The sequence below is a fragment of the Cajanus cajan genome, chromosome 3 (genome assembly GCF_000230855.2).
Source record: "Cajanus cajan strain Asha chromosome 3, NIPB_CcT2T_4, whole genome shotgun sequence".
Lineage (NCBI taxonomy): Eukaryota > Viridiplantae > Streptophyta > Magnoliopsida > Fabales > Fabaceae > Cajanus > Cajanus cajan.
Window position 1 is genome coordinate 24778005 of NC_138519.1, and position 72089 is coordinate 24850093.

Consider the following 72089-nt stretch of genomic DNA (forward strand, 5'->3'; position numbering starts at 1 on the left):
TATTTTTCATATTACTATCTTTTTTATATACTATTGAATTAATGAATGAAGAGTAGAGAGTCTCACACTTAGTCATTGTCAAAGTTAATTTTCATATGATCATTTATGTTTTATGGTGGAAGTTGTGTAAACAGGTGATTTCCTTATTTTGAATTAATGAAATTCTTTGACTTCTTTTTTATTTAAAGAGTTTTATTTCACGAATTGTGAACCTTTTTACTATAAATGACAATGATTAAACAAAATATATATATATATATATATATATATATATATATATATATATATATATATATATATATACCTTTTATTGCATTTTTCTTTAATTAAATTCAAGGTAAAAGAGTGTCACAAAAGACACTTTGTACTTTTGTGTATTTTTTTTTTTTTGAAAAATGAAAGTAAAATATATAATAAATGTAATTGAAGTTAAATATACATGAATAGTTTTGAGTAGCTTATTTACGAGATAAAGAAGATTGTTCTCACTCTATATATACTAGTATAAAAAAGGGCACTTTGTGCCCATGTGTATTTAATTTTTTAAAAAAATGATAAAAATACTTAAAGTTAAATATGCATGAGTGATTTTGAATAATTATTTACATGTGTTTATAAATTTTATAGAGAAGTAGATATAAAGATAATAAAAATTAAATAAAAAAATATGAGGGCTAAAATGTTTTGGTCATTTGGAAGTTAAAAGGCAAAACGGCAAAAGAATGTATACAATAAAAAGGTATATCACCATAATTAAGACTAGTGGGATCTACACACTTAGTTTTTCTATGTATTTTATTTAAAAATAATATATATATATATATATATATATATATAATATAAAAATAGATAAAAGGAATACATGGATTTGGTTTCTACTTTTATTCAGTCCTTTTTATCCTTTAATTGTTGACATAATCACTTAAAAATTAGGACAAAATTGTAAATCTGTTATTTCATTCAAAAATTAGAAACCGAGAAACCGCTACTTCTTCTTATAATAATTTCTACTTTTTTTTACTCAAATTTTGAGAGAAAATGGTCACCAAACATTGGGAAGCGAAGGGTACTCTCTGATTAAGGATTTAAGGTAGTGTTTGTTTCCGCTGATTTACTGTTCACGACGAATGAAAGGCGAGGAAATTGCACATTTGTTTCTACTGATTTATGAGGAAAGAAAGGTGAAGAAAAGTGGGAGAAGGGACGTTGGCGTCTTCGCATTTTTGCAAAGAAAAGAGATGAAAGCCACGTAAGATTTGAGAAAACTCGATAATACCCCTACTCCATGCATGCAGAGACTATGCCATTGTAAATAAACTTCAATTTTCTTTATACATGAAAGGGAGGGAGGGTAGGAATGAAACATAATCGATTATGGGGCATACCATAATCGATTATGGTGGCTTTGCGTGTAGCCTCTCAAACCGATGATCAATTCTTACTGAATGGTGCATTAATGTCTTTGGCAATTTTCATTTTTTGTTGAGATGAACACGATTTCCTTCACAATTAACATTCAACTCAAAGCTTTGGTTTCTATGCTTTTGCGTTCGACGTGAAAAGATGCATTAATAGTAAATTCTCTCAATCAAAATATACTTTTAAGTATTAGTACACCCAGGTAGAATATGAAAGACCGATACAATCTTCAAAAATGCATTGAATTAGAAATTCCAATCGCAGGTTTTTTAAAATAATATCAGAAGCAAACCATCATTGGTTATTTATATTGTGTTTGTTTAATTAAAATCATATTTTCATTATTATAAATATTATTATTATTATCATTATTATTAATATTATTATTATTTATTATAATTAGTATCATTATTACTTATTATGATTCTTATTATTTTTCTAATATTTATTATTGCTATTATCATTATTTATTATTTTTTTAATAAATTATACCTATTAATATAATTTTATTGTAGTTATTATTATTTACAATAAATAATATTATACTCATTTTTAATCCAAGGATAAAAGTGTAAATTACATATTCATCTGTTAAATTTTTAATTTTTATCTATCATTAAATTTAAAGCAAATATTTAAATTGAATTACTTTTAAATTAAGATTTTATATTTATTTTTTTAGGTAAAATTTTTATATTTTCTTTTAATTATAATAATTATAAACTTTTTTTAACCTAAGGGCAAAATAGTAATCTTACAAAATCATCAATTAAAAATTTATTTTTATTTATTACATCAATCAATTCACTCACAAACTTTCACAAACTTTCTCTATATTTTCCACTCACTTTCCCTTAATCCAAACAACCTCACTTTCCCTTCAAATCCCTCCTTTTTCACTCCCCATTTTCCATCTTCAAATCCAAACAAAGCCTAAGATTGGACATTGAAGTAAACGACAGAACTTTTTCACTCTGCTTTTAGCTTTATTTGACCAATTCCAATACATTCCCTGTTACCATCATTCAACAGGTCAAATATATATTCTCTTTTTTGTTCTTTTACAATCATGGTTTCCCTTTATTATTATGGGTTTGAAATGCTGGAATTGCATGAGCTGTATATTCGTTTGTTTCTTTCCGTTAGTGATAATAATTAATTGGTACGGTTATCTGCGCATAGCAAGAAGGTACACAAATACCATTTTTTTACGCATAGTGTCATCAGTTCCTGGGCCAAATTGTAACCATTTTAATTTTTCATTACATTGCAACACCTTTTATCTTTTTTTATAACCATTTTAATTTTTCATTCACATTTATGTTTGTTTGGTTTATTGGGTCAATTTCATTGTATGCTTTCATTTTCAATTTCATCTTTTTACATCATCGAATTCATTTTTCGTGTTTCATACTATTAATAGTCTTTTTATTTTCGTGTTTTCCTTTCTGTGTTGATGGTTTTTATAAAGATAAAGAGGTTCTTTTTTGTTTTTTTTCTCTCTCTCTTTTGGTACGGCGTGGTTGTGTCCATTGTTGGTTTCTGTTTCCTTTCACAAAGAATAAAATCAATTCTTCACCTCCGTTTATTCATTCACACTCGACAATATCTTCATGTTTTATGTTAAATTTCAAAAATTTAATTTTAATTAATTAAATTTAAGGGAATACATGGGTTTGGTTTAAATAAGTAAATAAATTATATTTAAAACATATAAATATTTTATATTCTATCTATAATCTATAATCTATAATCTATAATCTATAATCTATAACATCTATAACAATAAATAAAGGGAATACATGGGTTTGGTTTTCACTTTTTTTAAGACATTTATATCCTTTAATTGTTAAATTACCAATTAAGTACATATAAACAGTTAAGCAACACGTAATAACTGAAAAAAAACTGTCACAACCCATAAAAACTGCCAAGGAGTCTGTTTACCAATTTATGTTTACCAATTTTGAATGTTACGTCACTTTCTTTCTTTTCTCCACATTCACTTTCATGTCATCAAGAAAACCATCCATACGTGTTGTTCTATATGTATATAATTTCAAAGGTGAAAATTGATTTTGGATGTATTTGAATAATTTATTACTGTCATTGAATACTGTTTTATTTATTTATTATTCATTATTCATGCTTTAATTTGAATACTCATTAATTTATTTAACATCATGCTGGCTTTCTTTAAACCCTTTCTTTTCCCTAATGTACATACAGTGAAGAATATCTGATTCTGAACATTTCTGAACCTCTGAACAATATCTGATTTTGTGGGAAAAGCTTCTCAGTCTTTCAAGGAGATAAACAACAACGGTGAGAATTTTTTTTTAATTTTTTTTTCACGTTTGATGATTGCGCCTTCACGATTATGATTTTTTCAATTCCATGCTTCTTAAATTTCGGATTCAATTCTGTCTTTTCTGTTTTGATTAGGGCTATTTCATTTTCATTATTGTAGTTTTGAGATCTTTTAGTAGCAGTGAATTCAAACCCTATATTGAAAAATCTTCGTTTTCATGGTGACATTTTTATAAATTTGAAAAATAATAGGTATATTCATTGTGATAAGCTATGTACGAAGTTTTGGTAGGCCATGTTTGTGAATCTTATGTAAAATTTAAAATTTAAAATTTAAAATTCAAAATTTAATTTAAAATTCAAAATTCAAACTTTAAACTTCAAAATTTAAAATTTTAAATCTAAAATTTAAAATTTAAAAATTAAACTTTAAAATTTAAAATTTAAAATTTAAAATTTCATATTTCAAATTTAGTAATTAAAAAATTAAATTTAAATTTTAAAATATAAAGCTTAAAATCTAAAATCTTAAATCGAAAATCGAAAATCTAAAATCTACAATCTAAAATCTAAAATCTAAAATATAAAATTTCAAACTTCAGATTTAAAATTAAAAATTAAAAATTAAAAATTTTAAATTTTAAATTCAAAATTTAAACTTCAAACTTTAAAATTTTAAATTTTATATCTAAAATTTAAAACTTAAAAATTAAATTTTAAAATTTAAAATTTAAAATTTAAAATTTAAAATTTAAAATTTAAAATTTAAAATTTAAAATTTAAAATTTAAATTTAAAATTTAAAATTTTAAATTTTAAATTTAGTAATTAAAAAATTAAATTTAAATTTTAAAATCTAAAGCTTAAAATCTAAAATCTAAAATCGAAAATCTAAAATCTACAATCTAAAATCTAAAATTTAAAATCTAAAATTTCAAACTTTAGATTTAAAATTTAAAATTTAAAATCTAAAATTTAGAATTTAAAATTTAAAATTGAAAATTTAAAATTTAAAATTTAAAATTTAAAATTTAAAATTTAAAATTTAAAATTTAAAATTTAAAATTTAAAATTTAAAATTTAAAATTTAAAATTTAAAATTTAAAATTTAAAATTTAAAATTTAAAATTTAAAATTTAAAATTTAAAATTTAAAATTTAAAATTTAAAATTTAAAATTTAAAATTTAAAATTTAAAATTTAAAATTTAAAATTTAAAATTTAAAATTTAAAATTTAAAATTTAAAATTTAAAATTTAAAATTTAAAATTTCAAATTTCAAATTTAAAATTTCAAATATAAAATCTAAAATCTAAAGTCTAAAGTCTAAAATTTAAAAATTAAAATCTAAAATTTAAATTTTAAAAGTTAAAATTTAAAATTTGTAATTTAGAATATAAAATTTAAATTTTAAAATTAAAAATTAAAAATTAAAAATTAGGCGTATATTAAATTTGAATTCTTAATAAAGTATAGTTATTTTATACATATTTTGAACTAAATATGTAAGTTTAGTATCAAATAAATTTAGTCAAAAATTTAAAATAATAAATTAAAGTTGTTATTTAAATTTTAAAATTTAAAATTTAAATTCTAAAATTTAAAATTTATAATTTAAAATTTAAAATTTAAAATTTAAAATTTAAAATTTAAAATTTAAAATTTAAATTTAAATTTTAAAAATTTAAAATTTATAATTTATAATTTAAAATTTATAACTTAAAATTTAAAATTTAAAATTTAAAATTTAAAATTTAAAATTTAAAATTGAAAAATTACAATAAAATTTAAAACTTAAAATTAATCTAAAGTTTAAAATTTTAAATTATAAATTTAAAGTTGAAAGTTTAAAATTTAAATTTAAAATTATAAATTTAGAGTTTAAAGTTTAAAATTTAAAATATAAAATCTAAAATCTAAAGTCTAAAATTTAAAATTTAAAATCTAAAATTTAATATTTAAAATTTAAATTTTAAAAGTTAAAATTTAAAATTTGTAATTTAGAATATAAAATTTAAATTTTAAAATTAAAAATTAAAAATTAAAAATTAGGCGTATATTAAATTTGAATTCTTAATAAAATACAGTTATTTTATACATATTTTTAACTAAATATGTAAGTTTAGTATCAAATAAATTTAGTCAAAAATTTAAATTAATAAATTAAAGTTGTTATTTAAAATTTAAAATTTAAAATTTAAAATTTAAAATTTAAAATTTAAAATTTAAAATTTAAAATTTAAAATTTAAAATTTAAAATTTAAATTTAAAATTTATAGTTAAAAATTTAAAATTTACAATTTACAATTTAAATTTTAAATTTTAAAATTTAAAATTTATAATTTAAAATTTATAATTTAAAATTTACAATTTAAAATTTATAATTTATAATTTAAAATTTAAAATAAAATTTAAAAATTAAAATTGTAAAATCTAAAGTTTAAAATTTTAGATTATAATTTTAAAGTTTAAAGTTTAAAATTAAAATTTTAAATTATAAATTTAAAGTTTAAAGTTTAAAATTTAAAATATAAAATCTAAAATCTAAAGTTTAAAATTTAAAATTTAAACTGTAAAATTTATTATTTAAATTTTAAATTTTAAAAGTTAAAATTTAAAATTTAAAATTTAAAATTAAAAATTAAAAATTAGACGTATATTAAATTTGAATTCTTAATAAAATATAGTTATTTTATACATATTTTTAACTAAATATGTAAGTTTAGTATCAAATAAATTTAGTCAAAAATTTAAAATAATAAATTAAGTTTTATTAACTATAAAATTTGCTTTAATAAAAAAATTTCAAAATTAAGGTTCAAAATATTTCTACAATAAATTATTAAGTTTACCATGGAAACTATGTTAATTTCTCAACTTATGTTTTTAATATCATAACAACCGTTGCTTAAATTTTAAAATTTAAATTTTAGAATTGAAAATTTAAAATTTAAAATTTAAAATTTAAAATTTACAATTTAAAATTTACAATTTACAATTTAAATTTAAAATTTAAAGTTTTAAAATTCAAAATGCAAAATTCAAAAATTTAAAATTTAAAAATTAAAATTTAAAATTTAAAAATTAAAATTTAAAATTTAGAATTTAAAATTCAAAATTTAAAATTTAAAATTTAAAATTTAAAATTAAAAAAAATATTCAATTATAACTAACTCTTATCTGTATTTAATTTTTAATAGTGTAAAAATTTCAAATATTCATTTTAAAACATATAATCAAATAAATTTTGTGAGACCCCTTTTTTTATTTCCTTCTCCCCCGAGGCCCATTCTCATTTTCCTTCTTCCTTATTGTTAACCCTCTCCTCTCGCTCACTTCTCGCTGTACTTCTCTGAGGCTGACTTTGTGCTCTCTTGCTGGTGCTCCTTTCAAATTCAAGGTACCGACTAAGTGATTCTCTTCTGGATCCGGACCGTGCGGAGCTTCTCATTTTTCTTCTTCTTCTTCGTCTTCCTTCTCGAAGCTCGAATCTTCAAGCTAATGTAAGGGAAGCTAGTATTTTTGTTTCTTTTTCATTGTGTTTGGCTGTGAACGAGTTCTAGAAACTCGTTTGATGCTTGTTGATGGGTGATTCTTGACTGGATTGAAAGGGAACTTGTTTCTTTGGGGGTTTCGGGGTTGTTGAGAAATGTTGGGGAAAATCCTTGATCTGTTGTTGCATGTCGAAAAAGGTGGTATTTTTGGACTCTTAGATGATAATGTAGTAATTTGGACCGATTGCATGTGCTTAAGAAGTTGATTTTGCAGGTTTTGGATGAAATTTTAGAATATGGGGGCAGTTGCAGTTTGAATTTGCGCCGGGCGCAGTTCTTCGCGCCGGGCGCAATTCAAAGCAGCGTCTCTGGTGAGTTTTTGCGCCTGGCGCAAGTTTATTCGCGCCGGGCGCAATTTAAAGAGTTTTGCGCCGGGCGTGATATTAGAGCGCCAGGCGTGAGTATTTGGATTTTGAATTTGGTCATTTTATAAAATAAATTCTGTTCAATCATTATTTTTAAATATATATATATATATATATATATATATATATATATATACTTAAAGTTAAAAATAATAAACTAAATATTTTTCTCCAATTTATTCTGTTTTTACCATGAAACTATGTTACTTTCTCAACTTATGTTTTTAATATCATAACAACCGTTCCTTAAATTTTAAAATTTAAATTTGACAATTTAAAAATTAAAATTTAAAATTTAAAATTTAAAATTCAGAATTTAAAATTTAAAATTTAAAATTCAAAACTGAAAATTGAAAATTGAAAATTCAAAATTTAAAATTTAAAATTTAAAATTAAGCATATATTAAATCTGGATTCTTAATAAAATATAGTTATATATTTAAATTTATAAATCTATTAAGATAGTAAATTTAAATGTGAATTTTTTATAATTTCAAAGGGAAAAAATGAATTCAGAAAATAGTGATTCTTTAAATATAAATTCTAAAATTTACAATTTAAAATGTAAAGTTTAAAATTTTACATTTCAAATTTAAAGTTTAAATTTTTAATTTCAAATTTAAAGTTTAAATTTTAAAATTTAAAATTTAAAATCTACAATCTAAAATTTAAAATGTAAAATTTAAAATTTATTATCTAAAATTTAAAATCTAAAATTTAAAATTTAAAATTTAAAATTTAAAATTTAAAATTTAAAATTTAAAATTTAAAATTTAAAATTTAAAATTTAAAATTTAAAATTTAAAATTTAAAATTTAAAATTTGAAATTTAAAATTTAAAATTTGAAATTTAAAATTTAAAATTTAAAATTTAAAATTTAAAATTTAAAATTTAAAATTTAAAATTTAAAATTTAAAATTTAAAATTTAAAATTTAAAATTTAAAATTTAAAATTTAAAATTTAAAATTTAAAATTTAAAATGTATAATTCATAATTTAAAATTTAAATTTAAATTTTTAATTTTTAAAAGATAAAATTTAAAATCCGTAATTTAGTATTTAAAATTAAAGTTTAAGATTTAAACTTTAAACTTAGACATATATTACATTTGAATTTGTATTGAAATATAGTTATATATTTAAATTTTTAAATGTATTAAGATAGTAAGTTTAAATACTATTTTCTTATAATTTTAAAGGGAAAAAATAAATTTAGAAAATAGATATATTTAAAATTTACATTTTTAATAACTTGAGTAAAATTAAATTCTTTTGTAAAAATAATACATAAAAAAAAAAGAATTGTAAAAAAAAACTAAACTTGAGAAATACATTCAGTTTATTAATTAAATAAACTTATGTAATTAATTTCATTATAAAAAATTTATTGTTATTATTTAATGGTGCATATTATGGTTGTTAAATCAAATTAAAGAAAAGTTTTGAAATTTAACGTGAATCATGAAGATATTCTCAATGATAACTTTTATTTAGAATCCTTCTTTTAAAGTGCATGTAAATTTGTGGTTCACACGTGCATTCATACACATGACAGAGAAAGTCACATTTAGTCTTTGGTTTTGTTTCATTTGTGTGTAAATTCACTCATTCATTTACTTCAATTTTCGCTACCTAAATTTAAATTTGCTAAATCACTTTATTGTATTATGAAAAAAAAACTTTTTGCCTATTTATTTTTTGGTCCTATATTTTCGTAGTGCATGATACGATCCCTTTCATGATGTGAAGTTGTAAAAAAATATTTAATGGATTATATGATTTTCATAACTATTATATATTCGCATGTTATGATTTTATTTTTACTTTTTTTAAGTACAAAATCATCGCATGTACGGACTCAAAATGATATTTTGTTAGTTTTGCAATTTTTTTCCAGGTTATTGTTTGTATGATTTGTTTGTGATTTTACGTGAAAATCTGTGAATTATAGAGTGTTAGTGTAGATTAGGGATTGTTAACATACTGTGTAAACATTTTGAGATTTGTTGGGATTATGCAGTTTCATCATCTACCCGTTCATTTTCATTTTTATTGAAAAATTAATTTTTCAGTAATTATAGCTCCTAAAGAGTTACTCTGGTGCATTCTTTCAATCTCATCTTCATTGTTTTTCTACTACATTCTTTTTGTGTTTTGTTGCCTTCTTTAGTGCATGCAAAAGTGTCTCCAAACCATCAATTGGAAAAAGACAAAGTTATTTATTGAAAAATTGTACATTTATTTTTATTAATGATATAATGTCATATTTTAAAAATAATTAAACAAATAACATAGGTTTCAGTAATGTGTGACTTAATTAATATACTATTTTTTAAACAATTCAACAAAGTATATATACAATTTCCTAAAACTTTAATGGATATAAATGTAATTTACACTAAACTTAAAAGCCTAATTTTTATTTGTGTCTTGAACCGTATTCAGAGTCCATATCCGATTTGTTGAAGGCAAACGAAATTAGGCTTTATCAACTCTGGATCCACGGCCGTAAGGTTTGTATTATTCCTCTCTTCTGAATCTTCAATTATATATTAAACGAAATTCATGACCCTAAATGAAGTTTATCTTCAAATTCAAAATTAATATTGTACTTATTTTGTACTATATATATGGGAACCCATACTTTGTCTATTTCACAAATTAATAGTTTCACCATTTAATTAAAATTTAATAATAGTGATTATTACATTTATTTATATATTTCTTAATAACAATTCAATATATAATTGTCCACAAATGCTATTTGACAGATAGCTATATAACAATATGCCAAATTCAAATGGTCAACAACAAGAACAACAACGAGAAAGATGGAGACAAAACTATAGAAATAGAAGAAATCGAATGAACATGGATCAAAGACAACAACAATTGTCTAGGCGACGTATAAATTACCAACAAAGGAGACAACAACAAAATGAAGTACACACATCATCTTCAACAACTCATCCAACTAATTCACATATCTGTACAACCACAGACATGTTAAATAATTTGCCAAACATAACCTTTCAACATTCCACAATTGCAAATTCACACAGCATAAGAAGACTGACATATGTACTACAATTAGCTCGGTCTACTACGTTTCAAAGAATAGGTAACATCCAAACAAATGCAATTTTTTTAAATATTGGTCACGTTGGTCATGGTTTGTTGTGTATAGTCTTTTTAATATATTTTTTCAAAAATATTTTTTCTTTTTGGTTTAGTTATTATTATTTTTACTAAACATTTACAATTTAAATTTTCTTAAACAGGGTTTCAAGGAACAAATGACAATGAAGCAGGACCGAGTATCAGGAATATTGATCACATAATTCATGGTTAGTCATCATGAATTTCAAATATATTCATAATTGTTTATTTCTTTTATTTGACATAAAATTAGGATAAATTATCTATTTAAATTTTATATTTATATAATTATTTTAATAAATTCATTAAAATTTTTGTATTGACACATTTACTTTTTTTTCCTATTTTATAATCATGCAGATCATCCAACAAGGTTTCAAGGAACAAATGACAATGAAGCAGGGCCGAGTAATATACATATTAATAACAATGTTAATGGTTAGTGAGAATGAAATACAATTATGACAAACTATCATATACATTCAAACATTTTATTCACTTAACATATCATAAACATAAATTTACAATTTATGAATGTTATTTTTTGGTTTTACAATAATAAAGATTTCATGGAAGTGGAAATGCAAAATGGAAATACTATAGAACTACCTATTCAAGGTACACACAATTTCTTTATGACCCGTATTGTTTTTTATTGTTTTTATTTATTAATTAACATATATTATCCATGCGCCCCCACGAGCGCGCACACACACAAGTATATATATATTTTTAATTTTATTAAAATCCATTATCACTTTCTTAAATAAAGTAGAATTGCCAACTCAATTCTCACGAGCACATAATAGTGCTCGAAATTTCCAAAATACCATGAGAATGACTAATCCTCAATTACCAAGTCCAACTACATGTAGACGATGTCAAGCACAACTATTTTATCATGAATCAAAAGATATGTGCTGCTCTGGTGGAAAAGTTAATTTTACACTAATTAATGCTCCTCAAGAGTTGCTTGATGTTTTTCTGGACTCTACATCTGAAGGGAAACATTTTAGAAAACATATTCGAAGTTACAATCATGTACTTTCATTCACTTCACTTGGTGTTCATCTTGATAAAAATGTTGGACCAAATGGATGTGGTATATATAGTTTTCGTGCTCAAGGTTCAATATATCACAACATTGGAGGATTCTATCCAAATGAGGGTTGTAGGCCACGATTCTTGCAATTGTACATCTATGACACAGGTCATGAATTACAAAATAGGATGCTTGAAAACCCTCAACTACATCAATCCATAGTTTCTAAGTTGCAACAAATACTACATCAGTTCAATCCTTTTGTGCATGTATTTAAACAACTTGCACTACGATCAAATGTTCAAGAATGCAGTCTACTTATTAAAGAACGTCCTGATAATCAACCACAATATCATCTTCCAACCACTTCACAAGTTGCCGCAATCATTGTTGGTAGAGATACAGAATCAATGTCACGTGGACGAGATATCAAATTGCGCAGTCATGATGGTAATTTGGTGAACATTCAAGAAACAATAGGCTATTATGATCCACTGCAATATCCTTTGCTATTACCTTTTGGGACATATGGTTGGGATTTCAACACCAAAAATGATAATGGACAAAATATCTCATGTCGAGAATATTATAGTTACATCCTTCAGGTATTTTTCATATATACTATAAAAATATATGTAAAATTAAATTATGAAGTGTTAACGAATACCTGTGTTGTAGATTCGTCCAGAGGATCAATCTACATTGTTAAAGTCTGGTAGACTTTTACAACAATATGTTGTAGACAACTATGTGAAAATTGAATCAGGGAGGTTAAGGTGGATTCGAAACAATCAAAATAATATTCGTGCTGAAGTATACCAAGGTTTGCAAGATGCTTTACATGAAGGAGAAACTATTGGAGGTAATCCACACAATATTTATGAATGTCATATTTATTTCAATAACTTTCATTCTGAGTTACCAAAAATAAAAAATTAAAATTATTATTGTAGAAAATATCGGTCAACGAACAATATTACCATCATCATTTATTGGTAGTCGTCGTGACTTGACACAACGTTATGAAGATGGAATGGCTATTGTGCTTAATGATGGTAAACCAGACATTTTTCTCACAATGACATGTAATCCTTCTTGGAGCGAAATATCATCTCAACTAGGCCCTCACAAAACACCACAAGATCGTCCAGACTTGGTGACAAGAATATTTCGATCAAAATTTGAGCAATTGAAGGAGGATGTGATTAATAAAGGGGTCCTTGGAAAGGTAAAAAGTTACATGTATGTGACAGAATTTTAAAAGCGTGGACTGCCACATGTACATATGTTGCTGATCTTAGAAAGTAATGACAAATTACGTGACCCTAAAGATTATGATAGTGTTGTGAGGGCAGAAATACCTAAATTTGAAGATGAACCACAATTGCATGAGGTTGTACTAAAGCACATGATTCATGGGCCTTGCGGAACTTTGAATCCCAATTCTCCATGTATGAAGAATGGTCAGTGCAAAAAAATGTATCCAAAACAATTTTACCAAGAGACACGCCAAGGTCATGATTCATACCCACAATATAGAAGACGATTTAACCACCCAGTATCTGTTAATAGAAATGTCACTATTGATAACAGATGGGTGGTTCCTTATAACCCTTAGTTACTCTTAAAGTACAATTGTCATATAAATGTGGAAGTATGCAGTAGCATCAAAAGTATTAAGTATTTATATAAATATGTCTACAAAGGTCCAGATCGAATATCAATGGAGGTTTGTAGAGGATCAAATTTAGATGAGGTTCAACAATATATTGATGCAAGATGGATTTGTGCTCTAGAAGCTTTGTGGAAGATATTTAGATTTACTATTTATCGAATATATCCATCTGTTGAAAGACTACAAATTCACTTACCAAATCGCCAGCAAGTGCGATTTTATAATCATCAAAGAATCACTGATGTTCTAAACAATGAACATAACTCCAAAACAATGTTGACACAGTTCTTTGCCCTAAATCGCAGAGATCCAAATTCAAGGGGTTATTTGTACATAGAGATTCCAGAACATTATTGTTGGCATAGGGGGGATAAGGAATGGTATCGAAGAAGGTCACCAAAGAAAGTCATTGGTAGGATTTATACAGTATCTCCTTCAGAAGGTGAAAAATTCTACCTACGCATTCTATTATCTCATTTAAAAGGTCCAATGAGTTGGGAAGATATGCTTTCAACAAATGGAACATGTTTTACCACATTCAAGAAAGCGGCTGAGCATCGGGGCTTCTTAGAAAGTGATAATAGTATTCACGAATGCTTAGTTGAAGCATCAAGTCTACAAATGCCTTATGCTTTAAGGAGTTTGTTTGTAACTATATTAATCTTTTGTGAACCAACCAATGTTAGACAACTTTGGGATGCTTTTTACACCTACATGATGGAAGACTATACTTCAACAAGCGTTACTGTGACAACAAATCTCATTAACATGTTATTAAAGGATTTGAATGAACTTTTGATTCAACATGGAAAACAAATCACAGATTATGATTTGCCAACAATAACAATGGAGACTTCTCATAGTTCTTTGATGCCAAGGGTTATACAAGAGGAGTTATCCATCCAGGTAGATAATGAAGATTTAGAATCTGTGATTAAATTAAATAATGATCAATTAATTGCATTCAATGCCATTATGGATGTTATCAACAATAAACAAAGTCAAGTTTTCTTTGTGGATGGACCAGGAGGAACAGATAAAACATTCCTTTATCGCACTTTAATTGCAAATGTGAGAAGCAAGGGACAAATTGTTTTAGCAACTGCCTCTTCTAGTATAGCTGCCACATTATTACCTGGTGGTCGAACTGCACATTCTAGATTTAAGATACCAATCAATGTAGAGGCAGATTCATTTTGTTCTATAAGTAAACAATCTGATCTTGCAAAACTGATTAGAGAAACCACAACAATCATTTGGGATGAAGCACCCATGATAAATAGATATGCTTTGGAAGCATTAGACAGATCATTAAAGGATATTTTAGATTGTAATGCTCCATTTGGTGGTAAAATTATGATATTGGGAGGGGATTTTCGTCAAGTGCTTCCTGTTGTTCCAAAGGGTACTAAGGCACAAATGATAAATGCATGTATTGTTAAGTCTCATTTATGGCCTATCACAAAGGTTTTACATTTGAGACAAAACATGCGATCATTACAAGATCCTAATTTTTCAGAATATCTAATGCGCATTGGAGATGGTAATGAACCTACCAAATTGGATGATATGGTCAAAGTTCCCCATCAAATTGAAATAACATGGGAAGGGGAAAATTCAATACAAAAACTTATTCGTGACACATTTCCACATTTAGAATCTCATACATGGGATGCTTCTTATATGGTACAAAGAGCCATACTAACACCAAAAAATGAGGATGTTCAAAAGCTAAATGACATTATCATCAACCATTTCCTAGGAGAAGAACGACATTTGTTATCATTTGATGTGGTTGAAGGGGACACACACAACTTATATCAACAAGAATACTTGCACTCTATTTACTCCAGGTGGTTTTCCACCATATAATCTGAAGGTTAAAAAAGGTGCACCGTTGATGTTGTTGCGAAACATAGATCCTAAAGCTGGCTTATGAAATGGAACAAGGTTATTATGCCGCGAATTCTTTATGAATATGTTGGATGTTGAAATCCTAACAGGTCATAATGCTGGAAAGAGATATTTTTTGCCCCGGATTAAACATAAGACAACAGAAAGTGCAAGACTTCCCTTTGTACTTATTAGGAAGCAATTTCCTATAAAACTAAGTTTTGCAATTACCATAAATAAGTCACAGGGACAAACAATACCCAATGTGGGAATTTATCTTCCGCGACATGTTTTTGGTCATGGTCAATTATATGTTGCTTTGTCAAGAGGTGTTTCTCAAGCTTCAACGAAAATTCTTATTAAAGAAGGAAAACTTGAAGGGGAAGATGGAAACTTTACGAAAAATATTGTTTTTCAAGAAATTTTGTTATCTCAAAATCAGGTGTTGCCCCTTTTAATTTATAACTATGATTGATTTAGATTAATACTTGATACTGATATACAAAAGCTAAAATTTGTTTCTTTTATTTTTTTATCTATAGTCAAATTAAGATGCAAGGAGATCCTCCAGTTATATGAAGAGATCAATAAAAAGAATTTGAATATATATTTTGACAAACAGGTAAGTGATAACATATTTATTCACTTTTTTTTATGAAACTTCATTATCATCTATTTTTCATTATATTACTTATATTTACTAGGAGGATGACTTTCAAAAATTATGGAATATTTGGAAGGACAATGATTCACTCTCAACAATTCTCTCATTGACAACAAGGTTCAATTTAATTCATGCTTAGACTTCATATTTTGTTATTGCTTATCTATTTAAATTGTATTTTCTTTGTGACAGGTTCATCGTTTAAAAGTATATTCTATTGGGTGGAGTTCTACTGTAATAGTAGATAAAACACAACTTTGGAAAATGGTGAAAAAAGAATTGTTGTCTCAAAAATTAGAAAGGTAATATAATAATATGGTTCTAAAAATAGTTTATATGTGATAATTTCATATATATAAAAATATAGTTGTATTATTACCTAATTTAAATAAATTCTAACTCATATTTTTTTACAATAATAGGACACTTGAAAATGCAAGATCGAGTAATATCTGTCATATTAACAACTTTCATGCAAAACAAGATATCTCCATTTTTGAGGTTGTGGTAATTTTTTTCATAACACATAAAAATTTACATCAAATATTAAATCTGTCATATTGATACTTGACACTCTATTATTTGTTTATGCAGTTTTTTAAAGTTAAAGAAATTATGGACGATGTATTTTATAAAGAATTAAAATTTATTCTCGAAAGGTATGACATTATGCACTTTATTTAATTATTAATTATTTAAAATGATATTTATTATTTATTGACATTTAATTTCGTTAATTTCTTTCATAATTTGCAGGGAAGCTATAAATCGTCCTGAAGCGAATTCATTATTTGATCTTCCTATTAAAAAAATATATCATGGAAAAATTGCATTTGATTATTATATATATTATTTTATTCCATCATTGCAAACATAATTATGTAGAACATAAATTTTTATTTTATATGAACTGGCATTCTATTATGTCTTGATTATGATGCACTTCATCAATGAACAATGATTAAATTAATCATAATATATTGTGTAAAATTATTTATACAATTATATGTCAAGAATGAATTCATTCAATCGATGCGTTATTTTAAAGTTAGCGATAAAATTCATATAGAGGCACGAAGTGCCTCGGCCCCGCTAGTATATATGATGAGGATTTGTTTACTACAAGAGTAAGTCTATCAAGACTTGCACTATTTCATAATACTCGTGCTCTACATCAAATTTCAACAATCCAATCATTGAATTTGAAGTTCTTAATACACAGATCAAATCTACAAATTTTTAAAAAAATTAAAAATCATTTGATACTTCGTTTCATTAATTCAAATCAATGTGTAAAATGATTTTATAATTATCCGTCAATTTGAATTAATGAAATGAACTATCAAATGATTTTTAGGTTCTTTTAAAAATTTGCAGATTTGGTCTATGTATTAAGAACTTTAAACTCAACAATTGAATCGTTAAAATTTAATGTAGAACATAAGTTATTCAACAGAATAAGTTTATGTAGACTTACTCCTAAAGTAAACGTATCCCTTATATATATATATATATATATATATTTATATATATATAGAGAGAGAGGTTACACAATGTAAATCAAGTGAGATAATATAAACCTAGTATTTTAGTGTGTGCAATGGACAAGTAAAAAATTATTGTATATAACTAATATTTATAATAAATTATATATACAAATAAATATTATGTTTGCAAATAGATATTTTTAAGCATATAAATTGTATTTTGAATTTTATGTAGATTTGACAAAAATATTGAAAAACATACAATTTCTTATTTTATTAAAATATATTTTTAAAGAAAATTCAAATAAATGGATACCTAATAAACAACTAATTAACATGTACATTAAATACTAGTTTCATTTAAAATAATATTAAAATTTAAATTAAAAATTTGAAAATCACACACACACACACACACACACACACACACACATATATATATATATAGAGTGATGGAAGAGCATGGGCTAAAGGCCCAACCACTTGAGCCATCGCCAGGAGATTACTTGAAGACTTGTCAGCTTCAAAGCTTAGTGGGCCCAATGGGCTTGGTGGGCCTAGGATGCTTCTTACTTGGACTACACTTGATTGAACACCATGTTTTATAACACATTCTTAGAATAGGAAGTTACTTTGATTTTGGTCTTGTATTTTGACCATAGATTAGGGTTTGTGTATTTTGAGCTTGTAATTGGGCTTCATGGGCTTTGGGCTTTTGATACCCAATATCGGGCTCATTCTTCTTCTTGTAATTTTTCCTATTCACTGTATTTTCTTGACCATTGTATTTAGGTCATTAGATTAGGGTTTAAGGAGGATTTGTAGTTTAATTGGATTAGGTTAAACTAGGTTTAATTTAGGATGCATTTAAGTTACATTTTGAGTCACATGTTTGATGCCACCTTGGCTGAACATGTGTGACTCAAAATTAACCCTAAATGCATACTAAATCAAAGCCAAATGCACCTAGCTCTAAGTGTGACCGGTCACCACATGTGAGATAAGTTTTGAATTCAAATTTTTGAAATCTGAATTCAAAACTTGGCGCCACATGTGAGGCTTTTACATTGGCGCCAAGTGCCTTGTTCCGGATCCTTTAAATGCCTCCTTCACACATTGTAAACTTTACTTTGAGCTTAATGAAATTTGAGAGCAAATACTTGCCGAGTTTCTCTTCAAAGTCACCGTGAGTGTTCACCTCAAAATCCCTAGGAAGTTCATCTCCTTCCTTCTCTTTGAAGTGAGCAATCCATTACTCCTTGAGCTTGGATACTTCCATCCAAGGCTTAGGCCTCCATTCATCCAAGAACTTCATCCATTCCAAGTGTTCTTGATTCGGTTTCCATCTCCTTTGAAGAATATCCGAGCTAAGGTGAAGCTAAGGAGAAGCACTACTTCCACTTCTCCTACCTTCTCCATCAATTTTGGTATCAAGCGCAAGGTCTTCAAGGAGATAAGTGTTCTTCATCTTTTTGTGTCCGTGTGTCTTATGTTCTTTGTGTTTTAATTGTCTTGTTTGAGTCTCTTTCCGGATCTATTTGTTTTGAAGAAAATTTTGTTCCATAGATCCATTGCTTGGTTGTAATTGAATTCTTCCACAATCAACATGTTTTAGGACCTATTTGCTTGTGCTTATTTTTTGATTTTATTTGAGTCTCTCCATTCCTTGCATGTGTCCGTGATTGGACCTCATTCATTGCATTAGAATTTTTGTTTTAAATCTGTTTTGTCTTAGAAGTTTGTGTTTAGTCATTATATGTTGCAAATTCCTTGAATAACATGTTTAACCTAGTTTTCTTTTGAGTTGTAGTTCATATTTTGGTCTCGGTTTGCTTTCTCTTTTGCCTACCTATATGTCCTTTTTATTTTACCTTATTGAGTTCATAATTTGCTATTAGTTCTAGCAAATTTCTTTAGAGTTAGGTTTCCATTGTGTACTTAAGTTTTCAAATCACTTTCTATTGAAAATTCTTGAAAAAAAAATTGTGTTGCTTAAAATTTCAAGTGTTTAATCCTACTTCTAGTGCACTATCTCTTTTGGATTCAAATTTTAAAAATATAGTTGCTGAAAAACAGAGAAAATACAGAGCATATTGTATCAAAATAGTTAAAATAAAAGTGAACAAAGGAATCCAATACAAAGCCTAAAAATTAGTGCACTAGTTTCACCAATTTTTCACTTGAATTTTGATCAACTTATAGTCTCGGTTTCTATAGCATGGAATTTTGAAAAATTTGAAAACAAAAGGCAAATACCTTTTTTGGAATCTTAACTTGAATTCAGAAAAAGAAAGAATAATATATATATATATATATATATATATATATATATATATATAAAGCATTTTAAAACGAAAAAGCCGAGAAGAGTACAAACTAGAAAATTCACTTGATTCCTCAAACTTGTTTGGACTAATATTTGGTTTGTTCTTATCCAATTGCTTTCAAAAAAATTTTATGTTGTCAATCTACTCTAGTACCTATCTAGGAACATTCCTAACTGAGTACTAGCCTACTTTGGAGTCTTATTTTCAACTTTCTTTGTTGAACATCTTTGAGTCTTGTCAAAAACACCTTAATCTACAAATTTTGGTATAAGCTTCTTAAATTGTGCTTTTGTTGCTTGTCTTGTTTTCTTTCATTAATCATTCTGTGCTGGAAGTGGCCTCAAATCCTTGCTTAAGGATCAAGAACTGACTCAACAAAGAGAAGGGAAAGATTTGGACATTAAGACTACAAAATTTGACCTAATTTAGTGACCAAACTTTTCCTAAACTACCTTCACAAGAGTGATCATTCCTTTCATCTTGTGAGCAGCCTTCATTAACCAATTTGTTGTGTTCATTGTGCAGGGTCCAGGAACAGCTTAAGCCAAGGGTTGGTGGTAGATTAGAACACTTAAACAAGTGTTAGAAAATTGGACAACAAAATCCGTCACTAACTTGGTCACTAAAGTCGTCATTTATTGCTTTCTAGGCTAGTTTAAATTTTTGCAATCTCTTGTATTTTAAACCAATTTGTAAAGCTTGGAGGGAGTATTAAGAAGCTGGTCAGGTATATCTAATCCCTTAGTAGCCTACTCACGTGTAGTACTAGTGGAAGTGGCTTGGAAATTTCATATGTTTCAAGCTTCCACTTAGGGCAAACCGACTAGTTGCTTATCCTTGCTTCCTTTAAGTGTTTGTCTTTAATTTGTGTTTAATTTGCTGCCTTGTTTCATCTAGACTTGTGTAGATTTAATTGTTCACGTCTAGATAGCTTTTAAAACAAATTGTGAAAAGCATACTCATAAAAAATTTTGTGAAAATCTTTGTGGAATTGAAAATACCACAAGGGAGATTAGTGATTTCCACTTGAAAAGGATTGGTTATTAAGTGGCTCTTAGTAGCTCACCTCCCTTGATAGTGTAACTTGTACACTTAGACTACCAAGTGCTATTTTTGTTCCTAGAAAATACCAAAAACATTTTATCTTTTGCATAGCATTAAAAATTCTTATTGCTTAATCATGAGTCATATTTCTCAAAGTAGTAGTGACTTTGAAACTCCTAAAAGTTTTAAAAGAATTGTCAAGGAAGTTGAAGCACTAAAACTTTGGAAGCAACAAGAGGTACTTCAAAAAGAAAAAGAAAAGATTGAAAGAGAAGTACAACTTATTGCTCTTGAAGAAGAGATAAATAAAATTAACCAACAAGAAGAGAAAATTTTAAAAAAAATCAATAAAAGAAAAAGTCAAAAAAGTTCTACAAAAGGTTCCAATGCCTCTACAAGCCAAGAGGATGAAGGTAGTTTGAATGTTGATGCTTATTACCAACCTATATCTAGAAAAGTCATTAAGGAGCCTAAAGTGAGGGAATCAAGGGTTGATCTCCCTTACTTTCATGGGAAATAGGATGTGGATGCCTACTTAGATTGAGAGATGAAAGTGGATCAAGTCTTCACTTTTCATCAAGTAGGTGAGGAAAGGAAAGTTCCCTTTGCCACCTTAGCTTTCCAAGGACAAGCTATGTATTGGTGGACATCCTTGGAGAGAGAGAGAAGACTTCACAATGGCCCTCTTATTACTTATTGGAATGAATTGAGGAGTGCTATGAGAAGAAGGCACATACCTTCTTATTATAGTAGGGAGCTTATGGATAAGCTCCAAAGACTCCAACAAAAGAACATGAGTGTGGACGATTATAGACAGAAAATGGAGTTATATCTCATGAGGGCTGGGATAAGGGAAGAAGAAAGATTGACCATTGCTAGATTTCTAAGTGATCTTAATTTTGGTATAAGAGATAGGGTTGAGTTACTCCCTTATAGGGACCTTGATGATTTGGTCCAACTTTGTATAAGGGTGGAACAACAAAATTTAAGAAAAAGTTCTTTCAAAGGAAAAACTCAATCTAGCTCATATATCAAGAAGGACTACAAGAGGGAGGGTCAATATGATTCCTCTAAGAAATTTAGCAAGGGTCTAGAAAAAGAAAAAGAAAATGAAAAAGATAAAAATAAAAATGTTGTCACTTCTAGTAGTAAGACTAGTGACATCAAATGCTTTAAATGTCTTGGGAGAGGCCACATAGCTTCTCAATGCCCAACTAAAAAGGTGATGATTTTGAGAGGGCAAGACATTTATAGTAGTGTTGATGAATCTAGTTCTACCACTTCAAGTGATAGTGAAACAAGTGAGGAAGACCATCCAATTGAAATAGCATATCCTTATGATGGTCAACTTCTAATGATTAGAAGGCTTCTAGGAAGCCAACCTCATGAGTCTCACCTTTCACAAAGAGAGAATATTTTTCACACAAGGTGTAAAATTCTTGATAAAGCTTGTTCTCTCATTGTGGATAGTGGGTCTTGTTGTAATTGTTGTAGCACAAGGTTGGTGGAGAAGCTTGATCTTACTCCAATTCCCCATCCAAAACCATATCAACTTCATTGGCTTAATGAAGATGGGGATATCATTGTGGATAAACAAGTGAAAGTCAAGTTTTCTATTGGAAACTATGAAGATCATGTGGTATGTGACATAGTTCCAATGGAAGCTTGCCATATTTTGTTGGGAAGGCCATGGTAATTTGACAAGAAAACCATGCATAATGGCCTTACCAATGAAATTACTTTCACCCATAAAGAAAAGAAGTTTGTACTTCATCCTTTGTCTCCTTCACAAGTGATAGAGGATCAAGTACAAATGAAAATGAAAAGAGAAGAAGAAAAAAAAACTTGATAAAAAAAAAGAAGAAAAAAAGCATAAATATTCAAAGAAGAAGAAGGAAGAGAAACCTCTTCCAATAGAAGGAATTCAACAAGAAACTTTAAAACAAACTCTATTTGTTGAAAAGCCTTCTTACATTCTTCTTTGTAGAGGTATGCTTAATTGTAATTTAAGTATTGAACCTAGTTCTTTACCTCTTGAAGTTTCCCAATTGTTAAAAGAATTTGATGATATATTCCCTAGTGATGGTCCAAAGGGCCTTCCTCCTTTTAGGGGTATAGAACATCAAATTGATTTTGTGCCTGGGGCTAGTCTACCCAATAGACCAGCCTATAGGACAAATCCCCAAGAAACTAAGGAGATAGAGAACCAAGTTCAAGAATTATTGAATAAGTGGTGGGTGCAAAAGAGTTTGAGTCCCTGTGTTGTGCCTGTATTGTTAGTGCCCAAGAAAGATGGAAAATGGAGAATGTGAAGTGATTGTAGGGCTATTAACAATATCACAATCAAGTACAGGCACCCAATCCCTAGACTTGATGATATGCTTGATGAATTACATGGTGCTACTATATTTTCTAAAATTGATCTTAAAAGTGGTTATCACCAAATAAGAATCAAAGAGGGTGATGAGTGGAAGATTGCTTTTAAGACAAAATTTGGATTGTATAAGTGGCTAGTTATGCCTTTTGGTTTAACTAATGCACCAAGTACATTCATGAGGCTTATGAATCATGTCTTGAGACAATGTATAGGAATTGTTGTTGTTTATTTTGATGATATTTTAATCTATAGTAGGTCTCAAGATGATCACATAGGACATCTTAGAGAAGTTTTGATGATCCTTAAGCAAAACCACTTGTTTGCAAATATTGAAAAATGTACTTTTTGTGTGGACCATGTGATTTTCCTAGGGTTCATTGTGAGCAAAAAAGGGGTTCGTGTGGACCCCGAGAAAATCAAATCCATTCAAGAGTGGCCCAAACCTAAAAATGTTAGTGAAGTTAGGAGTTTTCATGGACTTGCAAGTTTTTATAGAAGATTTGTTCCTAACTTCTCTAGCATTGCTTCACCCTTGAATGAGCTTGTTAAAAAAGATATTTTATTTGAATGGACTTCAAAGCATGACCAAGCATTTCAACTTCTTAAGGATCAACTTACAAATGCACCCATACTAGCTTTGCCAAATTTTGAAAAAACTTTTGAGCTAGAATGTGATGCATCTGGAGTTGGCATAGGAGCTGTGTTATTGCAAGGAGGACACCCTATTGCCTATTTTGGTGAAAAACTAAAAGGTGCCTCCCTCAATTACCCTACCTATGACAAGGAGTTGTATGCATTGGTTAGAGCCTTACAAACTTGGGAACACTACCTTGTGTCCAAAGAGTTTGTCATCCATAGTGACCATGAGTCACTTAAATATTTAAGAGGTCAAGGTAAGTTAAATAAGAGGCATGCCAAATGGCTAGAATTCCTTGAACAATTTCCATATATTATTAAATTCAAGAAAGGAAAATCAAATATTGTAGCTGATGCATTATCTAGAAGGCATACTTTGCTTATGTCTCTAGGTACTCAAATTCTTGGATTTGATAATATTAGGGAATTGTATGAGGAAGATCTTGATTTTGGTGATAATTATAAAAAATGCCAACAAAAAGCTTTTGATGGTTTCTATATGGCTGAGGGGTATTTGTACAAAGAAGGAAGGTTATGTATACCCCAAGGATGGATTAGGAAACTATTAATTAAAGAAAGTCATGAAGGTGGACTTATGGGGCACTTTGGTGTTGATAAAACCCTTAGTTTGTTAAAAGAAAAATTTTATTGGCCCCATATGCAAAAGGATGTCCAAAGGCATTGTTTTAGATGTTTGGCTTGTTTACAAGCCAAGTCTAAAGTGATGCCTCGTGGTACATACACACCTTTGCCTGTTGCTTCTTCCCCTTGGGTAGATATTAGCATGGACTTTGTGTTAGGTTTACCTAGAACCCAAAGGGGAATGGATTCTATCTTTGTAGTTGTGGACCGTTTCAGTAAAATGGCTCATTTCATTCCATGCCACAAAGTAGATGATGCAAGCAAAATTGCAAAACTCTTCTTTAGAGATGTGGTTAAACTCCATGGACTTCCTAGGACAATAGTTTCAGATAGAGATACTAAGTTCCTAAGCCATTTCTGGCGTGTCTTATGGTCAAGACTAGGAACTAAACTCCTCTTTTCAACTACTTGTCATCCTCAAACAGATGGCCAAACTGAGGTAGTGAATAGGTCTCTGTCTACTATGCTTAGGGCAGTCCTAAAGGGAAATCACAAATCTTGGGATGAGTATTTGCCTCATGTTGAATTTGCCTATAATAGGGTAGTCCACAAAACTACCAATATTTCTCCTTTTGAAGCTGTGTATGGGTTTAATCATTTAACTCATTTATACTTGATTCCTATTCCTAATGTTGAACATTTCATTCATAAGGAAGGAGCTTCAAGAGCTGATTTTGTTAAGAAAATTCATGAAAGGATTAAAACTCATATTCAACTCCAAAATGAGAAATATGCTCAGCAAGGAAATAAAGGCAAAAGACCTATGATCTTCGAGGAAGGTGATTGGGTTTGGCTTCATCTAAGAAAAGAACGTTTTCCAAAACAAAGGAAGTCCAAACTCAGTCCTAGAAGAGATGGTCCCTTTCAAGTCTTACAACGTATCAATGATAACGCTTATAGACTTGATTTACCCTTTGATTATGGAGTAAGCCCTACTTTTAATGTTAGTGATTTAAAACCTTTTGTAGGTGCTAGTGATGATGAGGAAGAGTCTTCAGATTCGAGGACGAATCCTTTTCAAGAGGGAGGGAATTATGGAAGAGCATGGGCTAAAGGCCCAACCACTAAAGCCATGGCCAGGAGATTACTTGAAGACTTGTCAGCTTCAGAGCTTAGTGGGCCCAATGGACTTGGTGGGCCTAGGGTGCTTCTTACTTGGACTACACTTGATTGAACACCATGTTTTATAACACATTCTTAGAATAGGAAGTTACTTTGATTTTGGTCTTGTATTTTGACCATAGATTAGGGTTTGTGTATTTTGGGCTTGTAATTGGGCTTCATGGGCTTTGGGCTTTTGATACCTAATATTGGGCTCATTCTTCTTCTTGTAATTTTTCCTATTCACTGTATTTTCTTGACCATTGTATTTTGGTCATTAGATTAGGGTTTAAGGAGGATTTGTAGTTTAATTGGATTAGGTTAAACTAGGTTTAATTTAGGATGCATTTAAGTTACATTTTGAGTCACATGTTTGACGCCACCTTGGCTGAACATGTGTGACTCAAAATTAACCCTAAATGCATACTAAATCAAAGCCAAATGCACCTAGCTCTAAGTGTGACCGGTCACCACATGTGAGATAAGTTTTGAATTCAAATTTTTGAAATTTGAATTCAAAACTTGGCACCACATGTGAGGCTTTCACATTGGCGCCAAGTGCCTTGTTCCAGATCCTTTAAATGCCTCATTCACACATTGTAAACTTTACTTTGAGCTTAATGAAATTTGAGAGCAAATACTTGTCGAGTTTCTCTTCAAAGTCACTGCGAGTGTTTATCACCTCAAAATCCCTAGGAAGTTCATCTCCTTCCTTCTCTTTGAAGTGAGCAATCCATTGCTCCTTGAGCTTGGATACTTCCATCCAAGGCTTAGGCCTCCATTCATCCAAGAACTTCATCCATTCCAAGTGTTCTTGATTCGGTTTCCATCTCCTTTGAAGAAGATCCGAGCTAAGGTGAAGCTAATTGGAGAAGCACTACTTCCACTTCTCCTAACTTCTCCATTATATAGAGAGAGAGAGAGAATGTTTAAATGATACCGATGCAACTTTTATTAACTAAATATTATCTTATTCAAATTTTTAAATTAAATGTGAATTTTATCTTTCTAATCGTTGAATTATAACTTTTACCACCTTGTCTATTTATATCAAATTTTTTAAAATTGAACAATAATTTAAAGGTAATAAAAAAATATTGATATTTTAGTATATTTTAAAATGTATAAATCATATTTAAAATTTGTATAAAAGATACTTTTAAACATATAAACTATATTTTAAATTTATTATAAATAATATATATTATAGCACAAAATTATTTTTATTTATTAATTTATTTTAAAATATTAAATTTAATTTATAAATAATTATGATAAATAAAAATTAAATTAAATAAGAAGTTAAAAAATTCTCATAGATTCTAAAAATTATTATTCAAAAAAATATTCACATTTAATATGTAATTGTTAATTTCACACAAGATAGGAGTTTGTGTTTAATATACGAACTGATTATTTGAATATGTAGTTATATTTAAAATTGTATAAATAAATACTTTTAAACATATAAATTATAGTTTATATTTATGATAAATAATATATATTGTGATATAAAATTATTTTAATTAATAAAAATAAATTTTAAAATATTAAAATTTGATTTATAAATAAATATAATAAATTAAAAATTAAATTAATTTTTTTATAACAATCTTTAAAATCATTATCATGAAAAATTAACTCCTAGAAAATTTTGATAAAATAAACAATCATTCATGTGTAACATACAATATAAATTCTGATTTCATCAATATTTCAAAAGTTTGCCACTCAAACTTCCCACTAAAAAAATCCACACCCATATCCCTTTTTCCGAATGGAACATAATTTTTTATCTATTATCATCCATCATCACACACTTTATTGATTTCACATAAATCAGCAGGTTAAGGGTCAGAGACAGTGATGACTGAATAACAGTCAAAAATTTGTTGACAGTAAATTCTCAAATCTCAATGGCCTCGCTGTGTGGTAACTTTCAAACACCTTGATCGATTTTATTTTAAGAAAACTCAAATTAAATACATTTAAATTTATACAAAATAAAAAGCAGTAAAGTCAACATCATAAAAATAAGATAAAAATAAAATACTTTGTCGTATTACTTAAATCAAGATCTTGATTAAAAAAAAACTAACTACTTAATTTTTATGCGCTTAAATTTCTCTCTATAATATCATCGCTACATCTAACCCTAATTTAAACACAATCTTGATCATTTTCAATCTTAAATTTTTTTTTTAAAAATACTCAAATACCCACCCTCTTGTACTTATTTTGACACAATCTTAATCAATTATTTCCTTCTTTTTTTAGTGATCTTGATCATACATTCTAAAAAGGAAATTACTATATGATAAGATCGTGATATATCTTGTTTTCAAAAATAAAACCTGAAAACATATAATAAAGCTTCGGTTACCAAAATCTTTAAAGCATGATGAAGAAGAAGTTTGTGACGGTCACGACCAGAAGAAAAGTTGTTCAAAGGTTTATAGCATTGCATATCCTTCAAGAATCATGTCCAAAGAATGCAAACCGAAGGAGAATGTGTGTAAGAATAACAAGAGTCATACAGTAATGATGGATCGTTGCAAAAAGTTGGAGTGTTGGGTAATATTAAAGCGTTTGATGGTGGGAAGAGATGGATGGGCTTTGAAACAACCTCTTGTTGATGATAAGTCGAGATCAAGTAATAAAGAAAAAATAAGTTTGGAAAATATTGAGTCCAACTTGAAGAAACTCAAGTACTCAAAAGTTGATGAATTTGCTAATGATATGAGGCTTGTGTTCTCTTATGCATTGCAATACCCTTCATGGAGTGAAGTTCACAAAACTGCGAGAAGAATCAAAGACACTTTTGAGCTCTCATGAAAAACTTACAATCACAAGTGGATGAGGGAAAGTATGTCCAAATAAATGACTAATCATGATTTATGAATAAACATTTGAGGAGTGTTATCGACATACTCTCTAACACATTCACCTCAATATGAAATTGTTCTTACATAGATTTTTACATGAGATTCATATATTTTTTTTTACTTAAATGTATTTGGAGTTTAGGGTTTAATTTACGCTCTTATTTGATATTTTCAATTTTGTTCTAATATTTTGATACTGTTCTGCTGAAGAGCGGAGCTACGTATAGTTTGAGTCGGGATGATAATACGTCGGTTAAGTCTGATTTTGTCTTTTTAAATGTTTGGTCTCATTTATTAATTTATTTAAAATTTTATTTTATACTAATAAATTAGTAAATATAATTTTAAAAGTAAAAAATTATATTGTTAAATATGAGGGCAAGTCATTTTTTAATTTACAAGATAAAAAAAATAGTTTATTTCATTATTATTAAAATTTATATTTTAAAAGAAAAATAAAAATACTAATATGTAAGAGAGATAATTGGTATACACTTATGTACACTAATTACACTCATCACAGGTTGTAATAAAAGATTAATCTTATCAAACTTTCTAAATATTCTCCATATCCTATTTAAAATTTTTTAAACAACTAACTATAAAAATAAAAGAAAAAAACATACAAAGATATTGTTTTAATTTCTAAATTTTATTTCTTGATTTCATATGAACTAACATTTAAGAATAGGAAATATCATAAATATAGATAATTTAATTTTTTTTATATATTTATTTAATTATATTATGAATAATGTAATATATAAATTAATTTTTATTATAGTACATAATTAAATAGCCTGATTTATTAGGCTTAACAATTTTTTTTTATAAATTTAAATCTGACATTTTTAAATAAATATTTTTTTTAAGATTAAATTTGACATTTTTAGTAACTAAAATTTGTAAGAAATCATATATTTATTTATATATAATTTCGTTATATTTTATTTATAAAATAAATATTTGACAATACTAGTATTATTAAAATAAAAAATTGAAAAAAGAAAAATTCACAAACGCTCTCCTAACACGTTAAAAAATGATGCTAAATAGTTTAATTCGAAACAATTATTCTGATTTAATATATAAGATAAATTATATACAGGGATTTCCCATTCAATGGTCTTTGCACAGAAAAAAAATCCACACTCAAATTGAAATTAATATTTATACAAAATAAGAAGTATTAAAGTAATGTTTATAATATATAACTACTTGATTTTGTGTTCGAAAAGAAAAAAACTACTTGATCAAACACTAAAAAAAATTATGGATTATCGACCGAATGTTATTGGTCGTAATTAGCAACTGATTTAACAATTGATTACCTTATGTCAGAAAATAAAATAAATAAAGTTTTAACGACAAATTTAGCAACCGATATATTAATCACAAAAAAAAGTAAAACTTATCTGTGGCTAAATCAGCAACAATTGTTATTATATATATATATATATATATATATATATATATAATTTACTGTAAAATATTTAGTAACCAGTTTATTGATTGCTAAATAAATATTATATTGGCGACCAAAAAAATTAGTTGCTAAATAAAATAAAAAAAAAAATAATATTTTGTGATTGAATATTGCTAAATAAATTATAAAAAAAAATTAAAATTAAACTTTTTTAATACATAATATAAATATTTCATATATAATTCAAAATAATATAAGAAATATATTTCATTTTAGTATATAAATTTTATGTTGCAATTTTTGACGTTTTCATTTTAAAAAACTAACAAAAAGGTGAGTTGTATTATAATATAGATATTTATAAAAAAATATTATAATATAAATTATTTTAAATAAATAAAGATGTTTAAATTTTAAGTATCTTATATTAGTGAGAAAGAGATTTGATGCACTATTATATGTTTATTTAGAAAATAAAAAAATAAAAAGTATATAATTAAAAATAAGAACAAAAAAAGTTTATAGAGATGCATATAAAAATAATAAAAATTAAATGATAATATGTGATTTGTGATTAGAGATTTAATAGTTTGAAGTAGTTATAAGTGTAAAATGGTCTAAAAAATAGACACCAAAAACATAACTTCATATCCCATCAAGAATATATATGTATAAATATAATGTTATAATAGTATTTTTAATATGTAGTTAAAAACTTCAAGAGTAACAATAATAAGTAGTAGTAGTGAAAAGATACTATTTATCTCCAAGGAAAAAATGGGTATGTGAAAAAATAGTTAATTTTAATAAAGATTGTAGTTATTCTTTTTTAGAGATTTTTTTTTAATATAAATTAGGAATATAAGTGTCTTTGAAAAAGTGGACACCAAATAAGCATATCCCCTTTATATATTGTTATAAATAATAATAATAATAATAATAATAATAATAATAATAATAATAATAATAATAATAATAATAATAATAATAATAATAATGTATATATAACAATATATAAAGAGAATATATCATTTTAATTAGTGTCCACTTTTAAAGATAATTATACTCTTATATTGTATTTTAATTTTTTTTCACGAAAATATATTTAATGATAAAATAATAAAAAATTACATATAAAAAAAATTAATAAGTATCCTCTTTAAAACTAATAACTACCCAATTGTGTTTTTTTTTATTGAGAAAACATTGACTAGCAAAATTAAGATAGGTTATTGGCCTATACTCTTTTAGATCAAACTTTTTAAGAAACGAGAAATCAAAGCCTAAATAACGATGAAATGTTTTACTAAATGAATTAAGACTCAATGGGGTCAACTGTAACATTGGTGATCGATTCATACTCTATTAGATTAAAGTTTAACACCAATGCAAATAGTAATTAATTTACTCAATTTCTGATTTTTTAAATTTATGCTTTTCCTTTTCTTTCAATAATTAAATATTCTCATATTAACTATATAAATATTTAAATTTAAATAAAAGTTCCTTATATATATCCTTTCTTTTTTTTTTTTCTTGTAATTAATTATAATGATGTGCTTCCACTTGGAATGCACATGGATGCTACAAGCTTTCATGGACAATCCTTGGAGAAGCTTCAAGGATGGAGGTTCCACAAAAGCTCAAGGTGACCTAAGCTTGCTTACAAGCTAAGTCCAAAGAAGAATTAAGGTCCTAGCTCTACAAAGAGAAACACTCCAGGAGGGTAGAGTTAGGAATCAATGGTGACTTCGGAAGGATGAATTTCAAGAGAAGAAAAACTCATCAATATATCCAAAGTAGCTACAAGTCTCGGCCATATAGAATATATAGGGAAAATTAGGTTAAAGTGATCCATGGGTTAGCCTAAGGTTAAGTGAAACCATGGTATGGTTACTTAACCTTAGGCGCCCAAAATTTGAATTCAAAATTCAAATTTTGGGAGCCAAACCCGGAACCTCCCATGTGCACCTCATTTGGAATGTGATTTGCCTTTCATTTGAGTTGCATTTTGGTCACACCATGTGCATGTGTGCATATGGCCGAAATGCATATCAAATGCAAGGCTAATTACATTCTAATGACAATGCACATGCAACCTTAATTAACCCTAAATTCAAATGACCTTCAAATGAAATTCCTAATCTAAGTGGCCGAAAATACAAGGCCCAAAAAGAAATACAAGGCACCAAGGCCCAATCCTACACTAACCCTAATCTAAGGGGGGCTTGAGACAAAGCCCAACAAAATAAAGTGATGGGCTTCCCTTGGGCTTGGGCCCATTCTTCATGCATCCTTCTTGCCATAGCCCTAGTAGTTGGGCCCTTGGCCCATGGGCCTCCTCCATCATCCCCTCCCTCTTGAAGAGGATTTGTCCTCAAATCCAAAGCATCCTCCTCTTGGGTAGCTAGTCCTGTAAAAAGAGATAGATCAGATACATTGAAACTAGAACTAACACCATACTTAGAAGGGAGATCTAGGACATAGGCATTATTATTGATTTTCCTAAGGATTTGAAAGGGGCCATCTCCTCTAGGACTAAGTTTTGACTTTATTTTGGAAGGAAACCTATCCTTCCTAAGGTGTAGCCAAACCCAGTCACCTTCCTTGAAGATAACTTCCTTTCTACTCTTATTATTATATTTTTGGTATTTTTCTGTTTGGGATTGAATATGATCTCTAACCCTCTCATGTAATTTCTTGACAAACTCAACCCTAGATGTGCCTTCTTTATGAATAAAGGAAGCAACACCTGGTAGGGGTAATAAATCCAATGGAGTAAGAGGGTTAAACCCATAAACAATCTAAAAAGGAGACATGTTAGTGGTCTTGTGAACCACCCTATTATAGGCAAACTCCACATGAGGGAGATAGTCATCCCATGACTTCTTATTGCCCTTGAGGATTGCCCTCAACATAGTCCCTAAAGACCTATTCACTACCTCAGTTTGCCCATCAGTTTGGGGATGACATGTGGTAGAGAATAGAAGTTGAGTTCCTAGCCTTGCCCAAAGAGTTTTCCAAAAGTGGCTTAGGAACTTAACATCTCTATCCGAGACTATAGTTTTAGGTAACCCATGTAATCTCACAATTTCTTGAAAGAATAATTTAGCAATGTGACTTGCATCATCCACCTTGTGGCATGGAATAAAGTGTGCCATTTTGCTAAAACGGTCCACAACCACAAAGATGGAATCCTTTCCTCTTTGGGTTCTAGGAAATCCAAGGATAAAATCCATGGAAATGTCTACCCAAGGAGAAGAGGATATGGGCAAGGGGGTGTATAGCCCATGAGGTTTGGTGGTAGACTTTGCTTGTAAACAAGCAATGCAACTACTACAAAACCTTTGGACATCTCTTTTCATATGAGGCCAAAATAATTTCTCTCTCAAATCAACCACGCTTGGAACGGCCCATTCCAGTCTAGGATTTACAGGCTAATATAGTTGTTTGGAACGACCCATTCCCAAGGTATTTGTTTTTCTCTTAAGAGTTTTATTAGGATACTGTAATGACCCGCCAGGTCTCACACTATCTATAGTGTTCAGATACAAGTAGAAAATAAAATCTCACTACTAAACAATTATATATATAACGAGAATACACAACTAAAAAGTCCCATAATATATATAACTAAAAGTAGGAAAATAATACCCTATACAACAACTAGGTAGGGGTGTTCAAATTGCTAAAATAAACTAAACTAGAAGAAAACTGAACTAAACTATGATAAATAGTTCACCAAACTAAATTGAACTAAAATAAATATTGACTAAACTAAACTAAACTATTATCTAGATTAGTGCACTATAGTTCTAGGAGTTTGAACTAAACTATAATATCAATTAAATTAAACTATTATTAATTATAAACTAAATTGAACTACAATAAAAAAATAAATTTAAAATCAACATTTTTAAATTGAGCTACCAAATCATTAATATTAATTATAAATTAAATTTAAAATAATTTGAAATGCAAAACAAGTATTACATTGATAAAAGTCCACATGATAGATCTTTCATTCATATTTTTTGAAAATCAATCAAATCTTAGTCGTTCAAATTTCCTCTAGAGAATTTCCTTTGATCATGTTGGTTACAATCTTGCATGTACAGTCCAAGGCTTCTTGATATTGAAATAGTTTGTAACCTAAAAAAAATAATCACATTAATATGCAATATAGATTTAACTTGCTAAATAAATAAAGCACTATGAAATTTTCATTATATAGATATAGATATTAAATATTTGTGCAATGAAATCATTCACCTAATGTTAATCATCAAGATTAATAGCGGTCAATGAAGTCCCTTCTTGTGGAGACAATATCTCTGCAAAAATAAAAAATAAAAAAATAAACATATTTCATAATTTTGAAAAGTTATTGTAAAAAGATAATAAAAATATGTAAAACATTCATATTAACTTACCATGCTCTAATTTCTCAAGCTCTTCAAAGTCCTCATTAGTAAATACAAAAAAAGATGATCCTTTCAACCAATCTTGCGTGCAAACTAGTGCTTCCACCATTCTAGGAGTAAGAGAACTTCGATAAGGATCTAGAACCGTTCCTCCAGTACTAAATGAAGATTTTGATGCTACTGTAGAAACAGGAATGGCTAACACTTCTCGAGCTATACTTCCAAGGATTGGAAATCTAGTTGAGTTTACTTTCCACCAATTTAAAATATCAAATTCAACTAACTTGATGAAAGGCTCACAATCTTCTTTTAGATACTTGTCCAACTCAGATTTTGCATCAAATCTACGCCCAGTTGTTTGTAAATAAAAACTCATACCATGGATATCATCATCATCATCATCATCCAATTGTACTACTTAGTGATTACTTTGAGAACCCTCCTCAATACCTTGGTATTGCTCATAAAGTGATCTTAAACTAGAAGACAACTATAACTTTAATTCATTTGCCTGATCATCATCAAATAAATAGTTAATGAAATGGTTAACATATTCCAATTTACACCTAGGATCAAGGACAACAGCAATAAGTAACAAAATGTTAATTCCATCAGGTCTTCCCCAATATTTGTCATATTTAATTCTCATTCGAGTAGCCATTGACCTTATGAAAATATCATTATTCTCTTGATACTTGCGAATCTTCCTTCCAATTGCAAATACTTCTTTCATATATATATTACTAGTAACATGATAAGAACCAGAAATACGTATCGTTGCATCATAAAACATCTTCAAGAAAGGTAAGAGCAAACGAGCATCATTCCAATCAGATTCTAATGGTACACCTTTTCCTTTATGGAGATCCTCAACATATTTATTATCTTGCATTTCAAGTAAGTCAAATGCTTTTTTATACTTGAGAGCTGCCTCCAACATTAAGTAAGTTGAATTCCACCTAGTTTCAACATCTAGACAAACAAGGCCTTTATAGGTAATTTTCTCTTGTTTAGCACAAGCCTTGAATCTAGCCAATCTAGATGGTGAGGATCTAATGTACTTCACTGCACCACGAATTCTTAAAATGGAGTCATCTACCTCTTTAAGGCCATCCTTCACAATTAAACACAAAATATGCGCACAACAACGCATATGAATATACTCCCCCTTCAAAAGTACACTATGCCAAGACATCAACCTCTTTTTCAGGTATTGAATCCCAAGGTCATCAGATGAAGCATTGTCCACAGTTAAACTAAAAACCCGATTCAAATCCCATTCATTCAAGCATATCTCAACATTTTTTGCCATAATCTCTCTTGAATGTCCCATGATTTGACGAAAGTTCAAAATTTTCTTTTGCAACTTCCAATTATTATCAACAAAGTGTGCAGTCAAACTCATATAAGTCAAGTTCTGGATTGATGTCCATGTGTCTGTTGTAAGACAAACTCTCCCACAATGCATAGAAAGAAATTTCTTCAAATTTTCTCTTTCCTCATTAAAGAGTATAAAAATATTTTAATGTAGAGCGTGATGGGACACTAAATCGTGGTTGCAACACACTTAAAAACTTGATAAATGATTCATTCTCCACATATCGGAATGGCAACTCAGCAACCACAAACATCTTCACAAGCTCCTTTTGGCATATTTCTTGGTCAAATTTAAAATAACTTGGCGAAGAGCGAACACCACCACTCACTTGCCCTTCTACAGTTTGTGATGAAGAAGAATTTGATCTTTGCCTTTTAATTCTTTTATTTGGACCTTCATCACATCTCATTAAATGTGTCTTCATAGCACTAGTTCCAGTCAAGTACTTAATTAGGATACCACAATAATTGCAATTTTTCTTATGGTCTTCATCATAATTTTTAGTGAAATGCTCCCATATCAATGATCGAGTAAGCCTTAATGATGTGCTTGAATGAGGTGGTAATGTAGTATTAGTGGTAGAGGCATCTGGTTCCATCTCTGGCAAAGAAGGTTCCATTTAATTTTTTTCTCCCTTACAACTATCAAACCAATAAATAAATAAATAAGAACTTTCAATTTTTATAATAAAATCAAATATAATTGCTGCTTTTATAGATGTCCAGTAAAACATGGTAGTGTGGAACTCAGTTTCTGTGTACTATACTGTAGGGAAAGAATAACTACAGAATTAAAATAAGAAAAATGAAAAATAAATATAAAAAACTATTAAAAATATGTAAACTGAAGATAAAATGGTAGTGTGGAACTCAGTTTTTGTGTACTAGCAGAAATGTGAGCATTCCTAGATAATAAATAATTGATGCTAATAAGGAAGAAATAATGGAAAATACAAATTTATAACAAAAATAGTTCTCTCTGTAAATTTTGTTTTATATTTTTTAAAGTATATAAATACATTTTTATATTTTTATTTAACATTTTCTGGTGTATCTATATCTTATATTTTTATGTTATTTGATTATCTGCATATTTTTTCATTTATGTCAAGTGTTTTAGTGAAAAAAAATATAGCTTTTTTATTATATTATTGAAAGATTTGTGTGAATGAACCTACATACTCTGCAACTCAAGGAATTAGTGTTTGATTCTCAATCAAAGGATACCCTGACAACAACAATAAAAGTTAATCTTAAATTAAAAAAAAATTAATCTCACTAATATTATTTTCAGCTAAAACACATCTTTGTGTGAATATGATAAATAGTTTTAAACAGTTGGAAAACTTGGAAAAGTCTTTGTTGTTTGATATCATTAATAGCTTCTTTATCAACAACTTGATTGCTCATTCATGCAAACTTTCCGGACAGCATTAACCGTAACATGATGTATGAACCTCAACTCTGCATGAATCCGCCATAACTCAAGCAAAATATATACAGAAAAGTAATTTAGATCGTCTTTAGCCGTTGTATCTTCCATGTTGTACTATTTACTAGATAATAATTGCTTTTACTAGTTAACTATTTACACAAAAAATGCAGTAAAAATACAAGAAATATAAATTTATGGCTCTTAAAGAATGAGGTAAAGAGGAAGGCCTTTTGATCTTTTAGATATGTTTTTTTTTTGTTGTGGTTTTTGCTTGTTTGAATAAAGTTACAGATCAAAATCGAACAAAAGTGCTACTTGCTTTCAACAGAAGATATATTTCTATCTTATTCATTCATCTTTTTGTTTTTTAGCTCTCTGATCATCCTGAATGACTAGCATCTAATAATCACATTACATCACCAACATTAATATGAGTGTAAAAATACAACTGCTAAAGGTGACTTAAGCCATTCACTTCTGCAAACTAAATAACCTCCCATTTGCATTAAGAATAAGCTTTTCAATGATGACTCTAAAACCCTTGGGATAGTCACTCAATCATCTATATATTCTACCAGAATTCTTTTACTTTAATGTGTTTGCATTCTCTATTTATGTCCAAATATTTCTTTCAGTATTGCTGTGAGCAACATGCAAATCATTTGTATAATAAATCATTCCTTATCTTTAATTTGTATAATAAAATTGCCGTTAGTTAATATGTCAGACAGGTTGAGTAAGATCATTGGATCACTCATAATGCAGGGAATTGAAGTCTAGCAAATTGCCTACAAATTATCAAACACATGGAGTGCAAGCAACTAAAATATTTTCTTTACTTATGCAGAGCAAAGCCAAATTGAACAGAAACACCCAATAGTTCAGTCAAAATCAAATAACTCAGTAAAAGTGAAAAGTGAAGAGGAATCGAAGGACCCACCTGTGAGTTTGCCACACAATCAAGGATGAAGAATGAAGAAGAATCGAAAGAAGTGAAGAAGAATAAAAAAAAGTGAAGAACCATCATTGAAAAGTGAAAATTGAAGCAAAATTGGAAGATCCACCCTACGCGAGTCCGAACTGGTAGTCTGGTACTGTAGTCTCCGCTGCTTCAGGTCTCCACGAGTCCGAACTAGTAGTCTGGTACTGTAGTGTCCGCTGCTTCAGTGCTTTTATTTGCTTTTAGTGAATTGAACTATTAATTTTAATAGTTTAGTTTTATAAACTATACTAAAATTAATAGTTTGGTTTAAACTATTAAAAATATTTAGTTTATTTTAGTTTAGTTTAGTTTAGTTATTTAAAAAGTTTAGTTTTAAATAGTTTTGTGAACACCCCTACAACTAGGTAGTCAAAAGCTACCAATCAACTAACTACAACGTCAACCCTCCTCTTGAGTCCTGAAGCTCACCCAGTCCAACAGAGCACCAATCCTGATCTACTCGCATACTAAGGCATGGACATCGTAGTCCCAACCACATAGAAAAACATGCTAGGGTAAGCTCACAACAATAATCATAAAAAATAGCATCAACATATAATAAAAAGCAATAGAATTCTACTTTCAACTTGCAACTTAAAACAACACAACATCTACAACAATAAATATACAATATCATCTACTAGCAACAACATTTTCAACACATCGCATTTTATTCAAATTGGCCGCTTGTAATCGGTATAGCTCGGCTTGACCCCTATACCATGCTCGCTTTATACACGTGTGCCTCCACCTTGCCCACACACGGGACCAACCAAGTCCTAGAGGAGAACAACACATCATCCACTCCAAGGGACAACTTTCCAAGGAGGGATTTTAAACAAATTGGGCTCTTAGAGCACCATAACTATCTCAATCCGCACAATGGGATGAGCAACTTTGAAAAATTCTCCTCTAGTCCTAGTGATCAACAACTCATCACAACACAATCACATAGTATTTATCACAATAGCTCAACTATTAACTCATTCATACAACATTATATACAACTTGAATACAACAATACCCATGCAACATCAACTAATGTGTCGTCACACATATACAACTAGGAGATCTCCAACAACTGAGGTTGAGCAGTCTAGGTGACATAAACTCTACCGAATCCAGCGTTTGACCTATCTCAACTAGATTAGGTATAAGACATCGTTAGGAACTCCGAAGAGAACTAGGTATAGACAATAATAGGCGATTGCTCAGGTGTGCCACTTAGAGTCGGAAGTCCAGTACTACTGTCAGGATAGAAGGGTTTGGGTGTGGGCCTACCACGACCTTCGCTAGCATCACCAATCCACATATGGAGTTAGCCCACCCATTATCCTCCAAGTACCACGCACCCTCTAGTACCTAGTCAACGACTACATCTCTAACTAGATACCTGTCGCAACCTGAAAATTTTCGATCTCGCGGCATATGGTTCAGACATCCTTTTAAAAGTCTCATCAATTAAGGAATACCCGGACACCAAACTAAACCTTAATTAATGGTTTTGAAAATAAGTTCATGGAGTCGCCACCAATATTTTACTCAAAACATTGGAAAAAGAAAAGGTTTTCAAAGATCCAACTATGGCCATGATAACCAGAATTGAGTTCGGGGGACGGTTACGTGTAGGGAAGGTATTAAGCACCCCTACAACGCCCTCAATTGGTACCCTATGATGAAGTTAACGAGATAGGAATTAATAAATTAAATATTGAATCCCCTTTATTAATATTCATTTACATGCTTAAAATATAAATTAAGCGATTAAACCTAAAATATCTACATTATGACGTTTATTATAACAAAAAAGAGATAAAGATGAGATATAAAAGAAAGAGAAGAAGATTGACTGAAATACCTCTTGAACGAGCTTTATTGAATCTTCAAATATGGAGAAGGTGCTTTGTGGGAACCTTTCTCACTACAGTATGCCTCACAGATCTCAAGAAATACAATAGGAGGGAGAGAGAATATAGAGATGCGACACAAATCTCAAGAAATATAATAGAAGGGAGAGAGATAGAGAATTTTCATGCTTAAAGGAGTCTTATTCAAAATTTCTCTGGTCGCCCGGAGAACTGTGCCCGAGTCTTCTATTTATAGGCATCAGAAGGGGTCTAGAACGACTCGTTCTGGTTTCGAAACGACCCGTTCTGGGCTAGTCCGTTGTGGGTAAAATAAGAAACTGGAATGGCCCGTTTTGGGTTTGAACTTTACTTACACAAAGCTGTTCTAGAATGGCCCGTTCCAAACTAGGGGAACGACCCGTTCCAATTTTAGAACGGCTCGTTTTGGGCAAGTTTGTTATAGGTAAAATAAGAATCTGGAGCGGTCCATTCCTAAAGTGGAACGGCCCGTTCTGGGTTCAAATCTTGCTCACAATAACCTGTTTTGGAACGGCCCGTTCCATTTTGGGAACAGCCCGTTCTGGTCTTGGAACAGCTTGTTTTGGGCTATCAGAAACAATTGATTTTGGACCCTCTAATGTCCTATCTTGTTGTTTGTATGCCCCCAGACGAAATTGGGTGTCTACAGCTGCCCCTCTTTACTTGTCCTTTGGAATAGTTGTGTTGCTTGTCAAAAGGCAAGTAAAGACATAGACATTTTGTCTGGGTCTTCTTCTCGTCTCTGTGTTGATGCTTCTACGTTGCTTCCCTTGGATAGGTGTATTTGCTCGTATCATTACCCTTTAGAGCAGTTGAGTTTAGGGGGCATACTCTATGGGGTAACACGGGTGACAAACTATACACCATATCTTCAGTCTTCGGGTAGATGCTCCATTATTTTTCTTGTGATAGTGTGTCCCTTTATTTATAGCTTGTTTAAGAGGGAGTATTTTTGTAGCCTCTCCAGGCTGGACTGATATTTTAAGGCTTCAGTCGACCTCTTCTAAAGGTAGGTAATCCTCTTTGTTGTTGTAGTATTTTTATAGCCTCTCCAGGCCGTAGTATTTTCATAGCCTCTCCAGGCCGTAGTATTTTTGTAGCCTCTTCAGGCCGTAGTATTTTCGTAGCCTCTCGAGGCTGTAGTATTTTCGTAGCCTCTCTAGGCCGTAGTATTTTCGTAGCCTCTCCATGCCGTATTATTTTCGTAGCCTCTCTAGATCGTAGTATTTTCATAGCCTCTCCAGGCCGTAGTATTTTCATAGCCTCTCCAGGCCGTAGTATTTTCATAGCCTCTCCAGGCCGTTTGTTGGTACTGATGATGTCATTTCCCCTTGATGAGGATTTTTGGTAAGTGGTGCCCTTGTGTTGGTGGGCAAAGGAGTAGATGGTTGACAGAGATTTTGGTGCTACCCTTGCCATGTGAGTATTGTGATGCCTCTCCAGGCACCTTCATATGGGATGTTTGGTAAGAGTTTGGTGTTGTTCTTGTCAAGGTGAGTATTGTAATGCCGTTCCAAGCGTTTTTTGTGGTAGGTTTTTTCTTAATTTCATTTTTATTTAGCTTTGGTTCTTTCATCTTTGAAGCTTGCCTTTTTTTGCTATCATTTTTTTAATGCTTTAGTTTTTTTTTTGACATTTTCGAAGCTTGCCTTTTTCTCATGTTGCTTTTGTTTTTTTATTGTCATCATTGGTGGAAGAATCTATTCCCATGATGTTATTTGCTGAATCTTTATTGGTGAGTATTATTTTGGAAGCCACTCCTGGCTTTGGTTAGGGAGCCATTTCTGGTCTTGGCATTCTCTTAGATCATCCTTCATTCAATTGAGGAGTAGGACGTGATGGCCTCTTCATGCTTATGGGCTTGCTTATCCCGTCTTACTGTTGATGTGTCTTTTTTCTTGGTGGTTATATGAAACCACTTGTATGGAATGCCCTTGTTGGGGCTATGCTTTTTGACATGATATCGAATTTTAAAGGCATTGTATAGTTGTTGATCTTTTTTACGAGTGCTTCAGCCTCATGATTGCTCCAGCAAGTGATGGGTAGACACACACAAAGAATGCAAGAATGCAAAAGAAAATGCAAAGCAAAAATGGATTGGATTTTTTTTTTAATTTTTTTGTGAACTTATACCCTTTTGTGCACACTTGAGCCATATGCATGTTATGCAATGATGCTTCTATGCTAATGCTTATAATGCAAATTTATTTTTACTTTCAAAAATTAATCTATGCGCATTGATCAATGACATGGATTGTTAGCCTTTAGCCTGGTCGAATTCAGTGTTGCTTCTTGAACCTAAGGTTTTTGTAGTTCAACCCTCTCGCTTGTACTGGATATGATATGTTAGCCCTTAGATTAGGTGTACCTAGACTCTGTTCTAGGACACCTCCATCTTCTACTTGTGAGTGTTCACTGTGCATACTCCGTGTATCTCTCAAATTTATCTTAATGCCATATATATAGGTCAAGAGGAAAGAGAGGAAGAGGATATATATATATATTTTTTTGTAAAAGTTTTGGTAGAAAGGATTTTTTTCAAAAATGGTTCATAGAAGAATGGCTGGTCGAGGTAGGCTAGTGGTTTAGGCTGATGAAAAAGCACATTCAAAGTGAGGAAATCATTTTCCGCGTTAGCTTATTATTTCCTTCAAAGTTAAGTCATGACTTGGGATTGTATATTGATTAAATGATCCTCTCGAGCCGCCTTTCAATTTTCAGCTCGGGATGTTGCTTTCTCCTAACTTTTGCCTAGGTTACTTGAGATGTGTTCCCTAGCGGACATTTTCTTTTGATCCTTACTTTTGCCTAGGTTACCCTTTTTAATTGTGGGTTGCCTAGCAGATCTTGCCCTAACTTTTGCACAGCCCCCTTAGTGGGTTTCCTGCCGGGCCTTTGTCTTTGCAGCATTTGTGATCATTTTTCACTCCTTCATTAAAGGGGGACACCCCTTGGACTGATTTCGTTTGGGCTTTTATCCATAAGTCATGCCAAACTTTATTGATTTTTATGTGTTTTTTTTATGGTGTATAAAACCATTTTTTCTAATAACGTCTTTATTTCAAATGTACTTGTTCATTTAGGTTTTGTTGACGAGGCTTAAAGTAGATAAAAGGGAGAAGAGAAATGAAGTAGAAAAATGTATGGCATTAAAATGGAATTTTCAATTTACACTTGCCCATTTAATGTAGCTCGAGGGCCCGGGCATGCCCCAAGTTCGTGATTCATACACAGAGAAGTAGAGGGAGGTTGCCCCTTAGAGAGGCCTAGGTTGTCAGACTATAGGGCTAGTCCCACACTTGCTTGGATGTGGCACTTCAGAAGATCTCGTGTAGAGGGAGGTCCTTTGGCTTCTTCTCTCATGAAGGTGTTGCCAATTCGTATCCTGAGTCTTTCCTAAGAGGTAGGAATGGGTAGAAGCAATAATAGAGCTTTCCATGGAGTCTTATTTTTCAAAAGGAACATTCAAGCTGTCTCTCGATTTTCAGCTCGAACAAACATTACATTTTTTTTTGCCTAGTATGCCCTTTGCGAGTTTTCATTCTAGCAACTTCTTAACAAGCAATGCTTCTATCTTGTTGAAATCATCTTTCAAGAAAGCCCTATTCACTTTGCCTTTTGAGGGATTCGTCCTCCTTAGGTTCTCTTTCTTAGCTTGCAACTCGTTAGGAGTGTGGATTCGTCTATTCCTATTCCGCTTGGATTTCACAGTTACACGACACGACTTTATTTTCTTTGGGGCAAGAGTTGGCGTCTTAATGATTGTGGAGTTCTTTACCTTAAACTCTTTATTCATGGTTTATTTTCCATTATTTTCGACTAATGCACATAGGTCAATTTCCTTTTTTATTCTCATTTATTCTTTTACAAGGAGGGATATGTTCTAAATGAATGTAATGCAAACATGTAGAGAAAGTTAAGAAAAATAAATATCAGTCTCATTGATTTGTTTATTTGTGAATGCTTAAATAGATTTTGACAATATTAACTTACTTTAACAAACATATCAAAGCAAGGGCCTAATCATAGTATTTTTTTTAAGATTGATTTAGGCTTTTCTTTAAAGCGCAGGTACTGTCGTATATTAGAGCATTCACTTTTTCTTAACTTTCTATACGTACTGCAGCCTAATCCTCCTTAGCTAATAAAATAAAATGAATGAAATTAATGAGCTAATCTAGAATGCATGTCATCTTTTTTTGCCTAATCTTTATCATGTTTCTATTATCTAAAACGGAATGATGCATGGTAAAGAAGAGATTTCTTTTATTGATTTTTTTTTACAAAAAGGAAACTACCTATATGATGTTAATGGAATGCTGACCTAAGAATGTATAAAGGGGTATAAAATTTTTATTTTTATTATTTTTATTTTTTATTATCTTTATTGTTTGCTTATTATAAAATTCCAATCCATCTTATTAGAACAAAATAATACAAACAAATGCACACACATATGCTCAATCAACGTACACCCACGAACGATCATGATCAAATTCTTGGTCTGTAGTCCCTGTCAAGAAAAGTGCACTGCATAGGACAGCTCAAATCTCACTGGTCTTTAAGGCCCCCAAGGTCCCCCCATTATAGGGACCCAATATCTCTATCGTCGTCACCTGGCAAACTCTAAGGTTTGTAGCAGTATTTCAGGCTAGAGTAACCGGTTATCACCTTGAGTGTGATTTCTGACAAGGCTCGCAGGCTCCAAGGCCAAACTTGGGCCGGTCGTACGTCAACGACTCCCTATGTTTAATACCCTTATGCCCTCGAGTGTAGGGGGAACAGTTATGTGCAAAGGTTTGGTAACAGATTGGGGAACTTCACTACCCTTAGTTCCGGAGGTTGAAGCCTTACTAACAAGGTTTTCTCCTAAAACTTGGAGGTACTTGTTGGTGTAATTGTTTTGTTCCATAAGGGCCTTAATATCTTGGGCTCCTATGGTCTCAACAGATTTATACTTAAAGGGCGAAGCCATATACTTATCATCTAAGTTTGGGATGAAATAACTACTGTTTGGGGGAAGGTCAGACTTAACTAATCTACCGTCCTTACGGTGCCAAACAGTAAGGATATTAACAGAAAGGTCTTCTGTGATAGTGGTAATCCAAGGTGGACTAATCTTGTTCCTAAAAAGGTAAACGTTAAACCAGTCGAAGAAACAAACACGGGTTTGGACATTTTCAAGAAAAGTATAGAACGAGTCTATGATCTTTGATCTTTGGTCACTCTTAAAATTCGTAAGGAACCACTGTCTCTGGGATGTCCAATCCACAGAGTAGAATTCCTTATGAAGGGTAGGTTTGTCTATGGTGTACCTAATCATGGTTGACCATACTGCATTTCAGATTAGGTAGGAGAATGAATCTCAGTTGAAGCTTCATCCTCATTCCTGCTGTAAATTATTCTAGGGATAGAGGATGAGTTGTCTAAACCTTGGAGGTTAAATGTTGATTGGGCTGCAGCGAAGGATCTTCTAGAAGACCTAAAATTATCAGATCTAACAGAATTGGATCCAAAAAACCTACATGAACTAAAAGAATTGCATCTGTTGAAGGTGATAGTAACTTCACCGGCGGGGTGTTGGTTGATTTCCTGAATCTCAGGGGTTGGTCTTGGTGCAAGAGTAACTGCCTTGGTTACGGTCTAGCTATCAGGGAGAGTAACATCCTCCCATTTGATAGAAACAGGGACAACTACGTTGGCCTTACTAAAGTCTGTAAGGAAAAGGGTGGTTGTTCCTACCTCTAGGGGTTTGTAAACCTTTGATCTAATAGAATTCATAACCTTGTACTGAATCCTATAGATGAGTGTCAAACGGATAGATCCAGGCTTCATGTGGAGATCTTTGGTTTGGATTTGAAGATAAAGAGCATCAAGGATATTGCGATCTTTGAGGCTGATGGTACGATTGGGAAAACAATTGAAAAAGATAGGACCCTTAGCTAAAGAAGTCTCAACAGTTCCTATCAAAGATTGGTTAAACCTAAGGTGTCTAAGATCACGAAGACAACAAAGAATAGAGTTGTCTAGACCTTTGATACCTAAGGGTTTGATGGCTACCTGAATACAACCGATATGAAGGTAGTTGTATTTTTTGGCTTCTTCTTTAAGAGATTGTTCATCAAGGAGATGGAATTCTTCTTCCTCATTAGAGAGGGGGATTTGACTTTCTGCGGTTTTGACGATATAATCAGTTTGCTTAAACCATCTACCGTCAAGTTTGTAAATCTCATTAGCAGAGACTTTAGGGAGTTGCCAATCGTCAAGCTCCTGATTGTGGTCTTCAAAACAAAATTCTTCGTTGAAGACATTTGATGATTGAGGTTTGAATTGTTTCTCAGAGAGCGATGAAGATCCAGGATTGGAAGATTTGCAGGAAAACATAGAGACAAGGGAATTAAACATGACTAGGAGAAAAGAAGGGAGAGAAAGGAAAAGAAGGAGAGGGGGAGCAAAAAGACTAATAGAGTTGTGAGAGAGAAAGATGAGGAGAGTTAGATAGAGAGAAAGCAGCGAGAGAGAGGAGAGAATTTTTGATAGTAATTGTAATTTCATTAGCTGACAAAAAATAGGTACAATATTGGTATATATAGAGCCAATGATATATTGGTCTATATTAACAGAAAATTGATATAAAAGATATATAAAGATATACTTATAAAAAGATATATAAAGATATACTTAGGAGTAAAACTATACTCCAATACCCCCCGGCAAGCTCAAGTAGGATGAGGTGACCCAACTACTTGAAGCTTGGACCTAAGTTCACAGAACCGAGAAGGAGAGAGAGCTTTGGTCAGGACATCAGCACACTGATCAATGGCAGGAACATGAACAACCTGAAGACGCTTGGCAGCAACTTTCTCTCGAACAAAGAAGAGATCCAATTCCATGTGTTTAGTGCGAGCATGAAGAACAGGGTTGTGAGCAAGGGCCACAGTGCTCATATTATCACAGAAGATTACCGAGGTTGAATGATGGACCTTAAGTTCAGAAAGTAACGTCTGTATCCACATAACTTCAGTAGCAGCAAGGGCAAGACTTCGATACTCTGCTTCTGTACTGGAACGAGCAACAACAGTTTGCTTTTTGGACCACCAAGACACAAGATTTGGTCCAAGGAAAATGGATGCACCTGAGGTGGAGCGCCTGTCATCTGGATCAGAAGCCCAGTCGGCATCACAATAAGCGTGGATGGAGAAGGAGGAAGTAGTAGTAGCAGGTTGCAGATGGAGACCCCAAGATATAGTGCCTTTGAGATAGCGCAAAATTTGTTTGACAGCAATCCAATGCTGTTCAAGAGGCTGAGACATAAACTGACATACTTTGTTGACAGAGAAACTGATTTCAAGTCTAGTTATTGTGGCATATTGTAACGCCCCAACAACTGATCTGCAGAGGGACGGATCAGAAACTTTTTCTTAACCAAGTTTGGATAATTTGCAGCCACTAACCATTGGAGAAGAGATGGGCTTAGCTGCTTCCATGTCAGTGCGATTTAAGAGATCACGTATGTACTTACTTTGAGTGAGGGTGATAGAACCATCTGACTGGTTTTTAACTTCAATGCGAAGAAATTAATCAAGATCACCCAGATCTTTGAGGGAGAATGCAGAGTGAAGACGAGATACAAGGGTCTGGAGGGTGGTGGAGTTGTTGCCAGTGATAATAATGTCATCTACATACACCAGAACATAGATGATATTATTGTCAACTGAGTAAACGAATAAGGATGGGTCACATTTGCTGGCTTGAAAGTGAAACTGGAGCAGAGTGGATTTTAACTTCTCAAACCAAGCACGAGGTGCTTGTTTGAGGCCATAAATGGCTTTGTGAAGTTTGCAAACTAGAGTCTTATCAGAAGATTCAAAACCCGTAGGTTGTGTCATATACACCTCTTCGGTAAGAGTACCATTTAAAAATGCGTTGTTGACATCTAGTTGTTTAAGAGGCCATTGATGAGTCAACGCAAGATACAGGTTTGATGACAGGGGAGAAGGTTTCGTTGTAGTCATAGCCAAATTGTTGATGAAAGCCTTTGGCTACCAAGCGAGCTTTATACTTGTGGATGGTGCCATCAGGGTTTTCTTTGACGCGAAAGACCCATTTGCAGCCTATGGGAGTCCTGTTTGGTGGAAAAGGAACGAGGGACCAGGTGCCATTGTGAAGGAGAGCATTGTGTTCTGCTTGCATGGCAGCAAACCAGGTGGAGTTGGACAACGCTTGGCGAGTGGTTTTGGGTTCAGTATGGGTGAGGAGAAGCGTAGGTTGAAGGCGTGGTTTAACAATACCGTCTTTGGCTCTTGTGACCATAGGATGAGTATTGTGAGGATGAATGATAGCATGAGAGGCAGACGCAGGAGGCGTCCGATTAGAAGCGGTCAAGGTGTTGGGGGACAAATTGGAAGTAATGTTTGGAAGGTTAGATTGGGTTGCAGGTGTGAGAGATTCAGAAACTATGTTGGGCGAAGATGCAGAAGAAGAAATTGGGTGTGATTCATGGGTGTGAGAGGATGAAGCAGGTAGTGAAGTTATAGGAGGTGAATTGGTGACAGTAAGGGGAATCTCAATGGTGTTTGGAGAGGAATGGGTTGGAGACGAAGTAAATAGGGTCTTGTAGGGAAATTTAGCTTCATTGAAGATGACATCTTTGGAGATGTAAAGGCGCCCATCAGCAGCAAGACACTTGTAACCTTTGTGAGAGGTGGAATATCCCAGGAAGAGACATTCTTGTGACCGGAGTTGGAGTTTGGTTCGGTTGTAAGGTCGAAGGTGTGGGAAGCAAGAGCATCCAAACACTTTAAGAAAGTGATAGTAAGGGGCTTTGTTGAAAAGTTTTTGATAAGGGACCGCGTTTTGAATGGAGGAGGATGGGAGTAGGGGTGTTCACAAAACTATTTAAAACTAAACTTTTTAAATAACTAAACTAAAATAAACTAAATTATTATTTAATAGTTTAAACCAAACTATTAGTTTTAGTGTAGTTTATAAAACTAAACTATTAAAATTAATAGTTCAGTTCACTAAAATCAAATACAAATACTGTAGCTGTGAAACACATTCGTGCGGAGACTTCGTACCAGACTATTCGGACTCGCGAAGACGTAGGGCACTGAACGCTGAAGCTGTGAAGCACATTCGCGGAGATTTCATACCAGACTATCATTAGTTTTGTTTTGATTTTGTTTTTTTTCATAAAAAATCCTCACTTGCTCATTGTTTTTGGCTTGTGCAATGGCTTTGGAGAAGACTCTTTTTTAAGTTTTCTTGTAATACTTGTTTTGCATTTTAAATTATTTTAAATTTAATTTATAATTAATATCAATGATTTGGTAGCTTAATTTAAAATTGATTTAAAATTTATTTTTTTAATGTAGTTCAATTTATTTTATAATTAATAATAGTTTAATTTATAATTAATAATAGTTTAATTTAATTAATATTATAGTTTAGTTCAAACTCCTAGAACTATAGTGCACTAATCTAGATAATAGTTTAGTTTAGTTTAGTCAATATTTATTTTAGTTCAATTTAGTTTAGTGAACTATTTATTATAGTTTAGTTTAGTTTTCTTCTAGTTTAGTTTAGTTTAGCAATTTGAACACCCCTAGATGGGAGTCGGTTGATGAGATAAACGCTGGTAAGGAAGGCATAATCCCAGAATTGCATGGGTAAATTTGCTTCAGCAAGCAAGGTGAGCCCGAGTTCAACTATGTGGAGATGTTTACGTTCAACCACACCATTTTGATGGTGTGTGTGGGGACATATGAGACGATGTTGAATCCCAAAATCATTGAGGTATGTGGTAAAGGGGCGAAACTCTCCTCCCCAGTCTGTTTGCAGTGCTTTGATGGGAAGCTGAAATTGATTGGTAACCATGTTATGAAACTGTTTGAAAACACCAAGGGTTTGTGCCTTGTTTTTGATGAGATAAATCCATGTAAAACGCGTAAATGAATCAACAAAGGTAATATAGTACTGAAAACCACACGCAAAAGTAGCAGAGGCAAGGCCCCACAGATCGCTGAAAACTAGTTCGAAGGGAGCAGTATAAACAGATGAGGAAGGGGCAGAGGTAGTCTATGAGATTTACCCAGACAGCATGAATCACAAAACAGTGTTGTAGTATTATTAACAAGTTTAATGTTGCAGTTACAAAAAACAAGTTTAATTACATCAGAATTAGGATGTCCTAATCTTGAGTGCCAAGTGGCAAATGTAACAGAGCCCCTGGTAGTGGAATGAGCAGAACACTGCTGGGCAGTGGCCAGAGACGAGGCAGGTTGCTATTTGATGTTGGAGAGCAGTGCCGGGAACTGATATAAACCGTCAGGGCCAACTGTTCCATGAAGTAGGACCTCCTTAGTAGCCTGTGATTTTACCAAGCAAAAGGAAGGATGAAATTCAAAGAAAACAGAGTTATCTTTGGAGAACTGACTGACACTAATCAGATTTTTTGTAATGGAGGGAACAAAGAGAAGATCGTTGAGAGCAAAATGAAACTGAGAATTAATTGGAGAGGGAAACATGGTGACACCTACAGAGTTTATGTGAAGTTCTTGGCCATTCCCAACATGAATTTGATCCGGGCCTTCGAAGGGAGTGAACTGTTGAATATTTTGAGAAACATTGGTGACATGATTTGATGCACCAGAATCCGGATACCAAGTGGTGTTGTTCGAAGAGGAGGATGAGGCAACCATGGCCTGAGGTTGCGTCGGGGTAGGGGTAAAATGAACTTGAGGGGTGGGATGAGGTCGAGGCCCAAGAATTCCATTTTGATTGAGTGAAGGAGGAGTAGGTTGATTACTGTACCAAGAACCTGTATAGGTATTTTGGTTGGGAGATTGCTGCGTGGGTACTTCAAGAGAAGAGGATGGGACGTAGGTTGCATCAAACCTATAATAGCATGAGGAAGCAATATGGCCATACCGATGACAGACTTGACATTGGAATCGAGCAAATCTTCCTCTGCCTCGAGCTGGACGGTTGGAAAAACGGCCACCACAAAAGTTAGAGCGACCGCCACGACGCTGAGAAAAGGAAGTCTGAGTTTCTTGATGTGCAAGATTGGCTTGTTGATGCATGAGGGGTTGATTAGGGTCAGGGGATGTTGTGGCGACATTGATGGAGGCAGCAACTTTCTTCTTGAACTTTTCAAGATGAGATTCATGGCCAAGAAGTAGGGTTTCAACTTCCTCGATGGACAGAAGATCAAAACGGCTACTGATGAGAGAGACGGTGGATTCATATTCTTCGGGCAATCCTTCAAGAATGATATCTATAAGAGAAACTAAATTTGAGAAGTGAATATTATTGAAAAGGTAAAACTACACAATGTGCGGTATGGTTACATATATAAAGAATTACAACAAGAGAATAACAAAGTCTAAAACAGAAAAATTAACTCAATACAACTAATAAAAGTATTTATTATTTATTCTCTAATACACCCCCCACAAGCTCAAGGAGGATGAAACACAACAGACGGGTTGACCACATTGAGCTTGGAACGGAGAAACAAAAATCTTCTTGGTGATAGAGCCTTTGTCAGAACATCTGCATATTGATGTTGAGCAGGTATATGTGAAACAACCAGAGTTTTACTGAGCACCTTCTCTCGAAAAAAAAAGATGTCTAGTTCCATATGTTTGGATCTTGAGTGCAAGACATGATTGTGAGATAAAGCAACTGTACTCTGATTGTCACAGAGCACTGTAGGAGTATTTATTTTGACTTTTAATTCCTTTAGGAGAGACTGAATCCACAAAACCTCTGTGACAGCTTGAGCTAAAGCTCTGTATTCTGCTTCAGTACTTGACCTGGCAGCAAGCAGCTGCTTCTTGGACCACCAAGATACTAAATTTGGACCAAGATAGATGCAGGCTGCTGAAGTAGATCGTCAGTCATTAGGATCAGACGCCCAATCAGCATCAGTAAAGGCAGTAAGATTAAAAGAGGTAGTAGAAATGGCAGGGGTGAAAAGTATCCCATGTCCAATAGTGCCTTTAAGATACCTAATTATTCTTTTAACAGCTTTCCAATGTTCCTCCATTGGAGCACACATAAACTGACTCACTTTATTGACACTAAAAGCAATCTCTGGCCGAGTGATTGTAGCATATTGCAAGGCACCAACAACGGATCTGTATAAGGTTGGATCATCAAACAATGTACCCTCCTTGGCAAGTTGTTGACCTCCAACCATAGGAGTAGATATCCCTCTAGAGTCATCCATTTTAATTCTTGTAAGCATATCAGTTATGTATTTGTCTTGAGATAAAAATAGCCTTCCTTGAGAAAGAAATTTAACCTCAATACCCAAGAAATAATCCAGGGTACCAAGATCTTTAAGAGAAAAATGCTTATAGAGCTGATCAATTATTTTTTGCAATAAGGAAGGAGAATTGCCAGTAAGAATAATATCATCCACATAAACAAGCATGTAAACAGTGATGGTTGAATCAGATAAGATGAACAGACTAGGATCACATTTGCTTTTACTGAACCCAAGCATGAGTAGGACAGAGGTCAATCTTTCAAACCAAACACGAGGGGCCTGTTTCAGACCATAAAGAGCTTTTTGCAATTTGCAAACCAGATGCTTAGTCCCAGGTTTAACAAAACCAGGAGGTTGAGACATATAAATGTCTTCCTCAAGCATTCCATTAAGAAATGCATTATTAATATCCAGCTGACGAATAGACCAGTTATAAGAAACTGCAAGAGAAAGAACAACCCGAATGGTGACAGGTTTAACTACAGGAGAAAAAGTTTCAGAGAAATCAAGACCAGGTTGTTGATGAAACCCCTTAGCAACAAGTCTGGCCTTGTATTTATTGATTGAGCCATCAGGATTTTCTTTGACTCGAAAAACCCACCTACATCCAATGGGTTTTCTGCCCGAGGGTAAGTCAACCAGCTGCCATGTATTATTTGCATGTAAAGCTTGAATCTCAGCTTGCATAGCAGCAAGCCAGTTAGGATCAGTGAGAGCTATTTTCACTGATTTTGGTTCAGCACTAGAAAGTAGGAGAGTGGGATTTATTCTAGATTTGACAATTCCATTTTTGGATCGAGTAGTCATGGGATGAACATTGAGCGTTGTAACAGGAGAATGATGTTGAGAGACAGAAGGTGAAGACGAAAGGGAGTGATCAGTAAGAGAACTAGCAGGTGTAGCAGCAGATTCAGAATTGAGGGGGCTAAGTTCTAATGATTAAGAACTGGACAAGCTGGAAGGCTGAACTGGTGCAGAAGATGAGGAACAGTGGGATTTAACCAGAGAGGGAATCACAGATACCGAAGATGCAGAGGTAGAAGAATCAGATTTTGAAACAAATAGATCATTGTAGGGAAATTTGTTTTCATTGAAAACAACATCCTTGCTCACATAAATCCTTCCAGCTTTACTTAAGCACTTATAGCCTTTATGACTAGGAGAGTATCCCAAAAATATACACTCCTCTGATCTTGGCTGAATTTTATGTTGATTATAAGGCCTAAGTAAAGGAAAACAGGAACAGCCAAAAACTTTCAGAAATTTATAATCAGGATCCTTATGATGAAGTAGCTGATAGGGTGATTGATGGGCAATTGATGAGGATGGTAACCTATTGATAAGATAGGTATGAAGGCATGATCCCAGAACTTTAATGGCAATGAAGCATGATGTAGCATGGCTAAACCAAGCTCAACAACATGTCTGTGTCTCCTCTCAACTATGCCATTTTGATGATGCGTATGTGGACAAGTAAGTCTGTGAATAATCCCATGTTGTTGTAGAAAAGAAGTTAGAGGACGAAATTCACCACCACCATCAGTTTGAACAGACTTTAAGGGAGTCTGAAACTGTTTTTCCACTAGCGTCTTAAAGTTCAGGAAATGAGAAAAAACATCAGATTTCCTGTGAAGAAGATAAATCCACATATATCGAGTGCACGCATCAACACACGTTAAGAAGTACATATAACCACAACTAGATTCTAATGATGCTGGTCCCCATACATCTAGAAAGACAAGTTCAAGTGGTTTAGAGTAAACATAAAAAGAAGGTTGAGAAGGAAGTCTATGAGATTTTGCAATACAACAAGAGTCACAAAAATCTGAAATTTTATTAACAGTAGGAATGTGAATGTTACAAATTTTTAAGGCCTTAGTTAGAGCATCATGATGCGGATGCCCTAACCGCAAGTGCCACTGTCTATATGCACTAGGAACAGTGTTTGTACAAGTTGTAGAAAGAAAAGTACAAGGTTCAGACAAAACAGAAATTGAATTCTTCTTGTGAGCAGCTTTGATTATTTCATTCTTCATCAAGGATGGATGAAAACGGTAGAGACCATCTTCTCCAAGTTTGCCTTCAAGAAGTGTTTCGTTCAAATCCTGTGATTTGACAAAACAGGAATGAGGAGTGAAAACAAAATAGACATAATTGTCTTTAGCAAACTTGGAGACACTCATTAAATTTTTGGTTAAATTGGGAACAAGCAAAAGGTCTTTTAGTGACAGACAGGTGGAAGGACAACACATGGGACCTAAACATATTAGAACCAATTGAGGTTATGGATGTACCTTGGCCATTGGCCATGACAATATGCTCTGCCCCAGTAAACTGAGCACTTTGTAGAAGATTCTGTGGATCAGCAGTGGCATGATGAGACGCTCCTGAGTCAGGAATCCAAGCTGTTGCAGTATTTAGAGTGGGAGCAGGACGTGGAGTAGAAGAGGCAGTACTCTGATGTGCTGACTGGTTGGAATAGGGTGCAGGAAAGATGAAGCCAGGTGGAGAAAAACCAAGCCCAGATAAAGTGGACCCAAAAGGACCACTCATCATAGGGGTAGGCCACTGTGCCAAACCTGATGACCCAGGCATGTTAACAGACCCAGAATAAGGAACATGACCAGGATTGGGAAGAAAGGATGGGCTGAAGCCAAAGTTCTGAGGTCCGTAACCATTCTGAGAGCCAAAACTAGCTGTAGGATAAGATGAAAACATTGAACCAAAAGGCATTCCATATCCAGCAAATGGCAGTCCATTGGTTCGTTGGTAACAAGTAGACGCCTCATGTCCTCGTTTGTGACAAATTTGACACTGAACAGAGGAACGATTTCTGCCACCACGTGCACCTCGACCACGACCTCCATCACGACCTCCATCACGATTCTGACCAGAAAAGCTATTGAATCCACCTTGTGAAGGAAAAGAGGAATGTTGAAAGGTGTTGGGCTGCGAATTTGGCATTTGTGGTTGTTGAAATGCTAAATTCACATTTGGAGCTCCATTTGCAACAGAAGTAGTCTGAGCTACATTAATAGTCAGGGGTTCTTGAATGATTGCCGTTCTAGCCTGTTCTAGTCGTGCTTCTTGAGAAAGAATCATGGTTTCAAGTTCAGCAGGAGAAAGAACATCATCACGACTAACAAAGTCAGTAATTGTGGAGATGAGTGAATCATATTCAGGTGGAAGGCCTCCAATAATACATTTAGCATGTTCTCTAGTGGACACAGGACTTCCAATGGAAGCAAGAATCTCAACAATAGTATTGATGCGAAGCAAATAGTAAGAGCAAGTCCTTGTGCCCTTCTTTATAGTGCGAAATTCCAAACGAAGTTATGTAGCCTTGATTTTGGTAAGAGTGAAAATGTTGAAAAACCATATCCCATATCTAATATGAATGGCGGCAAGACACGACACGCGCTTGAATCGAATCTGAAAGTGTGGTTAGAAGCCAGGAGAAGAGAAGTGAGTCCTTGCGATCCCATGCAGTGTACTCAGCATTCACAGAATTTTCATCACGATCCTCACTGGTGAGATACTTCATCGGAATCTTTGGATTGACAACAAAACGCTCAAGATCATGAGCACGAATGACAGCAGTGACCTGTTGCTGCCAGGTCATGAAATTTTTCTCATCCAGTTTGCAAGTAACGGTTTGAGAGAAAGTGTTATTGATACTAGCAGAAGCTTGAGTGGAAATTGCAGAAGTGGAAGCCACTGAAATTGATTTCAAGAATCAAGTAAAGGATGGAGAAGACAACACCGAGCACGACGACGAGAAAACGCAACACACGCTCTGTCAAGAAACTGCAACGGCAAAGAAACGGATGACGATAGCGAAAAAGACGCACAACACAGAGGCGCGACACAAAGGCACGCAAAACAGCAGCGCAACACGGCGGCACAGCACGGCGGCGTAAGAGAAAAGCAACACGGTAGCAAGAAAAACGGCAACAAGACGAGCGCAAAAGAAGACGCGAACAAATCCAAGATCGCAACACAAAGGCGCGACACGAAGGCGGCAAGGCGCGCAATACAGCGGCGCAACACGGCGGCACAGCACGGCGACGTAAGAGAAACGCAACAGGAAGAGCGCAAGAGAAACACGAAGCGGTCCAAGATCTCACCGAGCTCACGATGATACCATATAAGAGAAACTGAATTTGAGAAGTGAATATTATTGAAAAGGTAAAACTACACAATGTGCGGTATGGTTACATATATAAAGAATTACAACAAGAGAATAACAAAGTCTAAAACAGAAAAATTAACTCAATACAACTAATAAAAGTATTTATTATTTATTCTCTAATAATATCAAGGTGTTCTTTCGAAGAAACAGAGTCGCCGATGGCTGTGAGAGCATCAACCAAGGTTTGGATTCGAAGCACATAGTCAGAAATTGTCTGATTTTCAAGAGTGGTACTGCGAAGTTCATTGCGTAACTGACGGGCTTTGGCATTCATATGAGTGAAAGTATGAGTGGATTTTGTCCCAAAGTTGAAAGGATGTTTTGCAACCTATAACACGGGTGAGCATGTCTTTGGACATGGAGGATTGTAGCCAGGAAAGTAGCAGTTGATCTTGCTGTTCCCAGGCAAGATACGGTTCAGAGATCGGCCCACATCTCGGTCAGCAAGGGTTAAAAATTTCTGTGGGATCTGCGGATTTACAAGAAAGTGGTGAAGGCGATGACCCTTGATGACGGGTTCCACCTGTTGACACCAAAGAAAAGGTGAGAGACGGATGGGAGTGAGGGGGAGGGTTCTGGGGAGGGTTATTGGGAGGGACAGTGGTAAAGGGCGTAGCGTTGATGGCGGAGAGGACGATAGTGGAGGGGAAGAATTCATTGGAGGAGTAGACTCAGCCATAGAGGTTGCTGGATGAACAGAAAGGAAAGACGAAGCCGGAGATCGAACAGCTCTATGATACCATAAGAGTTGTGAGAGAGAAAGATGAGGAGAGTGAGATAGAGAGAAAGCAGCGAGAGAGAGGAGAGAATATTTGATAGTAATTGTAATTTCATTAGCTGACAAAAAATAGGTACAATATTGGTATATATAGAGCCAATGATATATTGGTCTATATTAACAGAAAATTGATATAAAAGATATCTAAAGATATACTTATAAAAAGATATATAAAGATATACTTAGGAGTAAAACTATACTCCAATAAAGACAGTGTAAACAAGCAATAAAACTAACCTCCAGATATCATCGCCATCAAATAGTTCAGTAAAGAAGTTATAACAGGATCTAAACCATTATTAACACAAAATCATCATATAAGATTATCCGTTAGTTGTGGATTATAAACTGACCTTACCCAGAAAAACTCTTTTTTTTTTTAGTTCGTGGCATCGTTGCGACTTAGTGACAAGTCTCTCTGGGTGTGTTCAAAATACACTCTTCTGAACCAGAAGATCCAGAGTTGTCCAGCCTATAAACCATTTAGAATTTTAATAAACATTTTGATTGGGAAAATATGCATGGTGAATTAATATTCATGGTGATCTACGGTCAGCGTATAAATATCCTGGACTTACTGCCTCTCCACAGGCCTTAATGTCGCCACGCCCCATTCCAGAAACACCATGGATCCAGAAACACCATGGATCTCTACCCAACCAAGAAAAGTGACAAAACATGTACAAGAACATAATTGAAAGCATATACAAAAAGGAAAACATATGGGTAAAGGTTAGATTATAGATCCATCAACAAAATAGTCTTGCATCATAATTTAAATATTAATTGCAGATTTAGATCCAGCCATAAATGCCTACTTCCCCATCAGGCTCTGATATTTATAGCAAAAAATTTACTATTACAACAGTAAAATTTTGGTTTTGGAAACAGCAAGACCATTTCTTTTGATGACATTGAAAAATATCTCAAGATGCTTAAAATGTTGATCAATGGAATTGGAAAAAAATTAGGACTTCATCGATATAGACAATGCAGAAATTGGAATAAGGATTGAAAATATCATTCATGATATTTTGAAACTTAGAGGGAGCGTTTTTAAGGCCGAAAGACATTACGTTCCATTCTTATTGCCCAAACAGAACAGTGAATTTTGTCTTGTAGCGATCACTGGGATTGATTTGGATTTGCCAAAATCCAGATTTCATATCAAATTTGGAAAAGATCTTAGTTGAATGCAAATAGGCAAGAAGATCTTTCTTGTTAGGAATAGGATATCGGATCCATTGAAGGGCTTGATTGAGAGGTGTCTAATTGATAACTAACCAAGGAGCGCCACGCTCAATCTCGGAAGCTTTGTTGACATAAAAAGCAGTGCAGGACCAGGGGCTTTTGCCCTTTTTGATTAAACCTTTAGATAAAAGATCCTTGATTTCATTTTGGCAATGGCTAACGAGTTCATGACTCATCCGGATGGGCCGAGCTTTGGTTGAGATTTGACGATCAGTGGAGTCCTTCTCATAAGGAAGGCTAACCATATGTTTCTTACGATTCCAAAAAGCATTGGGAAGGTCAGAACAAATGATGTTTTGAAAACGATCATGAAGGTTGGAAACGCGATTTTCGATGTGATTGAGAAAGCTGGCTTTCGATATGTTTGAAAGAAATTTCTTCTTTGAGGAAATTGATTTGATTAAGCTTATGGTCAATTTGATTGATACTCCGAACAAGAGGTTTGTTTAAGAATTTGAAAGTGATGGTTTTTCCCAGATGCTGAGTAGAGATACCATCACTAGAAATATGGATTGGGAAGATAGATTTAATGAATGGAGTTCCAAGAATAACGTCATTCTTAAGATTTTTAACCAGGAGAAAAGGAGTTTCAACCTGCAGACTATCATCAATCTTGATGATGGCCGAAGGGAGCTTATACCTTATTTCACGGCAGGATCCACTAGCGGTCCTAAGCTTTTCGGAGGTTTTGTGGAAGTATTTGGTTGGTATAAGACCTTCCAAAATACAATTGGAGTAAGCTCCGGTATCAAAAAGAGCGACAGTATTTAAGACAAAGTCGTCGATAAGTATGGTAACATCAATATAGAACTTTTTGAATGCTACACTAGTTGATAAGGGCAGTAAAAAGATCGTCGTCCTCATTGGTATTTTAATCAGAATGATTACTGAGATTGTCATGATTATCATGAACCATATCATTGGAAAAGGCCTCAGTTATCTGAGAGATAAAGGTCTCATGCAACTACTGCTTCTGTTTGAGATCAGGAACCTCGGATTTGAGAAAACAAATTTCAGTTTGGAGGTCTTGAATGGTAACACACTTAGCAGAGGATTTTTCAAGACGTTTGAGAGTTTGAGTAAGATCAAACTTGTTGCTGACAAACCTATTATCAGAATGAGTAGACTTAGGTTTGTGAAGGAGTTTCTTGAGTTTTTCAAGATACTCATCCCGTTCATGAGGATCTTGAATGGATTTTAAAGCGTCAAGAAGGAGATTTTGCTCATCATTATGAATGACATTGATGAGAGGAGATTCAGAGCTTTCATCAAAGGAGGAAAGATCATCATCAGCTTGAATATCTTCGGAAGACGACTGGTTATCTTCTTCATCACTATCGGAAGAATTGACGAAAAGATTGTTAAGTTGATCAAGGATAGTAGGATCAAGGCTAAGTTCTCTAACCTTAGAGGAAATCTTACAAAATTTTGCTAAGTGACCTTGTCGGCCACATTTAAAACAGGTTCTAGTTTCTCTAGGATTGTTGCTAAAATTTGGACCCTGAGGGGCTGCTTTGGTAATAGGTGGCCTATTATGTTTGGCACTAGATTGTCTAGGCCTAAACCTGCAAAATTTGGTTCTAGCCTTATGATACTTATTCAACTGAGGTTGAGATGATTTTCTGAGTTTCCTGGGTTTGGATTTGGCCGGGTTCCTCGAACAAGGCAGACCAAATTGTTGGCAAAAGTTACCTGAATCCTTACGATTCTGGGCTTTCTCTTTTTCTAATTGTTTTTGGATATTATCATCCTGACAAATTTTAAGCGTTACCTCCTGAACATAAGCTATGAGATTTCCATAACTTAGTTGGCCATAAGGCATATCACCATTGAATTGGGTGCGAATTTTTTCTCTAAGCTTATCACCTATGGATTTTGGGAGTCCGGCTAGGAACTTTTCTTTCCAGAACGGTTGGTTACTATAGTCCTGGGAGTAAACTCTAGTGAGGAAGGTGTCTTTATACCACCTCAAGTCTCCTAGGGTTCTACACTTAAGATTATATAGGAGTTCTCCAGAACGGTCTTTCCAGATACTAGGGTCTCCTATGAAGTGTTTGATGATGTCCATAATAAGGGTGTTAACAGCATCAAGAAAGGGTTTTCCTTTTTCAGTTATGATGTTTCCTTCGGCATCAGTTTTGACAGCAGTGAGAATTTCATGTTTCTCTTCTTCAGAAACATAATTATCCCACCAACTTTTGAGTTGTCCAGAAAATCCAAACGTCAAAATCTCAACTATGGCTTCATCGGCACTATCTAGGGCAGTCTGATAGGCTGTAGAAACCATGGTCATATGTTGGAGAGTATTAAGAATGTTATACTCAGTTAAGCCATCTATGGTCCATTCATAGATGTTGATTGCACTAAATCACCGAAAACTTTGAACATTCTTCTCTTCAAGCAAAAGGTCAGGGGCCGTAACTTGATGGTAGTAAAGTTTTGAAGGCTGCTTCCAGTTAAGCGCCTTATTGATAACAGGATTAACTTGAAGAACAGGCTTACTGCCAGGCTCGGATTCTTCAGAATCAGAACCTAAGGAAGACATTCCTAACTTGTTAATCCTAAAGGATTGGTCTTTCTGGGAAACACTCCTAATAACTGGACCAGTCTTAATAGACCCTACCTGTGAGGTACTAGGGGTTTCAAGAATGATGACAGAGTTATCCTTATGGGAGTCTTCTAAAGACATAGTCCAATTGTGGTGGATAACTCTAAACATATTTCTAGTTTGGTTTGTCAAATTGCCAGGTTTGAACAAAGTTTTGGTAACAGATTGGGGAACTTCACTACCCTTAGTTCCGGAGGTTGAAGCCTTACTAACAAGGTTTTCTCCTAAAACTTGGAGGTACTTGTTGGTGTAATTGTTTTGTTCCATAAGGGCCTTAATATCTTGGGCTCCTATGGTCTCATCAAATTTATACTTAAAGGGCGAAGCCATATACTTATCCTCTAAGTTTGGGATGAAATAACTATTGTTTGGGGGAAGGTCAGACTTAACTAATCTACCGTCCTTACGGTGCCAAACAGTAAGGGTATTAACAGAGAGGTCTTCTGTGATAGTGGTAATCCAAGGCGGACTAATCTTGTTCCTAAGAAGGTAAACGTTAAACCAGTCGAAGAAACAAACATGGTTTTGGACATTTTCAAGAAAAGTATAGAACGAGTCTATGATCTTTGACCTTTGGTCACCCTTAAAATTCGTAAGGAACCACTGTCTCTGGGATGTCCAATCCACAGAGTAGAATTCCTTATGAAGGGTAGGTTTGTCTATGGTGTACCTAATCATGGTTGACCATACTGCATTTCAAATTAGGTAGGAGAATGAATCTCAGTTGAAGCTTCGTCCTCATTCCTGCTGCAAATTGTTCTAGGGATAGAGGATGAGTTGTCTAAACCTTGGAGGTTAAATGTTGATTGAGCAGCAAAGAATGATCTTCTAGCAGACCTAAAATTGTCAGATCTAACAGAATTGGATCTAAAAGACCTAGATGAACTAAAAGAATTGAGTCAGTTGAAGCTGATAGTAACTTCACCGGCTGGGTGTTGGTTGATTTCCTTAATCTCAGGGGTTGGTCTTGGTGCAAAAGAAACTGCCTTGGTTACGGTCCAGCTATCAAGGAGAGTAACATCCTCCCATTTGATAGAAACAGGGACAACTACGTTGGCCTTACTAAAGTCTGTAAGGAAAAGCGTGGTTGTTCCTACCTCTGGGGGTTTGTAAACCTTTGAGCTAATAGAATTCATAACCTTGTACTGAATTCTATAGCTGAGTGTCAAACGGATAGATCCAGGCTTCATGTGGAGACCTTTGGTTTGGATTTGAAGATAAAGAGCATCAAGGATGTTGCGATCTTTGAGGCTGATGGTACGATCGGGAAAACAATTGAAAAAGATAGGACCCTTAGCTAAAGAAGTCTCAACAATTCCTATCAATGATTGGTTAAACCTAAGGTGTCTAAGATAACGAAGACAACAAAGAATAGAGTTGTCTAGACCTTCGATACCTAAGGGGTTGATGGCTACCTGAATACAACCGATATCAAGGTAGTTGTATTTTTTGGCTTGTTCTTTAAGAGATTGTTCAACAAGGAGATGGAATTCTTCTTCCTCATTAGAGAGGGGGATTTGTCTTTCTGTGGTTTTGACGATATAATCAGTTTGCTTAAACCATCTACCGTCAAGTTTGTAAATCTCATTAGCAAAGACTTTAGGGAGTTACCAATCGTCAAGCTCCTGATTGTGGCCTTCAAAACAAAATTCTTCGTTGAAGACATTTGAAGATTGAGGTTTGAATTGTTGCTCAGAGAGCGACGAAGATCCAAGACTGGAAGATTTGCAGGAAAACTTAGAGACAAGGGAATTAAACATGACTAGGAGAAAAGAAGGGAGAGAAAGGAAAAGAAGGAGAGGGGGAGCAAAAAGACGGTGTAAACAAGCAATAAAACTAACCCTCCAGATATCATCGCCATCAAATAGTTCAGTAAAGTTATAACAGGATCTAAACCATTATTAACAGAAAATCATCAGATAAGATTATCCGTTAGTTATGGATTATAAACTAACCTTACCCAGAAAAAAACTTTTTTTTTAGTTCGTGGCATCGTTGCAACTTAGTGACAAGTCTATCTGGGTGTGTTCAAAATACATTCTTCTGAACCAGAAGATCCAGATTTGTCTAGCCTATAAACCATTTAGAATTTTAACAAACATTTTGATTGGGAAAATATGCATGGTGAATTAATATTCATGGCGATCTACGGTCAGCGTATAAATATCCTGGACTTACTGCCTCTCCATAGGCCTTACTGCCGCCACGCCCCATTCCAGAAACACCATGGATCTCTACCCCACCAAGAAAAGTGACAAAACATGTACAAGAACAGAATTGAAAGCATATACAAAAAGGAAAACATATGGGTAAAGGTTAGATTATAGATCCATCAACAAAATAGTCTTACATCATAATTTAAATATTAATTGCAGATTTAGATCCAGCCATAAATTCCTACTTCCCCATCAGGCTCAGATATTTAAAGCAAAAAATTTACTATTACAACAGTAAAATTTTGGTTTTGGAAACAGCAAGACCATTTCTTTTGATGACGTTGAAAAATATATCAAGATGCTTAAAATGTTGATCAATGGAATTGGAAAAAATTAGGACATCATCGATATAGACAATGCAGAAATTGGAATAAGGACTGAAAATATCATTCATGATATTTTGAAACTCAGAGGGAGCGTTTTTAAGGCCAAAAGGCATTACGTTCCATTCGTATTGCCCAAACGGAACAGTCAGTTTTGTCTTGTAGTGATCACTGGGATTGATTTGGATTTGCCAAAATCAAGATTTCATATCAAATTTGGAAAAGATCTTTGTTGAATGCAAACAGGTAAGAAGATTTTTTTTGTTAGGAATAGGATATCGGATCCATTGAAGGGCTTCATTGAGAGGTTTGTAATTGATAACTAACCGAGGAGCGCCACGCTCAATCTTGAAAGCTTTGTTGACTTAGAAAGCAGCGTAGGACCAAGGGCTTTTGCCCTTTCTGATTAAACCTTTAGATAAGAGATCCTTGATTTCATTTTGGCAATGGATAACGAGTTCATGACTCATCTGGATGGGCCGAGCTTTGGTCGGGATTTGACGATCAGTGGAGTCCTTCTCATAGGGAAGGCTAACCATATGAATCTTACGATTCCAAAAAGCATTGGGAAGGTCAGAACAAATGATGTTTTGAAAACAACCGTGAAGGTTGAAAATGCGTTTTTTGATATGTGAATGAGAAAGCTGGCTTTCGATATATTTGAAAGAAATTTCTTCTTTGAGGAAATTGATTTGATTAAGCTTATGGTCAATTTGATTGATACTCCGAACAAGAGGTTTGTTTAAGAATTTGAAAATGATGGTTTTTCTCAAATGCTGAGTAGAGATACCATCGCTGGAAAGGTGGATTGGAAAGATAGATTTAATGAATGGAGTTCCAAGAATAACGTCATTCTTAAGATTTTTAACCAGGAGAAAAGGAGTTTCAACCTGGAGATTATCAATCTTGATGATGGCCAAAGGGAGCTTATACCTTATTTCAAGGCAGGAACCTCTAGCGGTCCTAAGCTTTTCGGAGGTTTTGTGGAAGTATTTGGTTGGTATAAGACCTTCCAAAATACAATTGGAGTCAGCTCCGGTATCAAAAAGAGCGACAGTATTTAAGACAAAGTCGTCGATAAGTAAGGTAACATCAATATAGAATTTTTGAATGCTACAATGGTTGATAAGGGCGGTAAAAAGATCGTCGTCCTCATTGGTATTTTAATTAGAATGATTACTGAGATTTGTAGACCCCTAAAATTGTCCGGGTCGGAAATAAAGCTCAAAGACTCTCAAAGACCGAAGGAAAGTCAGCCGGAAGGACTCCTGGAAGACCCTAGGATGATTCTTTGTAGGTCTAGAAGTCTTAGAGTAGCTTAGAATAAGGGTGTGTGAGGATTGGAGCTCAATACGCCCTCCCAGAGGTTCAGTACGGCCGTACTGAGCTATTTGAACTACAATACGGCCGTACTGAAACCAATACGGCCGTACTGAAGTTTTTGAACTTCAATACGGCCGTATTGAATTCAATACGGCCGTACTGTAGTTCAAAAACCCAGTACGGGCCGTATTGACCTCCCAGGCCGTATTGCGCCTCAATCCTATAAATAGGACGTCATTGGCACGTCATTCCACACTTTTTCCACTATTCTGGACCCTCGTGCTGAGTATTCTTGGGTTTTTGAGCTATTTTCTGCCCTAGAAGTCTCTTCGAGAGCCGATCCGACGAAGTTCTTGAGTCATGAGCCATTAGCTTGAGACTCGAACAAGTCGAAGGGAAATCTCTTTGATTTCCGTAGTAAAAATTATCTTTAGGGAAAGGAGCGAGCGGACGTGTAGTGGGAAGGAGCGCCAAAAAGCCTCCTAACGCTGTTTTGACATATATAAAAGCCCGCTTCGAAGGTTTCTTTCAAATCCTTTCTTTTACCGCTTCTATTTATTGCTTTTTGATTGTTGCATTGCATGTTTAGAGTTTTCATCATGTAAATATTTTATTCATAATCGTTTCTAATAAATAGGGGTAATTTAGTAACTTTACACTATTATTCATGAAATAATCCGTCATAGGGAACCCGAAAGGGGCGTTGTGGGGTGCTAACACCTTCCTCGCACGTAACCGACTCCCTTACCCGACTCTGGTTGTAATGGCCAAAGTTGATTTGTGAAAATCAATTGCCTTATATTTTTTTCCAATGTTTTGAGTAAAATATTGGTGGCGACTCCAAGAACCCCTTCTCTTTGCGAAAACCCCTAATCCATGGAGGGTCCCGCTTGGGATTAACATGGATTGGTGAGAGTCATTTAAACAAAATTGTTAGCTCGATGAGGTCTCAGTTTGAGAATAAGTCGTTCTAACAATCCGTCATTTTTCAAAACTTAAAAAGAGTCCAACCATCGTCGCGAATGCCAATGTCCGTTTCGGCGGGTAGCGACAGATGGCGACTCCACTGGGGAAGCCTCGAGAGTCAGTCCCATTTAGTGATGGATTATTTCTAAAATGATAGTTTAAAATTACTTCATTACCCCTCGCTTGTATGATAACATGTTTTACCTAATTGGCTTTAATAACTGTTGGGTGTTTAAATTTTCGCAATTGTTTGAAATATAAACTGCACACGAACCTTTGCACACAACAGTTCCCTCTATACCCGGGGGCATGAGTGGAAAGCCATAGGGAGTGGATGTTAGTACGGCCGGTTGTCAAATGGGTCTATAGGTGCCCGTAGACCGTTGTCGGAAAGCATCACTCAAGGTGATAACCATGAACTCGAGTCCGACAGTACGTTGGAGCTTTCCATCGACTTACGACGAGAGGAATTGGGTCCCTATAATGGGGGCACCTTGGGGGCCTTGGACCGGTGAGAACAGTTAGAACCTCCTTGAATATGCACTTTTCTGCAGGATACCCCTACCTCGTGATTCGCTCGTGACTGTTCGTGGATGAGTGAATTGTTTGTGCATTGTTTATGTGACATTGTTTGAGCATACATTGCATTCTTTAAACATACAACATTCTCCTTTTAGAATAAAAATAAATAGGAATAAGAATCTTCCATTACATGGTGTTAACATCTACCTTCATCACATTCATGTATGTAGTTTCCCTTTTCACCCAAAAAATACAAAAAAAAAAAAAAAAAAAACAAAAAAAATATACCCAAAGAAAAATAAAAAAGGTTATTTATCCAAACCAAGCAATATCATGCATCATCTTAGGAACATCCTGAAAACATGATAATGCTTAGTTGAATAAACACAATGCATGCATGTTCAACGCCATCATCTCATATCATGCATTCTTGTTGAAGGTCATGGAGGGATCTAGGCGAATACAAGGGCAGTTGAAGAAAGTGGACTTCTTATTATACCGTGCCGAGAGGTTGGACCACCTCTGTTCTTTGATGCCACGAGAGGCTCGTGTTGAGTTTGAGAAAACATATGGACGAGTCCTCGATTTGATGAAGATATGTGTGGATCCGGCCTTTCTGAGAGCATTGGTTCACTTTTGGAGTCTTGATCTGCATTGCTTCGAGTTCCCCCAGTTTGATTTAGTTCCTACTCTCGAGGAGTACGAGCTCATGCTGCGATGGCCCAAATCCGCAGGGGTCTATGTCTTTCATGGTAATTATGTGGCCGTGGAGAGGGTCGCTACTCAAGTCAAACTACCATCACGATCATCTGCCTTAGTGGGGAACGGCAGTATCAAAGGTTGGAAGCTCGCTATGATTGAGGACCACCTTTCTTCCTTAGCTGGTGAGGGAGATTGGTTAGCTTTCAACAAGACTCTAGCGTTAGCAGTGTTTGGGACCGTCTTATTCCCCTTTCACGCTAACACAGTGGACCATGCTGCTATGGACGCTTTCTTCGCATGGGACGTGCACATGAAGAGTCCCGTGCCTGCCATTCTTGCCGACACCTTGCTTTCTGTCCACCTATCTCAGCAGAAGCAAGGGAAGATTATTCGATGCTGCACCTCCTTGTTATATGTGTGGAGCATCACACACTTCTACGCCTCTAGTCACATGGGGACTTTGCCCGATCCGTTGAGGAGTTTTTCAAAGATCCCCGTATGCCGCCGTTATGCTTCTGAATGGAAGGAAGAGATGGAATAGTGGAGCATTGAGCACTTCACATGGGTTTGTCCTTGGTTCCGTCCGAGCAGTGTATTGATGAGATGCGGCAGTTACCCAAGCATACCTTTGATGGGCCTTAGAGATTGCATAGCTTATTCACCTAGATTGGCTATGAGGCAACTTATGAGGACTCAGATTGTTCCTACCAAAGAGGAGCTTGGAGGATTGTGTTTCTCCTTTGATTCCGAGCATCAGAGGGACATGCACGCTGTCATTAGAGCGTGGGAGAGACCAACCTATGAGGGAGATCGAGAGCTTGGAAAGCCTCGGGTATCCGTCTCCACCGACTACGAGACTTGGAGGAACGAGAGGGGGGTGCCCCAACCATCCACCTCTTGCGCGACCGCAGTCACGAGGAGGGTGCTACAAGAACAAGTCAATGCCTTGACCAAGAAGCTGGAAATCATGGGAGCTCAGATGAGAGTTCTTGAAGAGAAAAACGAAGAATCCAGTTTCGCCATTGACGGTCTACAAAGGCAATGCAAGAAAAAAGACCATGAGATAGAGCGGCTCAAGGATGAGTGTGCTAACCTTAATGAGAAGGCTATTCGGGCATCCAAAATGCCAAAGGTCGAACCGAGTAGTCAACTCTGAGATGTTGACGCAAAGATAGCACACCTTGAAGCCGAGTACGCAAGGCAGGCACAGTTGATCAATGACATGCAGGATGATCTACTCTTGACTCGATCCGATGCGCAGCAATGGCGGGAAGTTGCTCAACAACAAACCGCAAGCCTTTCCGATTTCCGCAAGAAGGAAAGGGAAGGACTAGCACATATGGCTAAACTCCGAGAGGATAAGGATCGAGCCGAAGACGAGCTTAATGAGCTGCAAGCCATGATCAACTACCACATTCAAAAGGCGAAGGACGCTCAAAAGATTAGTGATGATATGAGCCAAGCAGTCCATACGCAAGCCGAAGCAATGGCCCGTCATGTAGAGGAAGCCGAAGATGAATGGAGAAGAAACATGAACCCGCCTGTGGGTTTCTATCGGCTTTTCTCATTTTGTAAAAAATTGCTTCCAAGCATTGTATAATGAGTTGTACACTTTCTTTGATTAATAAATCGAATTTTTGAGATCTATGAAATCTTTCAATTGCCTTTGCATTTCATAGTCATTCATTTGCATATATCTCTCCCAGTAATTCATTAATAAACATTAATAAAAAGAAAGAATTAATCGATGCGTATGTTCAGAACGGATCGCACGCCGTTTGTTATTAAATGCAAGCCGACAACCGCGCCAAGCGAACGCACATCAACTCCGTTGTTGGTAATCAAGACGAATAAAGGGGAAGGTCCGACACCGTTAAGGATCACTGCTCCAAGACCTTTTCCCTACGAATCAAATAAGGTTGTGCCATGGATATACGACATCCATTCTTCTGCCGACAGCGATATCTCTAACATCGCTGGACTTGGGGGCATGACTAGGAGTGGCAGGATCTACACTCCCGAAGATCTTCATGATAAAGCTCCCAAGAACAAAGGAAAAGAAAAAGAAAAGGAGAAAACCGAGGAAAATAAAGAATCCGAGGAGGAGACTGACGAGCTGCTAAAATATATCCGACAGAGCGAGTACTCCATCGTGGATCAACTTCATAGGACGCCAGCAAAGATTACTCTGTTGTCGTTGATCCTAAGCTCCGAACCGCATCGGCAAGCTCTGTTGAAAGTCTTGAACGAGGCATACGTGTCGCACACTATCTCCCAAGACAAGTTTGAGGGGATTGTTAGTCACATCACGGCTAATGATCACCTCACTTTCACCGATGAAGAGATCCCCGCTGAGGGACCGAATCACAACAAGCCCTTGCACATCTCTGTAAAGTGCAAGGAATATCACATCGCTAAAGTCTTGGTGGATAACGGATCTTCCTTGAACGTGATGCCAAAAAGAACGTTCGATCAAATGGCAATCAAGGGAATCCAAATGCGCCTGAGCAACATGATCGTCCGAGCTTTCGACGGTTCTAAAAGAGAAGTGTGATGTATGGAAAACCGCAAGTGTACGGTTGTCGTCAAGTAATAAATATCGAATCACAGGGACTACGTGTTTGACCTAGAATTACTAGTATTTTAATTTGAATTTTAAAACAGATAGAATGTTTGTTTTGAGATGATAAGATCAGATTCGCTGGTAAAAGAGATAGTAATGCAATTAATGAATAAGATAAAACTTTAAGATAAGATAAGGAGATTTCCGGGAATCTAGGGTTCGCACAAAGAGTTCCAACAATATTGAATTATTATTTTCATTAATTAATTCTATTCCATCTTGAAGGTAGTCTTAACCTAATTTAATCCTTGCACCTTCTCAGGCTACGAGGAAGTGTTTAATTAAAATTAATCCCTACTCTCGTGGTAATTACGTTCAATTAAACCCATTAAGATCTTTGTTAATCTATTGCTCCTCGAAAGCTTAAATCAACTCTCGTGATTTAACACTCAAGTCTGTTCCTTTAGGTTCCGATAATTAGGTTCTCCTCTCAGTTCATCCCTAATTATCTATGATTATGAAAATTAAGATTAATTGTTTATCATAATTATAATCAAGTTCTCCTCTCAGTTCATCCTTAATTAATGTTATTATGAAAACAATAATGTTAAAGTTCATATATAAAATATAAAAGAACAAATCAAGAATTGGAATAAAATTAAGAAACTGAATAATGCATTAATAAAGAGGTTCTCAGAGGCTAAGCCCTGATCCCAGAAAAAGGGAAACTACTCACAGGAGTTCATAGTAGTTCTCCAACAAAAGAAGAATAAAAGAAAAGCAAACCTTAGAGTCGATGGCACAGGCGCCCAACCTTCTCCAAGTGTCAAAAACTAAAAAAAACTGTCTCCGAAAACAAAAAGTGCTGTTCTAGGCTAACCTCATCTAATTTATAACCTAAAAGGGTAAAAAGGTAAAACTACCAAGATAAAAATTACAAAAATAAAAATAAAACATAAAACTTAAAAAGCTGGGACGCGAAGTGAATCACGGCCGTGACTTAGAATCACGACCGTGATCTTCTCTGGAGCACATCTATGAAGGGTTAGTGGCGTTCACGGGTGTGATTGGGAGTCACGGCCGTGATTTTCTCTGGTGAATCACGGGCGTGATTTAGAATCACGGCCGTGATTTTCCCTGTAGCTCAGCATTTCCTCTTTAATTCTTAAATCTTGATCCTGCTCAGAGAAAACACAACACATACCAAGAAAAGCATAAAATAGGAAAATGATATAAAAATTTATTAAAAACATGAAAGATATGCATGATTATGCTATGAATTCTTGTGAATTAAAGTGCTAAAATACGAGTAAAATACACAACATCAAATAACCCCAAACTTGAACTTTTGTTTGTCCTCAAACAATAATTAGCACTTTGAAAAAAAAAGAATCATCAAGAATTAACTGAGCATTTAAAATCTTCACTCTTAGTCTCACAAGGTCCAATTAGAATCTTAATCTTTCATTACTAGCGCCAACTCTTAGTTTCTAAGAGTTTCATGATGTCAAATCTTGTAAAGCTCATTAGTCAAACGAAGATAATTTAACAGAAATAATTTTTCAATGCTTGTGACACAAATAGGGGTAATATTTTTATTTTTGTTTTTGTCTCACCTAAAACATTTCCCCAGTAGCCAATCAGTGTAGAGAGGATGATAATTTCAAGAACACGTAGCCTCAAAGGGGGTCTAGCTATTTTACTAAACAATTCCCCAGTAGCTAATTAGTTCCCTTAGTTTTCTAAGGTTAAGAATATTCTCCCTCTAACCTATGACCTCAAAGGGGTGCTAGGTGATTTTTTTTTTTTTTTTTTTTTATTACCCCCCAAAAGCTTTTAAGCACGAATTAAAAAGAATTTATCTTCAAGAGACTATTTTTATAATTCTCGATCATTTCAAGTCTCAATACTAAGAACCAAGTGCTAGCCACAAAACCAGCTAATTTTTCAACCTTTTGTTCTGAGACTTCAAGATTCAATTCATCACATTCAGTGTTTTCAAAGACGAACAATTTCATTAAAAATATTTACTTTTCAAACACAAATTCAAGCTGGGATTAACTGAATATCTATATATGCATGATTTTTTTTATTTTTATTTTTATTTTTATTTTTTTTTTATTTTATTTTTTTTACTTTGCATGAATGAATGAAATGCGTACATCCTCCTAACCCCAAACTTAAAGATTTGCTTGTCCCGAAGCAAAGAGCTAATGAATGCATGATAGATTATTTTGACAAAATTATAAAATGCAT

General features: G+C 33.4%; 2 protein-coding genes, 1 long non-coding RNA gene and 1 pseudogene across 3 annotated transcripts; 3 read left to right on the forward strand and 1 right to left on the reverse strand.

Annotated features, from left to right (window-relative positions):
- Nucleotides 1-6901: 6901 nt before the first annotated feature.
- LOC114917102 (uncharacterized) lies at nt 6902-12209 on the forward strand. The gene is made up of 5 exons (XR_014432787.1): nt 6902-7230; nt 10093-10160; nt 10419-10768; nt 10929-10994; nt 11167-12209. It is a non-coding gene; the product is annotated as an uncharacterized LOC114917102 (long non-coding RNA).
- A 130-nt stretch (nt 12210-12339) lies between these two features.
- LOC145956534 (ATP-dependent DNA helicase PIF1-like) lies at nt 12340-16820 on the forward strand (annotated as a pseudogene).
- Nucleotides 16821-28175: 11355 nt separating this feature from the next.
- Nucleotides 28176-28529, forward strand: LOC109816944 (transcription factor GTE12). The gene has a single exon (XM_020382124.1). The coding sequence runs from the start codon at nt 28176-28178 to the stop codon at nt 28527-28529; it is 354 nt and encodes a 117-aa protein (XP_020237713.1).
- Nucleotides 28530-33963: 5434 nt separating this feature from the next.
- LOC145956535 (zinc finger BED domain-containing protein RICESLEEPER 2-like) lies at nt 33964-38147 on the reverse strand. The gene is made up of 2 exons (XM_083072125.1): nt 34278-38147; nt 33964-34157 (listed from the first exon to the last, which is right to left on the reverse strand). The coding sequence occupies exon 1, from the start codon at nt 35895-35897 to the stop codon at nt 34920-34922; it is 978 nt and encodes a 325-aa protein (XP_082928251.1). The 5' UTR covers nt 35898-38147; the 3' UTR covers nt 33964-34157; nt 34278-34919.
- Nucleotides 38148-72089: the final 33942 nt, after the last annotated feature.

Coding starts and splice junctions, on each gene's coding strand:
- LOC109816944 (XM_020382124.1), top strand. CDS start 28,176: ATGTCCAAAGAATGCAAACCGAAGGAGAATGTGTGTAAGAATAACAAG.
- LOC145956535 (XM_083072125.1), bottom strand. CDS start 35,897: ATGCATTGTGGGAGAGTTTGTCTTACAACAGACACATGGACATCAATC.